Below are 72,089 nucleotides of genomic sequence, written 5' to 3' on the forward strand. Positions count from 1 at the left end.
TAACCATGGACATTAGATGTCGTTGATAACGGGATCACATCATTAGGAGAATGATGTGATGGACAAGACCCAATCCTAAGCCTAGCACAAAGATCGTAGTTCGTATGCTAAAGCTTTTCTAATGTCAAGTATCTTTTCCTTAGACCATGAGATTGTGCAACTCCCGAAAACCGTAGGAATGCTTTGCGTGTACCAAACGTCACAACGTAACTGGGTGGCTATAAAGGTGAACTACAGGTATCTCCGAAAGTGTCTGTTGGGTTGGCACGAATCGAGACTGGGATTTGTCACTCCGTGTAAACGGAGAGGTATCTCTGGGCCCACTCGGTAGGACATCATCATAATGTGCACAATGTGACCAAGGGGTTGATCACGGGATGATGTGTTACGGAACGAGTAAAGAGACTTGCCGGTAACGAGATTGAACAAGGTATCGGTATACCGACGATCGAATCTCGGGCAAGTACAATACCGTTAGACAAAGGGAATTGTATACGGGATCGATTGAGTCCTTGACATCGTGGTTCATCTGATGAGATCATCGTGGAACATGTGGGTGCCAACATGGGTATCCAGATCCCGCTGTTGGTTATTGACCGGAGAACGTCTCGGTCATGTCTGCATGATTTCCGAACTCGTAGGGTCTACACACTTAAGGTTCGATGACGCTAGGGTTATAAAGGAAGTTTGTATGTGGTTACCGAATGTTGTTCGGAGTCCTGGATGAGATCCCGGACGTCACGAGAAGTTCCGGAATGGTCCGGAGGTAAAGATTTATATATGGGAAGTCCTGTTTTGGTCACCGGAAAAGTTTCGGGTTTTATCGGTAACGTACCGGGACCACCGGGAGGGTCCCGGGGGTCCACCAAGTGGGGCCACCAGCCCCGGAGGGCTGCATGGGCCAAGTGTGGGAGGGGACCAGCCCCAGGTGGGCTGGTGCGCCCCCCCACAAGGGCCCAAGGCGCCTAGGGTTTGGGGAGGGGGTGCTTCCACCTAACTTGGGGGGCAAGTTTCCCCCCTCTCCCCCCTTGGCCGCCACCCTTAGATGGGATTGGGGCTGCCGCACCCCTTGAGGTGGAAACCCTAGAGGGGGCGCACCCCCCTCCCTCTCCCCTATATATACTTGAGGGTTTTGGGGCTGCCAACACATGAGTTTCTTCTCCTGTTGGCGCAGCCCTACCTCTCTTTCTCCTCATATCTCGCGGTGCTTGGCGAAGCCCTGCTGGACTACCACGCTCCTCCATCACCACCACGCCGTTGTGCTGCTGCTGGATGGAGTCTTCCTCAACCTCTCCCTCTCTCCTTGCTGGATCAAGGCATGGGAGACGTCACCGGGCTGTACGTGTGTTGAATGCGGAGGTGCCGTCCGTTCGGCACTAGGATCTCCGGTGATTTGGATCACGACGAGTACGACTCCTTCAACCCCGTTCTCTTGAACGCTTCCGCTTAGCGATCTACAAGGGTATGTAGATGCACTCTCCTTCCTCTCGTTTCTGGTTTCTCCATAGATGGACCTTGGTGACACGTAGGAAAATTTTGAATTTCTGCTACGTTCCCCAACATAATGTGCCTCCACGTGGCTCTATGTACCGAGCCCAGTCAGAGGGCCTTTGGTCCCGGTTGGTGGCACCAACCGGGACCCAAAGTCCATATTTTTTTTTGGAAATTGGCTGCTTTAGGGGTTTGGGGGGTTATTTTTAGGTTGTTATATTAGCTAGCTAATAGAGAGAAGTGTCCTCTCTTATATCTTCGTCCTTGGTTTACCAACGCTGCTGCTATATATGTTCATTTTACCCGCTGATATAATAACTTATGCATGCTCGCATACATCAGCATATATAATAACAAGTACTCATCCTACTAATCATGCATCATCATACAACTTCTACTCGTTATTAATAAAAAGTCATACGATCATCATCCTCATAGTCATCGAACCCAACCCTACATAATTATTCTTAACACATGATCATCAGTATCAGGTAGGACCTAAACACCCTTAAGGTAAAATAGCATAAAACAATATAGACCCTGACTCTCCATTATGAAGAATGGCGATCATCCTGTCTCCAATTTTTGCCCTTCGCTGAATGTTGCTTCCAAGAAACTCCTTACATGGGGGAAGAATTGGAGGTGTATCCACAAGGACGAAAATTGTAGGTCTCTCTTGCTCGATTGTAGGATCACCAAGATCCATGGTAACAAGCATACCCTCATCAAAACCATACATCTTGCAAAGTGCTTCCCAATTTTTGCAACCAAAATGGGTTACACTCTGAGCATTGTACAACTTTACTTGAAAATCCACACCATGATGGGTACTTAGGATAATTTTTTTGTTTTGAAACTTTCATGGTCTTCAAAACCCATCCTCTCCAAGACATAGCGTCTTGCAAAGCATGGGATAAGCTAGTCGAATTGGAAAAGATGAAAAATATTGTCATGATTAAAATAGTTGAAGTCATGAGTAATTACGAAAAAAAAACTATTATCGTCGGTTGCGTACCGTATGAACATCGAAGGTCTCCTCGAGCTTAATGCTGAAGCGACGATCTTCGTCCAGCACAATGAACCTGTCGCAGATACCTCGGTCGTCGTGGCACCAGTCGCACTCCCCCGGGCGGGTTTTTTCATCCGATGAGTACGACATTTCCGGCCTACGTTCATAATTCAAATATTAAACTAGATCATTATTATTAATCACGGGTTGACTATCGATGATCGATGTACGTAGCTCCTCCGTTCATTCCGGAATGCATTATTATATCAAATTGTCTAGCACACGGGAATGAAGGAGAACTTATCCAATATGAGCATTCAATAAGCAAAACCAAATCATAAAATAAGCAAAACCAAATCATAAAATAAAGTATAGTATTCAAATTAGCATGAATTCAATAATTATAAGCAAAAGTACATCATCTCTTGGTGTCCGTACATCGTCGAATATTATCACTAATACAACTAGAACCGTAGCGCCCGACGGGTATCGACGCGGGCGGTGGACACCCAAAGATAAGGAACCATCACAGGATCATAGCTCCAGTGAGATCCCTGAAGAACCTGCCAGGTATTGTCGAATCTGCCCTCCAATGCAACCATGTAGCAACAGACGTGATCGTCCTCCTCGCTGACACGGTGACGTACCACCTCCGCGGTGTCCGGATGCCTCACCACCATCACTGGCCCACGCGACCGCCACCAAACAAGGATCGGGTCAACAACGGGTTGCCTCCTCACCAAACTACGTCCCCCGGAAGGTAGCACCTCCCAATACCAGCCCGGCGGAGCCCAGTCCCGAACATGGCCCTGATCAAGCAGGCCTCCACCGCCGAGTCGACGACGACGAGGATGCGGGATCGGCATCGCCGACGTCGATGCGGCAACTACTTATATATATATATATATATAGTTAAATAAAAGTAGTTTTATTAATTAAATCAACTATCTAGTTCAACTACTAAGCACTCACTATAAATAAATAAGTAGTACTTACTAAAAACAAACTACTTCTATATATAGTAAAATAAATTAGTTTATTAAATCAACTAGCTAGTTCAACTATATATAAACTACTTCTTATTTTTTTTCCTTTTTCTAAATACTACACATCTAATCTAACAAAAAAAAAATAATCTAACAAAAAAAATCTATGAACTACATATCAAAATTACTGCACATCTAATCTAACAAAAAAATCTAATTAATCTAACAAAATAATCTAACATAATATAAAGAAACTAATTACTACACATCTAATCTAACAAAAAAATCTAATCTAACAAAAAAAAACTATGAACTACATATCTAAATTACTACACACATCTAATCTAACAAAAAAATCTAATTAATCTAACAAAAAAATCTAACATAATATAAACAAATTAATTACTACACATCTAATCTAACCAAAAAAAATCTAATCTAACAACAAAATCTATGAACTACATATATCTAGATTACTACACATCTAACCTAACAAGGAGTGGAGCAGGGCGGCGACGGCGAGGTGCGGAGCGGGGCGGCGATGGCGACGGCGAAGGCGACATCGAGGTGCAGAGCGGGGCGGCGACGGCGTCGAGGCGGCGCAACTCGATCGGGGCGCGGCGCGGGCGGGCTGGGCGGGGCGCGCGGGCGGCGACGGCGCGGGGCGGGGCTGGGCGGAGCGCGCGGGCGGCGACGGCGCGGGCCGGGCTGGGCGGGGCGGCGCGGGGCGGCGTGGCGGGGCGGGGCGGCGACGGCGAGGTGGCGGCAGGGAGACGCGCGGCGACCGGAGTGGAGCAGGAGAGATCGAAAACTGCTAAGTCCTGTATATATAGCAAGAGCATCGGTCCCGGTTGGTGGCTCCAACCGGTACTAATGCCCCCTTTCGTCCCGGTTGGTGCCACCAACCGGGACCAAAGGCCTCTTTTCAGCAGCCCAAAGGGCGGGAAACGAAGACCTTAGGTCCCGGTTGGTGGCACGAACCGGGACTAAAAGGGGGGCATTGGTGGGACTAAACTTTAGCCGCAACGAGAACCAACCCTTTAGTCCCGGTTGGTGGAATGGACCGAGACTAATGGTCGTCCTTTGGTCCCGGTTCAGGCCACCAACCGGGACCAATGGTGGTGGGCCAGGAGCGAGGCACATTGGTCCCGGTTCGTCCCACCAATCGGGAGCAATAGGTCCAGACGAACCGGGACCAATGGCCCACGTGGCCCGGCCGGCCCCTGGGGCTCACGAACCGGGTCCAATGCCCCCATTGGTCCCGGTTCTGGATTGAACCGGGACTAATGGGCTGGACCGGCCTGGACCATTGGCCCCTTTTCTACTAGTGTCTCCAGGGCAGTTGGTTAACAAGACCGGTGGACCAACCCTATGTACGGGCAGTGCGGCCCCTGGCGGCGGTCATGGAGACTGACCACCCGGGGGTCGCACGTAGCGGAAGCGGCGGGCAACGGCTAGGGTTTTGGATCGGTTAGGCTGATATCATGTTAGAAGAGAGAGAGGATTGGTGAAATAGTTCGTTGTATTGCTTGAACCTCATGGGCATATATATTGAAATACATGGTCATCTTAGCGTACAAGGCAAGCCAGGATATTTTCTACTATATCCTATGTTTCCAATCTAATCAATATAATCAACACATCCGATCCAATCTCGCAACCATCCCATGTTGACCACCTCAGGCACCGCATCGGCTACTAGCCCCAGCCTCACCTCCTCCACCCCGCTTGCACCCATGAACTCCACCTCCGGCACCATCGTCACCGCTGCTATGCCCGCCTCCGCCTCCCCGGCAATGCATGTCGCCAGCATGCACACTCATGTGCCCGTAACGCTCGAACTCCATGCCTCGAACTTCATCAATGGGCGGATGCTCGTCCGCGTCCTCCTCGGCAAGTACGACCTGCTCCCTCACGTGAACGTCGTCACTGACGCGGTGGACCGCACGCTGGACTGGACTCGCGATGACTACGCAGTTCGGTCCTGGCGTGTGTACTTGGATATGTATGTTGTGTATCCTATCTATACAAAGACCGAGTGTGTGTTTATCGTGTTTGTATCCATTTGATGCTTCATTTTGAGTCAACAAAATTCATCCTTTGTGGAAAAATCACATTGATGCGCGTGCATTTACGAGGGCCACCAGTTTATCCTCCAGCCCGAAATAAGGGACGTGGTTTTAGTGTAAAGGAGTAGTAAAAAAATAATACGAACAAGGACGCCAGATCGATCAGGTCAGTCACGCGCTTTCTTCTGCCACCGATCACTCTGCTTTCAGTTGTGCAATGCAATCGGTATGCTTGTCCATTGCCACCCACCATATATACTTACTTCATCCTTTTCTCCGGAGAAGGGATGTTACCCATCGATTGTATTCATCATGGCAGCGCTCCACCTTCTGTTCCTCCTTTTCCTTGCTGTCGCCGCTAGCAGCAACAACGCTGACCAGCCGCTGACGCAGCAGGAGGTCTGCATGGCGTCGTCTTCTTCCTCGTGCCCGGACGACGTGGAACCGAACAAGGAGGAGGCCACCGTGAGTTTCAGACACTATGCTCGCACCATCAATGTCGACCTCGTACTCCCTGCTAGCAACAGGGCAGTCGCCGCTGGGGACGAGGACCTGCAGCTGCGGCAGGAGGCCATGGCGAAGGCCATTACGGTGCTCTCCCGCCACAGCACAGAGACCACCGACGCCGAGACGCTCAAGCGGGCGAGGGGGTGGTGAACCTTTTTTTTTTGAAACGGAGGCAAAAAAAATTGCCTCATCGATTAATTAAGAAGAAGAGAATTGCCTAATTAATTTATGGAAAATCGGGCGAAAACCGAGGGGGCGGTGAACCTCGAGGCCCAGCGGTGGAAGCCCATCTTTAGGGCCGTCAACAGGGTGCTGGAGAGTGGCGCCGATGACCGCACCAAGGAGGAGGCGTTCGCCGCGGCCAAGGTGCAGCTCAACAGCGAGCTCGGCCAAGAAGGTCCGAACGCCCTCAAGATCGACTTCGAGTATATGTGATGTCTGTGATGTCGAGGAGGTTGCCTCGCCCGTTGGCAACCTCTGCCTTAATTTCTCTTTCGGCCTTAGTGTTCCCCAGATTTATGTGGTTCGTCCGTGCGTGGCCGCCTGTCGTAGTTGACGGATCACCACCATTATTTTCCTTCCACTTCGTACTCGACGCCTTCTGCTGTGGAACGCTTGTGATTGTGCTTGCATTTCCTTAGTTAGCGAGGTGGGTTGTTTTCTTACTCTCTTTGTTCTCCCTGTGCTTCTTCCATGTGTGCAACCATGCATGTCTGATTAGTTTACTAGATACTCACAGGGACATCAACTGAAATACAAGCAGAAGTTGCCATTGCCAAATTTCACATAACTACTTTTTTTGACGGTAAGCCTTTTTGCTTCGGTCCCGTACGTACGAGCGCCGACGAGTACTTTCCGTGTATTCCAGCTGGCCGATCCTTTGGCCAACGCACGTACGTGCAGAAATAAACAGGCAAGCAGCAGGAAGCTTCACGTAAGCAAGCTAGACCAAGCAGCTGGATTGATGGCACAACTCGTTGGAACTGCAACACGCGAGAACACGGCGAGATGATGGCAAACAGGGCCGTTTCGGTCCCGTACTTTTTATTACTTTTCGGATCTCACGGTACAACAATTACAAGGGGTGGTTACATATCTATCTATCTTACGGTACAAGTAATTACCACGTTAATTAAAAATTAGGAGCCGTTTACCTGATGTGGGACCAAGTTATTACGGTGTAGATCAACCCATCTAATCCTCGGCCACCTAACCATCAATCAGCCCATACAAAAAAAAACATCAAACAGAGCCCTAGCGCAGCTGGCCATCTCCTGGAATCCAACCAACACAATGAATCAGAATAATACGACATACCAAGTTATCACGGTCAAGATCAACTTATATATATATCCATATTTAATCAAGAAATACAAGTATATCTTCTGTGTTTTTATTTGCACCTTTCCTTCTTTCTTATTCTTTCTCACGATTAAGGAGGCCAATGGTTTGCACCGTTCCTTCGTTTCTATTCTCTCCCTTGATCAAGGAATTCAATTGTCATACGGAGCCTAACAAGAGTCCTGTTTTCACCTAAAAAAACTAGAGTCCAGTTTTTGTACGCAGTACTGTTGTTTAACAGAAAAAATAGATGGAATAAAATCTCAGCCATCAACGTGGTCTCCTACATCTTTTCCTGGGAAAGAGCTAAAGAAAAATGAGAAGGCGTGGAAGGTTGGTTCACCACGCGGAAACCACCTGGAAGTGATTGCAGTTCAATTTAAATGTAATTATTTTGTAGGATTACGAGGGCAGCACGGGACACTCCGAGATGGTGTTCAACAACATGGAAGCTTGGGCCAGTGTCAAGGATCTCCCCCTTAATAAAAGAACTGATGATTCTCTTGGTGATTGGCTGGGAGAGATAGTGAAAGTGGATTTAGTCATGTGAATAAAGATGGGACTGCGAGATGTTGTTGCCAAGCCTGGCTGCTCTCTCTCTCTCAGCTCATTCACGGACAGAGGTAGGAGAAAGGAGACGACGACTGGAGTAGAGACACAAAAAGTTTTGCCGGCCGGCGCACGGAGTGCCGCCGCGGGCGCTCGAACACCCGAATCCTTTTCTCTTTCCTAACTCACAGCCGTACATAAACAGTCCAACTAGTACAACTTAAATAGCCTATCGAGTTGCTACATGCAGCCCATGATCCACAAGACTCGGCCGCCACTCCTGCCTCCTCGCACGTAGGAAACTGCAGCTAACGCAGCCCTCAAGGAATGGTCCTTATCTGCCCATGCATGCAACGGATGCACGACGCGCGCGCCACACGGACGATGCGGCCAGCTCCAACGGGCGCCGCTAACAGCCTGCTGACCATCTAGCTACATGCATCAAGATTAATACTAACACGAGAGGCTAATAATTTTGTGTTAGAGTTAAGATTACAGTGTATGAGCCTCTGGTAAGGGGATTCTTCTTCGCATCAACCCCACAAGACAAAAGAGATAAGTGCAGATTTGGTTCGATTTTACTTATGAGAACATCCGGCACTTCTGTTTCAAGTGTAGGAGGTTGGTTAATGCGGCGGGAGGATGTGAGCCTCCAGTTGATTCGTTGTCCCAGTGGGGAGAATGCTTGGGTGTGGCTCCCCAGGTCGCAGCTCAACCATGAAAGACAACGGTACATGGACGGCACCCATTGGCAGTTTCAGTAGGGATAACTCGAGCAGGTCTGAATCAGAGAAGGGCGATAAAGTTCATGCCATCGTCAGAGACCTACCTACCAAACGAAATTTGGACAAGGAATTTACCTCATCAAGTGCTTCCTGCACTGCTGGAATGCATGCGAGGGAGTAGGTAAACAGAAACCGGTGGAAAAGAATAATACAGACCTAAGGCAGCGCCTGGAGGAAAAGAGGGAGAGAAAGATAAAGGCGCAATCTACAGAAGATTTTTGCTTCAGATCCTACTCAGTTAAATAGGGTGCAGCCAGGTTACTATGAACTAACCTCAGAAGAGCCCGTCGCCCGAGCCGCTCTCGCGGGCGGCAGGGCGAAAACCTAGCCGTCGCCCGCCAGCTCCTCCTCCCCGCCTCTCCCCCTCCCCGCCGCCGCCGGAGGGCGCCACCGGGCGAAGCCCGGCTGGCGTCGGTGGCGGCGGGGTTTCCCTCCCACCTCCCCTGGGGCCCTGTGGCGCGAGACACATGGGTCAGGCGAGGTGCGCGGCGCTGGCGCAGGGCGGCGCGGCGGCGGATGCGCGTCACAGCGCGGCGGCGACTGCGTGGAGCTGGTGGCGGGGCGTGCTGGCTTGGGGGCGGCGGGGCAGCAGTGGCTGCGTCGTCAGATCCGGTGGCCAGCGACGAGGGCTGCGGCAGCGCGGGCTGGGGGCGGCTGCCGCTTGGCTGGGCCGGCCCCTGCTTCCCTGCTCGGCCGGCGGGTCTCGGTGGGTGGGGGGGGGGGGGCTTCTCCCTACTGAGATCTGGCTTGCGGGATCTTCCAGATCCCGGCAAGGATGGCGGCGACCCGTGCACGAGAGATGGAGGTCTTCGATCAGATCTGGGTGAAAGCCTGCTTATGGCTATTGCCAAGGCCGGCGATGGCGACGTTGTCTGCGTCGTCCCCTTCCTGAAGGCATCGTCGTGGAGATGTTCAAGGCCACTCTCTGCTACCTCCGGGGGAAACCCTAGATCAGTAGATCGGATGGCGGCGACTCTCTGGTGTCGTCTTCCCCCCTGGGGGCGTCATTCTTGGAGGTGCACACGGGCTCGAGGGACTAGAGGACGGCGACTTTGGTGGAGCGGTGCTTCATTTTTCACATTGATGATGGCGGATCTCGGCGGCATGGTGCTGTGGAGACTCGGCGTCTGATGCGCGGAGATGGACTCGTGCAGGAGGAGGAAGCTGTCTGGCGTCATGGGGACGTCGATGGCAGAGTGGCCAGACAAGGTAGAAGCCTCAATTTGATCTGAAGACGGACCTGTGGAAGATGGCGGCGACGACACACGAGTGCGTCTGACCGGATTGCGCCCCAGACCCAGTATGTGGCTCGGCTGGGGTTACCGAATGAGTTTCGGCTTCCGGCTTTTGATGTTAGGCTTAGGTGAGTGGTTTGGGTAGTGGCCCAGCTAGCGCCCCCTCATCATATTGGATAGGAGTAGCGGCACATGTTGCCAAGATGGTGGATTCAGACACATTGTTGTAATACTTTGTATGGTTCTCGAGAATAATCAATAAAGTGGCCGTATGCATCTCCTAGATGCAGAGGCCGGGGGTCGTCCTCCTTTTCTAAAAAAAAAAAAAAGCCAGGTTACTACAGTCCGGGGCATGGACACATAATAAAATGTCTACTGAAAGATTCTTTATATTCAAGGTGTTATCCATGTTGCGTATGTGAGCATAGGTAGTTTTGTGTTAGTAATAAAAGGCTTTCTCAAATTTTCATCCTTTTCAACAGCCTGAGATGATTGGTTAGATACCGGTTAGTTTCTTATTGTTCATAACCATGACCAGAAGCGAGGTATGTGCTCTGTGTATTATTTTTAACTGAAAATAAGAACTGCCCTATTATCATAAACTGTTATTGTAGTTGACATCTATGTGCTCTGTGCGAACTTTAGCAGACACACACCATGAGCAGATTAAGTTATTTTTTCTTTAAACAGAAATATCGTCTTGCACACATATATTTCCATTCCATATAATGAAAGATATCTTGAAGCAAGGAACCATGATGTATGATCAAATACATGTTATATAATGGAAGAAGGGTATCGTCTAATTATTTGTGATATCAGATTATACAAGGCATGTCTTTCTCTACATGGATGGGATGATCATGAAGATATCATGTATATACGTTATGAACTCTATTATCTTTTATGTATATCATATTTTCCTCAGATATCATTTTTCAGTCATATACTTAATGAAAACTAAAAAATTTGTGCAACAATTTAGTCTGCGGGTAGCCATTATTTCTTTTCTATTTCAGGAAAGGTCAATTAAGTCAATAGACAGACAAATACAATCTTTTTCTATATACATGCTACTTGAAAACATATTTGGTACCTAAACATAATTCGATGTTGTAAATACACATGATAGACTCTGCGTCACTTCATAAATTAACTGAAACTATTTTGTTAGTACACAAAATGATTTTGTCTTGAAACGCCCGGAGGAGAGCCTCTCCTTTTTTACAACGATACATATTGTTCTACTCTTCCACACTTCTGTAAGAATCCCAGGGTACGTAGTGTATTCATCTTTCTTTAGAAATATTTTTAATGCCAATGGATCGCTTTGTCCTATCTTTATATGAGGTTATAATCAGTGAAAGTACATTTCCAAAAAAATTACCAATGTCCTCTTTGCTAACTTGGGACTCCCTCTGTAAAGAAATATAAGAGTGTTTAGATGCTCTTATATTTCTTAACGGAGGGAGTACATATTTTTCTGGTTGCTGAATGAATAATTTTCTCACACTATTGTTGGCCAAATAAACTGGTGGCCCCTGAGGGAGTCATGGATAAAGGGGTATTCGGACAGTCGGACTATATACTTTGGCCGGACTGTTGAACTATGAAGATACAAGACAGAAGACTTCGTCCCGTGTCCGGATGGGACTCTCCTTGGCGTGGAAGGCAAGCTTGGCGATTCGGATATAGATCTCCTCCTCTGTAAACCGACTCTGTGTAACCCTAGCCTCCTCCGGTGTCTATATAAACCGGAGGGTTTAGTCCATAGGACGGCAACAACAACAATCATACCATAGGCTAGCTTCTAGGGTTTAGCCTCTCTGATCTCGTGGTAGATCAACTCTTGTAATACTCATATCATCAAGATCAATCAAGCAAGAAGTAGGGTTTTACCTCTATCGAGAGGGCCCGAACCTGGGTAAACATCGTGTCCCCAGCCTCCTGTTACCATTAATCTTAGACGCATAGTTCGGGACCCCCTATCCGAGATCCGCCGGTTTTAACACCGACATTGGTGCTTTCACTGAGAGTTCCTCTGTGTCGTCACTACAAGGCTAGATGGCTTCTCCAACCTTCAACCATGATGTCCCGGGTGAGACTTTTTCCCCAGAACAGATCTTCGTGTTCGGCGGCTTCGCACTGCGGGCCAACTCGCTTGACCATCTGGAGCAGATCGATAGTTACGCCCCCGGCCATCAGGTCAGGTTTGGAAACCTAAACTACACTGCCGACATCCGCGGAGACTTGATCTTCGATGGATTCGGACCGGTGTCAGGAGCGCCGAACAATCACGACGAGCATGACCTAGGTCTGCAGTCGGACAGTATTTGGGACATCGCACCTGCCACAGCTCCGGACTTTGTTCCAGAGCAGGTCGTGCCTTCTGAGGACGGGTGGATGGACCCCGCCCCGCAGACCGCACACTCATCAGCTTTAGAGCCGAATGCAGACTCCTCTCCTAAAGGGATCTGTATCTCCAGACCCCCGGACTCACCTCCGGTCGTGTGTTCCGGACCGCGCGCATCCGAGCCCATCGAATCCAGCTGGGCTCCGGTTATGGAATTCACCGCCACAGATATCTTTCAGCACTCACCCTTAGGAGACGTGCTAAATTCATTAAGGTCTCACTCTCTGTCAGAAGACTCCTCGCCGAACTATGTCCGGTCCGTGCGGGATACGGAAGACGAAGAAAATCGCAATCCACCCACCACCCACTTTATAGCCACTGTCGATGACCTAAGAGACATGCTTGACTCCGACCCCAATAACATCAACGGTATGGACGTCGATGTAGGGGACGATCTGGAACCACCGCCCACGTGGCGCTGGACAGCCACTTCATCGTACGACGTCTACATGGTGGACACCCCCAAAGAAGACAATGGTGACAAAAAGGACACAACGGAGGATAAACCCCTCGGGGCAAAGCAAAAATGATGGCGTAAGCGCCGCCTTAGGTCCAGTCACAGTAAAAATAGCGATAACAACTCAAAGTAGGATGACACTCCGGTTGATTCCAAAGGCAACAACGACCATAGGGACCCAGCGATGGAGCAGGACAAACCAGGTCATGCCGAACACAGCCTGGAGCAGACGCCCAATCAGATAAATTCAGAGGGCCGAACTCATCATGCTACCTCCAAAGAGGAGAACAGTCCGGTTGACGATGCGTTCATTGTCTCGGAAGAACATTCGGAACAAGATAACCTCCGCAGAAAACTCCTGGCCACAACAGGGAGCCTGAAGAAGCAGAAGCAAAGGCTTAAGGCCGCACAGGACACGCTCAACCGAAGATGGAATAAGGTGCTGGACACCAAAGGGAAACGTGGCGATAATCGCCACACAAAGAGCTACCCAAAGGGTAAACTGCTACCCAAATTTGAAGATGAAGCCACAACAGCCGTTCGACCCAAAAACAATACGGCTACTCAGCCGGACCAACCACCTCATGGCCGCGATAGAGCAGCCAACGATAGCGCACACGATTTACGAGCGCTCCTGGACAAAAAGGCCAGTGCGGCCAGATCCATTTATGGGTCCAGAGGACATGCTCCGACGCGGGATGAGGGCCACCACAACGATCATATTGATCAAATACTAGTCCGGAATCAACACTGGGAGCAACAGCAGCCGGCAGCATGCTGCAACATGGCCAGATACAGAGGGGCCGCCCACCCCCTGTGTTTGACGGACGAGGTGCTGGATCATGAATTTCCACAGGGATTCAAACCCGTGAATATAGAGTCATACGACGGAACGACGGACTCTAGTGTATGGATTGAGGATTTTATCCTTCACATACACATGGCTCGTGGAGGTGACCTCCACGCCATCAAATACCTCCCCCTCAAGTTGAAAGTACCAGCTCGTCATTGGCTGAAAAGCCTCCCCAAAAACTCAATTGGAAGTTGGGAGGAACTTGAGGATGCTTTCAGGGTCAACTTTCAAAGGACTTATGTCCGGCCTCCAGATGTTGACGACTTAAGTCACATAATACAGTAGTCCGGAGAGTCCGCCCGCAAACTTTGGAACAGATTCCTCACCAAGAAGAATCAAATTGTCGACTGTCCGGATGCCGAAGCCTTAGCGGCCTTCAAACACAGTATCCGAGACGAGTGGCTTGCCAGACACCTCGGCCAAGAAAATCCGAGAATGATGGCAGCCTTAACAAGCCTCATGACCCGGTTTTGTGCGGGCGAGGACAGCTGGTTGGCCTGTAGAGGCACCAGCGACCCGAGTACATCCAAAATCCGAGATGGCAACAGGAAGCCACGACACACTAAGCACAAACGTCGGAATAACGGTAGTCCAGACAACACAACGGTCAACGCCGGATTTAGGGGCTCTCGACCTGGTCAAGGAAAGAAGCCATTCAAAGGCAGTAAAGAGGAACCATCCGGCCTGAACAAAGTCCTAGAAAGATTGTGCCAAATCCATGGCACTTCCGACAAACCTGCAAATCATACCCACAGAGAATGTTGGGTTTTCAAGCAGTCCGGCAAGTTAAACGCCGAACACAAGGGAAGGGAAACACCAAGCGAAGACGAGGATGAGCCTCGCCAGCCAAACACCTGGGGCCAGAAACAATTCCCATCAGAAGTCAAAATGGTAAACAAGGTACACGCAACTCACACAGAGTTCGTAGCCCCCCAATTCAATCCCTGGGCAAATTGCCCGATCACTTTTGATCACAGGGACTACCCGACCAGTATCCGACACGAAGGATCGGATGCCTTGGTGCTCGACCCAATAATTGATGGATACCATCTTACTCGCGTCCTAATGGATGGCGGCAGTAGTCTTAATCTGATATATCAAGACACCATCCGCAAGATGGGGGTAGAGCCATCCAGAATAAGTCAAAATAACGCCACCTTCAATGTAGTGATTCCAGGCGTAGTAGCCCACTACTGGGGCTCCCTCGTCTTAGAAGTAACATTCGATTCTCCCGACAACTTCAGAAGCAAGAACCTACTCTTCAACATCGCCCCCTTCAGCAGCGATTATCATGCATTGCTTGGAAGAACGGCCTTCGCTTGCTTTAACGCAATATCGAACTACGCCTGCCTTAACCTCAAGATGCCCGGTCCACGCGGCGTCATCATGGTTAGCGGAAACACAGAGAAGTATGCGGTAGCTCCCGCTGCCGGACTCTAGGCGGCCTCTCCCACCAGAACACATGATTGGTCATCAAGACCACGGACACAGTTAGACGAGTCCAATACACCATTTTTCAAAATGGCTCGGATATACCTGAGCCATGGGTTGTACATTTGTCCCCATAAATAATACAAGGGGGTGCAAACATGTAACAAAAGCCCACAATTCGGCTTGCCTCATCAACAGGCCGGATCTCGAACATTTCTCGAGCATAATTAACTTTTCACATGTTTTCTTTTTTTTTCTCTACAGACACTACCAGTGCAACACCCTTCTAGGATACGGCACAACGGAGACACAGACGCAGACGTGCTGCAGGGCCCCGCCCACAGGTTTCTCTTTAGATTAAGCCCCTGTGTAAACCTCCTTTATTGTCTCTTGTTGCTCGACGTCCCATGGGTATTTCATAAACCCATAAGGATACTGGCGTTCTAGGCTTTTGGCCACGACAGATCAACGCACGTACCTGGAATTACAGGGTCAAGGGCACATTCAGCCCAATATATATTATAAAATCTGAATACCTTCGGGAGTGTTCGGCGTCACGAGTTTGGCCTTATATGCATCAGCTCCGAATCTTGTCTTTGGTCAAATGTTGGGTTAGCCCGGCTCCTGGGTTTGCTGCCTTACGTTCCGTTCTATCGGCTAAGGCGGCCAAAGGAGAACTACTGCGATTGTGCCCTGGTTATTCCGGACGAGCACCTCAGTACAGAAAGCTGAAAACTGATTGTCATGATACAGCGAAAGACTAGTCAACCACTCGAGGACTAATCGAAATCTATAGGATTCCTCCTCATTAACGAAGGACCGGTCTACCGGTCAAGTACGCGCACCGTATCCGGACGCTCGCGGAAGTACCAGGGGCTACATAGTAGCTCCACCTTTCAAACTCCTATGGCTAAGTGTAAAGTGTTACAGCTATATAGTCCGGTTGCCTGGTTCGACGTGCGATCACCTCCTTAATGGACCAAGACGTTGGATCAAGTGTGTTCACGCATATTTTCTCGAACACCCCCGCATTATATGCATGGGCGCCGAAGCCAACGACTGCTAACTTTCGCGTTATATGCATACATAAAAAGCCACACAGGAGATATTACAATACTTTCAGGCAATAGTCAAACACATAATTGTTTACATTTAACAGAATCGTCACTCAAACATGACATTCTTTGAGCACTGCGCCTCTATTCTAGGGGCACTGAGGGAGTCCTGGATTAGGGGGTGTCCGGATAGCTGGTCTATAACCTTTGGCCGGACTCCTGGACTATGAAGATACAAGATTGAAGACTTCGTCCCGTGTCCGGATGGGACTTTCCTTGGCGTGGAAGGCAAGCTTGGTGATACGGATATGTAGATCTCCTCCCATTGTAACCGACTCTATGTAACCCTAGCCCTCTCCGGTGTCTATATAAAACGGAGGGTTTTAGTCCGTAGGACGAACACAATCATACCATAGGCTAGCTTCTAGGGTTTAGCCTCTCTGATCTCGTGGTAGATCTACTCTTGTACTACCCATATCATCAATATTAACCAAGCAGGAGTAGGGTTTTACCTCCATCGAGAGGGCCCGAACCTGGGTAAAAACATCGTGTCCCTTGTCTCCTGTTACCATCCGCCTAGACGCACAGTTCGGGAACTCCTACCCGAGATCCGCCGGTTTTGACACCGACATTGGTGCTTTCATTGAGAGTTCCTCTGTGTCGTCATCTTTAGGCCCGATGGCTCCTCCGATCATCAACAATGATGCGGTCCAGGGTGAGACTTTTCTCCCCAGACAGATCTTCGTATTCGACGGCTTTGCATTGCGGGCCAATTCGCTTGGCCATCTGGAGCAGATCGAAAGCTACGCCCCTGGCCATCAGGTCAGATTTGGAAGTTTGAACTACACGGCTGACGTCCGCGGAGACTTGATCTTCGACGGGTTCGAGCCTCAGCCGAGCGCGCCGCGCTGTCACGATAGGCATGATCTAGCTCTGCCGCCGAACAGTGCCCAGGAGGCCGCACCAGTGTCCGCTCCGACCCTTAGCTCGGACCAAACTGCGCCAATCGAGGACGGGTAGCTGGACACCGCGTCGGGGGCTGCAATCTCTACGGCGATCGAGCCGAACACCAGCCTTGTCCTTTGCGAAGCTCGTGACTCCAAGGTGCCGGACTCCTCTCCGGACTCCGAACCTTCCGCGCCCCTGCCGATCGAACCCGATTGGGCGCCGATCATGGAGTTTGCCGCCGCGGACATCTTTCAGCACTCGCCCTTCGGCGACATTCTGAATTCACTAAAGTCTCTCTCTTTATTAGGAGAGCCCTGGCCGGACTATGGTCAGCAAGGTTGGGATGTGGACGATGAAGAAATTCAAAGCCCACCCACCACCCACTTTGTAGCCACTGTCGATGATTTAACCGACATGCTCGACTTCGACTCCGAAGACATCGACAGTATGGACGCCGATGCAGGAGACGACCAAGAACCAGCGCCTATAGGGCACTGGAAGGCCACCTCATCATACGACATATACATGGTGGACACCCCAAAAGAAGGGAATGGCGATGGAACAACGATGGATGAGCCCTCCAAGAAGCAGCCTAAGCGCCGGCGTCAGCGACGCCGCTCTAAATTCCGCCAAAGCAAAAACGGCGATTCCGGCACGGGAGATAATAACACCCCGAACAGTGCCGAAGACAACCCCCTCAAGCAGGATTCAGCATAGGAGGATGGAGAAGCCAGCCCTCATGAGAGAGTGGCAGACAGAGAGGTAGAGGACGATAATTACATGCCTCCCTCCGAAGACGAGGCAAGCCTCGACGACGACGAATTTGTCGTGCCTGAGGGCTGGCTTATGGCCACAGCGAGCAGCCTCAAGAAAAAACAGCAACAGCTTAGAGCTGACCAAGACTTGCTAGCCGACAGATGGACTGAAGTCCTTGCGGCCGATGAGTACGAACTCGAACGCCCCTCCAAGAGCTACCCAGAGTGCAGGCTGCTACCCCGATTAGAGGAAGAAGCACCTAAACCTACATCACCAGCGCACGGCGCGGCTGACCGGCCACCTCGTGGGTGCGAGAGAGAGGCCTCTCGGCCATCCACTCAAGCCGCACATTGGCGTCGCTCAAAATATACCAAGGCACGGAGAAATGCACCAGACCTGCGAGATATATTGGAGGACAAGGCAAGGCAAACAAGATCGATCTACGAATCGCGTGGGCGCCCCACGGCACGTGACGATAACCGTCATGCCGGATATGGCAAATCCGGCCAGGCCGAACACAGCAGACAAAGCTCATTTCAGCTACATCGTGATATAGCCCAGTACAGAGGCGCCACACACCCACTATGCTTCACAGATGAAGTAATGGATCATCAAATCCCCGAGGGTTTTAAACCCGTAAACATCGAATCATACGATGGCACAACAAATCCTGCGGTATGGATCGAGGATTATCTCCTTCATATCCACATGGCCCGCGGTGATGATCTACATGCCATCAAATACCTCCCACTCAAGCTTAAAGGACCAGCTCGGCATTGCCTTAACAGCTTGCCAGCAGAGTCAATTGGTTGCTGGGAGGACCTGGAAGCCGCATTCCTCGACAATTTCCAGGGCACCTATGTGCGACTACCAGACGCTGATGACCTAAGCCACATAATTCAGCAGCCAGAGGAATCGGGTAGACAATTCTGGACACGGTTCTTAACCAAGAAAAATCAAATAGTCGACTGTCTAGACGCAGAGGCCCTCGCAGCCCTCAAACATAACATCCGTGATGAGTGGCTTGCCCGGCACCTAGGACAGGAAAAGCCGAAATCCATGGCAGCTCTCACAACACTCATGACCCGCTTTTGCGCGGGAGAAGACAGCTGGCTAGCTTGTAGTAATAACATGACCAAGAGCCCCGGTAATTCGGATACCAAGCACAAGCGCCGCATTAACGGCGACAATGCTGAGGATACGGCAGTTAATGTCGGATTCAGAGGCTCTAATCCCGGTCAGTGGAAAAAGCCATTTAAAAGAAATACTCCAGGCCAGTCCAGTTTGGACCGAATACTCGATTGCTCATGCCAGATACACGGCACCCCCGACAAACCAGCCAATCACACCAACAAGGATTGTTGGGTGTTCAAGCAGGCAGCCAAGTTAAGTGCCGAAAACAGAGACAAGGGGCTGCATAGCGATGACGAGGAGGAGCCCCGGCCGCCGAACAATGGGGGACAGAAGGGCTTTCCCCCACAAGTGCGGACGCAACCCACATCCCAAAAGGGAGCGGAAGCGTGAACTCAGGGACTTATATGAGTTGGAGCCAGTCGCCCCAAAGTTCAACCTGTGGTCCTCCTGCCCGATCACTTTTGATCGAAGGGACCACCCCGCTAGCATCCGCCTCGGCGGATTCACCGCATTGGTTCTAGACCCAATCATTGACAGATTTCACCTCACTAGAGTCCTTATGGACGGCGGCAGCAGTCTGAACCTGCTTTATCAGGATACAGTGCGAAAAATGGGCATAGATCCCTCAAGGATTAAACCCACAAAGACGACCTTTAAAGGCGTCATACCAGGTGTAGAGGCCAACTGTACAGGCTCAGTTACACTCGAAGTGGTCTTCGGATCCCTAGATAATTTCCGAAGCGAGGAGTTAATCTTCAACATAGTCCCGTTCCGCATTGGTTATGACGCGCTGCTCGGACGAACCGCATTTGCAAAGTTCAATGTGGTGCCGCACTACGCTTACCTCAAGCTCAAGATGTCAGGCCCTCGAGGAGTCATTACGGTCAATGGAAACACCGAACGCTCTCTCCAAACGGAGGAGCATACGACGGCCCTCGCGGCGGAAGTACAAAGTAGCCTATCAAGGCAATTCTCCAGTCCGGCTATTAAATGTCCGGACACCGTCAAGTGCGCACGGAGTAACCTACAACAAGACCACCTGGCACGTTCCGAGCAAGCGTAGCAGTGCGGCCCCAACCCCAGCCCTCGCGAACTTGTGAAACCAGTACTACGCGTACATAATTACGCTCTGGAAATACCATGGGCATAAGGGGAGGGGCACAACCACGACACGCCCAAAATGCGTCTCAACCGCACTAGGGGCTCCCGATTTTGACATTCCTTTTTTTTCTTACTTTCAGGACTCCACTCTCTGGAAGGCCTGTCCGCCAGTACAATCGCCGAACACACGATGCAACAGCCAGGGAGGCAGAAAGCTACGTCGAATGTCCAGGTGGTCTCTATAACGAGCAGTATACTTGTTTCACATATCATCCCGCAGCTCGCCCCTAGAGGGGGACATGTCAAATAGTCCCATCTCTTGCTTATCGCACCATTTGTATCGTTCTGCTTTTACCGCGGCCCTTTCAAATAAACAATACATAGCTCTTGTCTATTATTGCCATCATTTTTTATGTAAATATGTTCCGTTATGACATTATGCAACCGTACACTTTGGTACGGCCAATACACCAGGGGCTTAAGTAGCCCAGAATATGGTGTGAGAAGTCCGAACACTCTCACGAGTGCGGCACCCCGAACTTATAGCATTATATGCATCGGCTCCGAATCATGTCTTGGGTCAATAGTTGGGTTTGCCAGGCTCCCATGTTTTGGTACCTTACGTTCCGTTATATCGGCTAAGGTAGCGCTGGGAGAACTACTGTGATTGTGCCCCGGTTGAGCTGGGTTAAGCACCTCAGTAGAGAAAGCTAAAACTGACCGTCATGATAGGGCGAGAGCTGGTCGCTGTTCGAGAGGTTTCGAGTCCATAAATACTTATGCCTCTTAGAGCGAGGAGCTGGTTTTGTCCGGCCTACGCATGGATAGCGCCCCGAACTCGGTCTTCCGAATACTAGGGGCTTCGCCGAAATTTAAAATTATAGAATTCTATGGCTAAGTGAGAGTAATAAAGCATTATAGTCCGATTGCCTTGTTCGTTGTGCTGAGCGCCTCCCTCGAAGGACCCAAGAATGGGAACAAGAGCGCTCAGGTTTATCCCGAACACCCCAGCACTCGTGGCATGGGGGTAGAAGCCGACGACTCGCCATCTCTCAGATTTAATAAACGGTCGCACAGAAGGTAATATTTTAAATTCAAAAAGCGTTGCTTAGCGCATATGAATAAGTTTTCAGCGCACAGGATAACACGAGCGAGTTTACTCAAAAATTACATCCTTGGAACATTCATCCACCACAAGGCGGGCACCCTTCAGGACGCCCTCATAATACATCTCGGGCCTGCGATGCTCCTTGCCCTCCGGTGGCCCATATGTCACCAGCTTCTCAGCATCCATCTTGCCCCAGTGTACTTTAACACGGGCAAGGGCCCTACGGGCGCCTTCGATGCATATGGAGCGCTTGATGACTTCAAGCCATGGATAGGCATCCGCCATCCGCCTCACCAGCCCAAAGTAGCTCCCAGGCATGACTTCCCCAGGCCATAGCCGGACTATAAGGCCCTTCATGGCATGTTCGGCTACCTTATGGAGCTCGACCAGCTGCTTCAGCTGGTCGCTCAAGGGCACCGGGTGTCCGGACTCAACATACTGGTACCAGAACACCTTCTCCGTCGAGCTCCCTTCCTCGGCTTGGTAGAATGCGGCTGCGTCGGACACACTGCGGGGCAGATCTGCGAATGCTCCTGGAGAGCTCCGGACTCGGGTAAGTAACAAGTAATTCACGTTCACGTGCTTGCTTTGCATAAAGAATGCCTTACCCGCCGCTATCTTCTTCATCGCCTCAATTTCCTGGAGGGCTTTTTGGGCTTCGGCCTTGGCAGATTTGGCACTCTCAAGGGTCGAGGCGAGTTCGGACTCTCGAGTCTTTGAGTCAAGCTCCAAACTTTCGTGTTTTTTCACGAGAGCGTGGAGCTCTTGCTGCACCTCCTCCACCTGCGCCTCCTGCTTTTCTCGCTTGGTGCGCTCCACGGCCGCATTGTCTTCGGCGTTGGACATCGCTTCCTTCAAGGTCGCCACCTCGGTTGTGGCCCCTGTAATACTCACGTTGGTCCTGTCATTATTTGCAACCAGATCTTTTTATATACTTACATAAGGTATTACTTACCTTCCTTGTCCTCGAGCTGCTTCTTGGCAAGGCCGAGCTCGTTCTCAGACCGCTCGACGCTCTTCTTCAATGCATCGACCTCCATAGTCAGTGAGGCAGAGGTGAGCAGCGCAGCCTGCATTCCCATATTGACATACTTATGTTAGACTCCTACGTATATCTTTCAGATCCTCAGTTCGGCTTTTCTTTCCGAACACCAAACTGAGCATCGGGGGCTACTGTCTATGCGGTAATATTTTTACATATCTTAAATACATGCCTCAAAGCCTGTTAGAAGGCTGGCACAGGCTCTCATCAGCCCGCTCTTGACGGACTGAACCTTCTGGATCACCGCACTCATAATAGTGCGGTGCTCCTCGTCGATGGAGGTGTCGTTAAGCACCTCCAGCAAATTATCCGGTGCCTCCGTTTGGACAGAGGTCACCGCGTCGTAGGCTTGCCCTTCTTACTAGGGGGATGCCTGCCGGACTCCGGAACCACTGAAGGTTCCGGTGCGGTGTCTGGCCCAGGGCCGGACTTAGAGCCCTTTGGGGTTTTATCCCCTTTGCGCCTGGAGTCCGGGAGGTCGCCTTGCGGCGCCTCCAGGACCACCTCCTCCTAGCTTGGCCCCTTTTGGGACTCCACCTCGGCATCGTCCGTAGGGCGAGGGGAGGTAGCAGTCGGGAGTGAAAGACTATTCACATCCGACGAATCCAGGGAGCCGCTCGACGAAGCGTCGAGCCCGGCCTTGGGCGGACTGAATGATTATATTCGGCGTCAGAAGATACTGTGCAATAAAGGAATGCCATGAGTTATTCTGGTATCCGGATACTTACGATTTTGCAAGGGGCTTGGCCCTGGACAGCCACTCCTCTTCGCCTTCATCGGCGTTGGTGGAGTAGTCCGGAGGAAGGGTCTTTCCCTTCTTGGACCCTCCGGCCCCCCTAGTTGGGGCGGCCTTCCTTTTCTTTCCTCCCCCCGCTGGAGGGGAAGAGGCCTCTTCTTCCTCCTCCTCGTCTTCGTGGGAGGAGTGCGCTTTGGAGTCATCGGACGATGAATCCAACACCACCGGGCTCCGGGAACTCTTTCGAGTTCCCATGGCCTTCTTCTCTGGCACCACGTAAGGTGCCGGGACCAGCAGCTTCACCAAGCGGGCATCTGCTGGGCCTTCGGGCAAAGGAGCCGGACAGTCGATCTGTCCAGTCTTCTTCTGCCAGTCCTGTCAAAGGAACGGGAGCTTAGATCCCGCATAGAGTCAAACTATGAAAAAAGAGTATCCCGTAAAGGGTAAAACAGGCTTACTACGTTGGCTTGGCACTTCGCGCAGAATCCACGATCCTCGGTAATGGGAGGGGGAACCTCGGCGCCCTTGAATAGCACCTTCCAGGCATCCTCGTGCGTTGTGTCAAAGAGCCTGGTCAAAGTTTGGTGCTGGGCTAGGTCGAACTCCCACAAGTTAAAAGCCCGTCATTGACACGGGGGGATGCGGCGGAGGAGCATGACCTGGACTACGTTGACTAGTTTAACCTTCTTGTCCACCAGTTTCTGGACGCAGGTTTGGAGTCCGATCAGCTCTCCCGAATTACCCCACGACAGGCCCTTCTCTTTCCAGGAGGTGAGCCGTGTGGGGATGCCATATTGGAATTCGGGGGGCCGCTGCCCATTTAGGGTCACGCGGCTCGGTGATGTAGAACCATCCCGATTGCCACCCTTTGATGGTTTCCATGAAGGACCCCTCAAGCCGTATAACGTTGGGCATCTTGCCCACAATGGTGCCTCCGCACTCCGCTTGCTGGCCGCCCACTACCTTCGGCTTGACATTGAAGGTCTTCAGCCATAAGCCGAAGTGGGGCTTGATGCGGAGGAAGGCCTCGCACACGACAATAAACGCCGAGATGTTGAGGATGAAGTTCGGGGCTAGATCGTGGAAATCCAGGCCGTAGTAGAACATGAGCCCCCGGACAAATGGGTGGAGTGGGAAGCCTAGTCCGTGGAGGAAATGGGGGAGGAACACCACCCTCTCATGGGGCCTGGGGGTGGGGATGAGCTGCCCCTCGTCTGGAAGCCGGTGCACAATTTCGTTGGACAAGTATCTGGCTTTCCTCAACTTTTTGATGTGCCCCTCCGTGACGGAGGAGGCCATCCACCGGCCTCCCACTCCGGACATGGCTGGAGAAGGCTGAGGTGGGAAGTGCGGACTTGGGCGCTGGAGCTCGAGTGCGTGGAAATGGATAAGCGAAGGAGGAAGAAGGCATAGATGAAAAAGGTGGATCCTTATCCCCTTATATGGGCGGACGAAACTTGTGCCCCCACCAGCCTGGTAAAACTCGCTTATCTCCCAAGCGCCGTAATTAATGGCACGATTGGGTTAACCACGCCCGTATTGATGAGAATCCCGGAATAAGGGGACACGATCTCTGCTTCGACAAGACGTGCCAAGGAAACCACCTCGCTAAGTGCGCTGAGGTGGGACAATAAAAACGATTCGAATAAAGGCTTGGCCGTGGTGTGATGTCATGCTGCGAAATACGTCAGCAGATTAGATTTGTGCAGATATTATTCTCTCTGCGGTGGTATGTGGGACTTATTTTGCAGAGCCGGACACTATCATTGTGTTCAAAATCTTCTATGAAGTATTCGGAGGAGGAACCCCGCCTTGCAATGCCGAAGACAATCTGCGCACCGGACTCGTCGTCATTGAAGCCTGGTTCAGGGGCTACTGAGGGAGTCCTGGATTAGGGGGTGTCCGGATAGCCGGACTATAACCTTTGGCCGGACTCCTGGACTATGAAGATACAAGATTGAAGACTTCGTCCCGTGTCCGGATGGGACTTTCCTTGGCGTGGAAGGCAAGCTTGGCGATACGGATATGTAGATCTCCTCCCATGGTAACTGACTCTGTGTAACCCTAGCCCTCTCTGGTGTCTATATAAACCGGAGGGTTTTAGTCCATAGGACGAACAACAATCATACCATGGGCTAGCTTCTAGGGTTTAGCCTCTCTAATCTCGTGGTAGATCTACTCTTGTACTACCCATATCATCAATTTTAATCAAGCAGGAGTAGGGTTTTACCTCCACCGAGAGGGCCGAACCTGGGTAAAAAAATCGTGTCCCTTGTCTCCTATTACCATCCGCCTAGACACACAGTTCGGGACCCCCTACCCGAGATCCGCCGGTTTTGAGACCGACATGCACCTTCTATGACCTGCTCAAAATAGTGCTCGGCTGGGTCTTGGCTTCCCGCCGGACCTTGGGTTGCAATGCTGATAGCCTCCATATCCGCTCAGTATGTTTTCACACGGGCAAGAGCCATCCGCGCACCCTCTATGCACACCAATCTCTTCACGGCATCGATCTGCGCTCTGGCACCAAATAATTGTTGCACCAAACCAAAGTAAATGTCTGGCTTCGGCCCCTTCGGCCACAGATGGTCTATTGCAGACCTCATTACAAGGCCGGACAGCCTATGAAGCTCGGCTATAGCGGCCATCTTCTCACTCAAGGGCAAGGAGCGTGCTGGCGCATTAAACTGTGACCAGAACAGTCTTTCTATTTTATTATCTTCAAGGTCCATGAACAACTTGGTTGCATCAGCCGCACTCTTCGCCAAGTGCGCATACTTATCTGCGGCACTCTATAGCTTATCCAATGGAGCATACTTTGGATCTAAAAACATCATCCGCAGCAAATAAGGATTTCCAGCCGAGATCTCCCCGGCTTGTCGAAGTTCCTCTCGCGCGTCTCTAATCTGAGAACGCGTCTCTTTAGTCGAGTCCAGCGCCTTCTTCAGGTCAGCCGCCTTCGCTTGATTCTCTTTCTCAAGAAGCTCATACCGGCCGGCGGCGTTCCTCAGCTCCACAGCCATCTCGGCTATCTTTTCTTCGCTTCGGTGATGAGCGGCCTGTTCGGCCTTCAATTCCTCGGTTGCCTTTAAAGTAGCCGCATTGCTAACCCGGGCTTGTTCCTTGGCAAGGGCAAGCTCCGCCCTCAGGGCCTCAACGGCAGCAGCTCCACCTGCAACTACATCACATCACATTAATATTACAACCTTCTTGCAATTTCCCAAAATAGAAGTGGATATAGGAAAGCATACTCTGCGACTCCTTGAATCGCTTGTTAACAAGCGTGATGTCGGCTCCCACCACGTCAATTTTCCGCCTCAATTTGGTCTACAGCCGAACCCTTAGTAGCCTCCACAGAAATACAAGTGCGATTATTATCTAGGAATTTGATCCTCCGTTTGCCGCCATCGGCTGGCATCCACAGTCTCAGGGGCTACTATTTATACAGAGCGCATATATCGCATGCGGTACAACTAAAAGCTGCGTATTTTTGCGGCTTACCTCAAAGCCTTTGAGCAGGCTCTTGAAAACTTCGTTTAAACCGCTTGTGGCGGAGGAGATTTTCTCCAGCACCATACCCATTAGTGTACAATGATCCTCCAAGAGAGCAGCTGACTCTAAGAGGCCTGTCAGCGTGTTCGGCCGGACACCGGACTCTCCCGGAACCTTTTCCTTGTCCGCCACAGGAGCCGAGCACGCCGGGCTCGGGGCGGCCGAAGTATTAGCTTCCGGCCCCATTGGATCTGGACTCCTCAATGATGATACCTCAGGGTCGCCAGCTTCACGAGATGGAGAGGCAGGTGGGGTTTCACTCTCCATCATCTCCGGAGGAAGATCCCCCAAGGATGAGCCCTATTGAGATGAACTGCTGACCGGACTACAAAAACAGGTCCTGATTATTACTCTCAGAGGAAAATGCAACAAGTTCCTTGTTAAATTAAACTTACAGCTCGATGGAGGGCTGGCCTGTTTGCAGGCACTATGCGGTGAGGACCCCCTTCAGGGCAGTGCCCTTTGGTGAAGTTCTCTTCCCTTGTTTAGGCGCGCCCGTCTCCAAGTCTTCGGAGGCGGCCCTCTTCTTTCCGTGGGGGGAGGAAACCTCATATTCGCCTCCCCGACTCTCCTCCTCCGTGGAGAAGCTAATTCCCCCAGTTCGGATGTGCAATGTGTGAGGCCCACCCTTGGCCTCCCCACTCTCCCCTTCGGCTTTCTCTGGTGGCACCTGACTTACTGTCCGTTCAAGAATCCTGGCCATTGCCGGGCCAGGTGAGCCTTCGGGAAGTGGGGCCGGATACCTGATCCTCTCCGCTTTACTAAGCCAATCCTAGTTGCAGACAGTGTTCAGAACAATGATATGACAGATATAAGCAAGGCGTTCGGTTATAGGGTTACTTACCTGGGTATCGAGGCGATTGCAGCTCAGGCCCGCATCCTCGGTGGTGTTCGAACACTCTATTCGTGGTTCGAAGAACGACTTATACATCCCTTCGGGCGTCATGCCGAAGAAATGCTGGATGGTTCGTGGACCTTCTGGATTGAATTCCCACATCCAGAGAGGTCGACGTTTGCACGACAGGATCCGCCGAACTAGCATTACCTGGATTATTTTGACAAGACTAATATCCCTCCCGAGGAGCTCCCGAGTGCGGCTTTGCAGCATTGGTACATCGTTCGCAGGTCCCCAGTTTAGTCCTATGTTAGCCCATGATGCCAGTTGAGGTGAAGGGCCCGAGCGGAAGGCGGGCGCGGCCGCCCACTTTGAGCCTCGAGGAGCTGTGACATAGAACCACCTCCGTTGCCATAAACCAGATACCTCCGGGAAGGAGCCTTCGGGCCACGGGGCATCGACGTTCCTGCTTATTATGGCGCCTCGCACTCTGCGTGTCGCCCCTCAATCATCTTCGGCTTCACATTGAAAGTCTTGAACCATAAGCCGAAGTGGGGGGTGATGTGGAGGAAGGCTTCACACACAACAATAAATTACGAGATGTGGAGGATGGATTTCGGAGCTAGATCGTGGAAATCTAGCCCGTATTAGAACATGAGCCCCCTCACAAAAGGGTAAAGAGTAAGACCTAATCCCCGGAGGAAGTGGGAAACGAATACGACGCCTCGTTGGTCTCGGGAGTGGGGATAACCTGTACGGGAGCAGGAAGCCTGTGCTTGACATCGGCGGTCAAATACCCAGCCCCCCTGAGCTTCACAATATCCTCCTCTGTGACAGAGGAAGCCATCCATCGGCCTTGATGGTCAGATCCGGACATAATCGAAGATCCGGGGTGCTTGGGCTCGAGCTTTGGGTTTTGGAACTCAGGGTGCGAGATGTGCGAGCGTGGAGATAGAGGGGTTGGCCTCAACTCCTTTATAAAGGGGGAAGAATATCAAGCGTCCCCGAACGTAGTCGTTCGGGACTTGCCTAAAAACACGGGGTCATGCCAACAGGCATGGTTGGATTACCCATACCCGAATTGATGAGAATCCCGTAGTAAGGGGGACACGATCTCTGCCCCGATGGGACGTGCCAAGGAAACCGCCTCGTCATGTGTGCGGTAGCAAGTTGTAAAAAATGGTACGGATAAAAACCGGACCATGGCGTGATGTCACTTTTCGAAGAATTGTCAGCAGATCAGATTCATGGATTATTATTCTCTCTACCGTGGTATTTATCTTACAGAGCCGAACACGGTCCTTGTGTTCGAAATTTATCTTGAAGTATTCGGAGATGGAACCCGCCTCGCAATGCTGAAGACAATCTACGCGCGGAACTCATCGTCATTTAAGCCTAGTTCAGGGGCTACTGAGGGAGTCCTGGATAAGGGGGTATTCGGACGGCCGGACTATATACTTTGGCCGGACTGTTGGACTATGAAGATACAAGACAGAAGACTTCGTCCCGTGTCCGGATGGGACTCTCCTTGGCGTGGAAGGCAAGCTTGGCGATTCGGATGTAGATCTCCTCCTCTGTAAACTGACTCTGTGTAACCCTAACCCCCTCCGGTGTCTATATAAACCAAAGGGTTTAGTCCGTAGGACGGCAACAACAACAATCATACCATAGGCTAGCTTCTAGGGTTTAGCCTCTCCGATCTCGTGGTAGATCAACTCTTGTAATACTCATATCATCAAGATCAATCAAGCAGGAAGTAGGGTTTTACCTCCATCGAGAGGGCCCGAACCTGGGTAAACATCGTGTCCCCAGCCTCCTGTTACCATTAGTCTTAGACGCACAGTTCTGGACCCCCTACCCGAGATCCGCCGGTTTTGACACCGACAACCCCCACTACATGTTTAACATTTCTCGAATGGCAAACAAAGTACCAATTTATGGCATGAATATATGTCTCAATGTTGCACATCACTACATTTCTCACAAAAATAGACCGATGACACATTTGTCTTGCTGATAAATTCAAGAACTTCTTCGCATCTCCAAGAACTTCTCTCGGTCCAAAGTCTTGGTTAGCATATCCGCCAGTGGATCATCGGTGCAAATGTAGTTGACCTTCATGTTACCTTATTCCACGCGGTCCTTTATGTACTGATACACCGTATCAATGTGCTTGGACCTATCATGCCACACTGGATCCTCGCGTAGAAAAGTTGTCGACTAGCTATCAAGATTGAGCACCACTTGTTCTAGCCTCCCTAGCCACATACCGTGACACACCGCAGTGGCAGCTGCAATATACTCTATTGCATTAACTACAGGTACTTTACTTTTCTTGCTTAGTATAAGATGAGGCTTCATCAGAACATGACTAGGATTGCAATCTTTCATGCCATAACTTTCAAGTATCTTCTTTGTATATGCCTCCTGGCATATTGTGATCCCCTCCGGCTTTTGTTGTACCTCGATCCCATGGTAGTAACTCAAAAGCCCTAGATCAGTCATCTTGAATAGCTCCTTCATTTATAGCTTGATGTTTGCAATCACCTCTTCGTCTGCTCCAGTTATCAACAGATGATCCATATAGATGCCCACTAACAGACGATCCTTGCCTTTACCTCGTTTATACATCGTATGCTCTAGTGGGGCTTTCTCAAATCCAAGAGAAATCTATATCACTAGTAGAAAAATGACCTATCGTACCGGTTCGTAAGGACCTTTAGTCCCGGTTCTGTAACCGGCACTAAAGGGTTGGGACTAAAGGTCTCCCCCCCCCCTTTAGTACCGATTCTGCATGAACCGGGGCCAAAGGCCCACCACGTGGCACGAGCCCGCTCGGTGGTCTGAGGGACCTTTAGTACTGGTCTGTAACTACAGGTCTTATTTATTTATTTTTTGTTTTTGTTTTTTGAAAAAAAATGATTTTTTTCCGAATTATTTGACGATTTAGCCTCTAATCACCACTCATCATTGCTCTAATCAACCCTCATCATTCCAAATCATCTAACTTCCCGACCGGTCACCCATCCTCTCACCACTCCAGCCTGAGCACGCTTAACTTCCGAGTTCTATTCCCCCTAGTTTCCAAGTCTGCACTTGTTGTTTACCTGACAATAATAAGTTGTCAATCCTATTAACCCTCAGGAGTTTAGCTTCAGCATGAAGGCACATGTTTCACCGTTTGAGTTTGAAACTATTATTCTAAAAAATAATTATTATATAGTAACAGTAATATTTCTTGAATAAGTAGTTTGACCAAAAGTCAAAGAAACTAAAATAATTATTTATTAACAATAATATTTCTTGAATAAGTAGTTTGACTATAATTTGACCAGATTTAACGAAAATTAAAAAACTAAAATTTGAGCATATCTTTTTTTTTCATTCAGAATTTGAGGATTCTAAAAATTTGCAAACAAGCGGATTTCATGTTTTTTTTGATATATTATACGATTTTTCGACATTGTATGCAGAAGATATGGCCGTTTTACTTTTTCATAACACTTTTTGCAAAACATGTCCAAATTTAAGTTTATTTACTTTATAAACTGGTAGATGTCGTAACATAACTACATCTTGAAGGATTTTAATTTTTGAAGTTTTTATCATTTTCTTTTCTTTTTTACAAAACTGAAATGGCGATACACGACCGGGGGGGTGGGGGTAGAGTTTGAAAATTGCCCTTTAGTCTCGGTTTGTGTCTCCAACCGGGACTAAAGGTTAGACCCCCTTTGTCCCGGTTTGTGACACAAACCGACACTATAGGTTAGACCTTTAGTCCCGGTTTCGTGTCACAAACTAGGACTAAAGGGGCTCGTGGGCCCCCGGCCTGACGCCAGCCTGCCACCACCCCTTTAGTACCGGTTTGTGCCACGAACCTGTACTAAATGTTCAACACGAACCGGGACTAATGCGTAGCCGTTTGAACCGGCACTAATGGGGTTAATTTACAAATCGGGACTAAAGGGCTGAACATTAGGCCCTTTTTCTACTAGTGTGTACTGTCAAGCTTGGTGTTCCATGCCCGAGGAGCTCGTCAACAACGCAGAGTTCACATCCATGTGATGTAGCCTCCAAGATTCTTGAGCTGCGAGAGCTATTAGTAGCCTCACCGAGTCCATGCTTTTAACTGGAGCGAAAACTTCTTCGAAGTCCACACTTTGCTCTTGCACGTTTGCTTTAGCCACAAGCCTTGCTTTATGCTTCACCAAGTTTCCTTTGGCATCCTTCTTGACTTTGTACACCCACTTGAGCTCCATGACATTATGTCCGTTGGGAAGATCCATGAGCTCCCATACTTTGTTGTCTCGGATCGACCACAACTCATAATCCATAGCACGATGCCAACACTCCTTCGTCTCTGCATCTTTAAAATTTTCCGGTTCCTCGATGTGCAAACATCGTTGCTCTTACTCTTCATCTTGACCGAGTTTATTTGAAGCGCTTCCTCTGGTTCATGTGGCTGTTCTTCTGTCTCCGATAAAGTTGAAGACGTCACGTCTTTTTAAGTTGTCAAACTTCCCTTTTCGGGCATTTTGGGCATACCCAAACTGCTCGCTGGAGGCAGAAATCACATATTTGACCTGAGGCAGAAATCAAATCACAAACTGACCTACTTTCAAAAAAAAATCACTCTGCTGACCCTTTAGTGTGGTGCCCGACAGCTGGGCGCCGCACACTACTATGCAGCGCCTCTGCCTTAGGCGTTGCACCTCCTGCCAGCGTGGCAGCCCTGGTCCAGTTGCGGCCCCACAGACAGCAGTGCAGCGCCTAAGGCTTAGGCGCCGCACTGTGTATATTGCAGCGCCCGTGTCTTAGGCGCTGCACGTTGACTTAGGCCGCATCCGGCCAGCCCCTCCCAGGCAGTTCTTCCACCTCTGAGAAGTTGCTCTCTTCTGTACAAAGAGCGGTGGCGGCGCCCCCTTCGGATCAACCCACACCCCCTCTCGGATCTGAAGTTTTGAGGCCTGGATTCGATCTCCAATTCTTCCTAGTACGTAAACTCCTCCGTTCCCTTTCTTTTCCTCCGTTAAATCGTTGCAATTTTAGGGATTTGCCCAAGATTAGGTGGAAACTTAGTTTTGCTTGGTTTGGATCTTTGTTTGTCCAAGATTGTTGTGTTGTGATGGAGGATGTGTAGTCATATCCGGTAGTATATGATTCTTGTTAGTGAAACCTAGATTGTTTATTTTTTTAGATATATATGAGATGCCTAGTTTTGTAGATAATTATGAGATGTTGAGTTTTGTAGATATATGTGAGATGTTGAGTTTTTTTAGATATATATTAGATGTTGAGTTTATTTGAAATATGAGATGTTGATTTATTTGAACACATATGTCATACGAGATATATATGAGAATTTACAATCATTTATTCATTGTGTGAGAAGGAGATGTTGAGATTCTTGTAGATGAATACATATGAGATGTTTAGATGAACACATATGAAATGTTGAGTGTTTACCGATATTTGAGATGAACTCATGTATGTTTATTGTTTGAAATTGTAAGGATGTTTTGGCTTCTGGACGATGTCTACGACCTGCAACACCGGTCCTACATGATGCGCGAGAAAGATAAGGTAATAATGAGTAATCTAAATCTTTTGCAAATTTGCTTTGCCTTTAGTTGAAATTTACATGCCCTAAGATTTGTCATTACTTTTTTTTGCAGAAGCTTGAACCTCTGAAGATTCGGTATCACGGGGTCTCTGGTCCTGCCATGCCTTACGACGAGCGGTACACACCATACATCAAGCAGGCAGGACTACTCCCGTGGATACTGTTGGTCAGCCGGTCCACGCCGAATCTGAATGCTCCACTGGTGTCCGCTCTTGTTGATCGATGGAGGCCGGAGACGCACAGTTTCCATCTTCGGACTGGGGAGATGACCATGACGCTCGAGGATGTCTCGTTGATCACCGGTCTTGCTATCGATGGGAGGCCTCTTTGTATGAGCACCGATTCTGATGGGTGGCGCGAGCAGATGATTGCTCTTATCGGTATGGCTCCTACCGAGGCTGAGGCTGATGTAGAGGAGGGAGAAGAGAAGAAGAAGAGGGAAAGGAAAGCCGCCGGAGCTGCTTTCACGTGGATTCAAAATAACTTTGCGACGTGCCCTCCGGATGCCACTGATGATGTGATCCAGACACATGCTCGTGTCTGTACGTGGTACGTTGTGTCGAGGACTTTGTTTCCTGACTCCACTGGCAAGAATGCTCCATGGATGTGGCTGAAGGCATTGACTGTCTTCGATAGCAAATGGAGTTGGGGTTCAGCGACTCTTGCCTACTTGTACCGGCAGGTAGTTGGTCTGTTTTGTGATCAACTCATTTCTTCATTAGCAATGCAAGCTTGCTGTCAAGTTAACATTGTTTTTCTTTCATATGTAGCTGGACGATGCGTGTTGTAGGATCACAGATAGTGCAGGAATTGGTGGTAATCTGCTTCTACTTTCTATATGGAGCTGGGAGCGTCTGCCTGTTGGACGCCCGAAGAGCATCAGGTTTGATCCATGGTATGCAGATGAACATGACGAATTACGGCGCCCCACGTGGGCTTACAAGTGGGATATCGTTTCCGAGATGACGAACGATGTCAATCTCATGTACCAAAAGTACATTGCCGAGTTGGACATGATTGCGGCTGAGCAGGTAAGGAGGTCATTACTTCGGTCCTTTCTCATGCTTGCTTGAAACATAGTCATCAAATTTGCATTGTTGCCCTGTTTCATAGGTGGAATGGCAGCCATATGGCGTGGGTGAGAGCTTGGGGTACACCGACGAGTTCTGCCTCAACCCGATGTGCTTGCGGGATAAGGATCTCTGGCTTATGCGGTGCCCACTGATATGCAACTGGGCGGTTGAGTTTCATTTGCCGCATCGCGTGTATCGTCAGTTTGGTCTGTTCCAACCTCACCCGCCGGACTGGGTGGACACGGACAAAGCACTTCATAGGTAAGAGAGCATGTCTGCGTATTGTCTAAGCATCGGGACTCCTTTGATTGTGCTAATGCTTGGTTTTATACCACGCAGGTTGGACAGGAGAAGGCAGCGGAAGAAAAAGGACTGGGAGACAAGCATCATGCTTCGTATGTTACCCGCTTCCAGCTTTCTGTGGAGCAAGCTCGTAGCACTGCACGCGCCCCGCTTCGTGAGCACAGCCAACAAGCTTTTGATAACTACGTACGATGGTTTATTGGAACTACTCGAGTTGAGATATTGCCGCCGGCATATAATGAGGATATTCTTGAAGAACCCGTAAACTTTGAGGATCTAGCAAAGGGGAAATACTACAGAGACGTCAGGAAAGGGCAACGAGTGCCTGCTGTTCCGGTGATTAACTATGTGGTAAAGTGTTCCCTTCTTTACTTTCCCGTTGACCGTATTACACATGTTTGAATGGCTAACACATTCATTCTTTCTCATCCTTAGCGCACCGAGATGCATGTACACGGGTAATGCACGTACACCCTTGAGCAACTTATTGAAGCATTCTGCCATATTGCTTGTCATTTGACCGTACCTCCGGCCATCTTCATCGAAAGCACGTGCCCGCATATTCCTTTCGGCAATGTTCTTATTGAGAAACTCCTGACCGCCGGGGTCAAGTTTCTTGTGTCTGAGCAATGCATTGAACAATGTGGAAAACCGCTTGTTGGTGAAAGCGAGACAACAATCCTGAAGATCATCGGCCAACTCCTTGATACCACATGCCCTATAGAAGTTTGCACAAAAGTGCCTCATGCACCATCGATGATGCAACTTTCTATGTCCGGGAATGTTAATCACCACCGCGTTTAGAATTCCAGCATGGCGATCCGATATGACACAAATTACCCTTTCAGCCGGTAATACCCTTGTTCTCAGTTGACGCAAGAACCACCCCCAGTTATCATTGTTCTCCACCTCAACCAAAGCGAAAGCCAAAGGCAACACCCGGTTATTCGCATCACTTGCTATTGCAACCAATAAAGTGCCCTTGTATTGTCCGGTCAAGAACGTGCCATCAATGGCGATGACGGGCCGACAATGCTCAAAAGCCCTCACGCATTGCTCAAAGGCCCAAAATGCATGGCCAAATACTCGAACGGTCCTACCGTTATGAATCAAAGTTTGGTGCCCATGAGGCTCAACCACGTGAACCATGCCTGGGTTTGTGGCGGCCATAGCTAACAACAACCTAGGGAGTCGGTTATATGCTTCCTCCCAATTGCCATACAACATCTTGAATGCGTCTTGCTTCGCCTTCCATGCCTTGCCGTACTTCACCTTGTAATGAAAGATGGCTTTCACAAGGTCAATGACACTCTTGATGCTCATTATTGGAAGTGTGGATATTTGGTTGGACAGCCTGTAAGCAATGAACTCGGACGTGAGTTGTCTGTGTTGTTGGTACACAAGCTTGCCATCCGCATTCTTGTGCCGGCACATGTGAGTTGGTAGACAACTCACTATGCGCCAAGTGGGACCTCCTTTCCATGGCCTTGCACGCACAATCCATGGACATGTTGGCACTTCACATTTGACCGTGTAACGCACATTAACATACGAGTTGGCCACTTTATGTGGATGATAATGTGTAACCGAGTTGTCGAGCCACATCTTCAATTCCAAGAAGGATTGAAACTCACAACCGGGATATATCCTGTTCTTGCCGTCTTCCAAATCACGGTGAGAACTTGGCTTAGCTCCAAGAGATATGCATTTGCCACCATCTACAACGGCTTCATCCGCGAGACTAAGATCCTTGAACAATGGTGTCTTGTGATCCCGCCCGAATACCTTCTTGAATGCTTCGGCCTCCTTCGGCGTGAACCCCTCCTCATCAACTTCTTCATCGGGATCATCGTCATCCGAGTCCGATGCATATGCACGGGAAAAAGGGATGGATTGGTCCATTGTCTCTTGCACATGATATTGGTCGAGATCACCCACATTCTTGTCATGGAGGTCAACTTCGTTGTCATCCTCCTCGTACTCATCATTCTCCTCTTCAAAACCTTCATTTTGGTTGTTTGGAGTCGGGCTCAATGTTGGCCAATCTTGTTGCGTGAATTGAGGTTCACTCATTTGATCTTGGTTCATGGGTGGGGGAGTGCTAGCAACCAATGGGGAGGGGTTCCGGTTCAAGTCTAAATTCAAAGTAGACTCAACCTTCTTGGAGACAAATAACTCAAGAGCCTTGTCTAGAGATTCGGCAACCGTCTCCTTGTATGCAACCCAACGTTGCTCGGAGTTCACACGCATTGTCTTCCAACGGATGTGCATTCCAAAACCAACATTATGCCTTCCCTCGAACTCAACAACGTCACTTGGGTCCATCCAATTCAAATCTTTCCTCACTTGTTCCAAAAGCTCCGCATAGCTAGGACTACTCTCAAACACCATGTCAAGCTCATCCGGGTCCGTCTCAACATTGCATTTCAAAAAGGCCTCTCTATCCACATGATGAACATAAACACATGTTCTCCCCATCCCTACAATAATCAAAAACACACATATATCAAGTAAATACTTAAGAAAAATATTTGCACACATATGCCCTAACATATATAACAACCATAAACATAGCATAACCCTAACACCAACATCAAACACACATAACCCTAACCCTAGCATACTATGGAAGCTTAACCAACCCAACTTAGCAAAGAAACATAACATCATTCAACACAAATTTGCAAATCCAAGTCAAAACTAGGGTTTCCCCAAACTAGCAACAATTGAGAAAATGTGACAATTCCTATGGATGAAAACGAGGGGATCGGAGGAGATTACCTTAAGGGAGGGGTTGGCTTCGAAATCCACGGTCAAATACTCCGGATTTGCAAGATTTGAGAAGGATTTGAGAGGGGGGAGAGGGGAAGAGAGGGCCGCAAGCCTAAGGATTTGGGTGGGGTGGGGGTGTGTGGAGAGAGAGGGTGGGGCCAGCCCAAGTGGAACACAGACTGTGCAGCGCCCACGAGCTAGGCGCTGCATATTACATGTGTGGCGCCTAAGACTTAGGCGCTGCAGTGCTGTCTGTGGGGCCGCAACTGGACCAGGGCTGCCACGCTGGCAGGAAGTGTGGCGCCTAAGTGATGGGCGCTGCACGGTAGGGTGCGGCGCCCAGCTGTCGGGCGTCACACCGAAGGGTCAGCAGAGTGAAATTTTTTCGTAACCAGGTCAGTTTGTGATTTGATTTTTACCTCAGGTCAAATATGTGATTTCTGCCCTCACTGGAGAGCTTGCGACACTATACGGGTTGCTCCTTATTTCTGGCACGTCTCTTTTTCCTAGACTTTGCCCAACTTTTGGCCCATCCACTAGCAGGCCACCACGTGGGCTCCATCATGTAGTAGGCAACTTGTAGTGGCCATCTCTTTCTGGTCCATGCGGAGCAGCACCAGTCCATGCAGAAGCTCTGTCGCTGCTGCTGCCTACGTACATGTCTGGCACCGCGTCGGCCGCCTGCTGGTATGACCGTATGAGCTAGTGCACGGGTTGCTTCGTGCGGCGCGCACAACTCCCTTTGCACACGGACTGGCCGAAGCTGGTGGATCATCACTCGTGTCTTGGTATCCTTGCACGCGCCTGCTGCTTGCGACGGTCGCGCTTTTTGTTGCACCAGTTGACACAATGTATGCGTCATGCTCGTTTGTCCCAAGTGCAGCTCGCCGTGTGTCGCGTTCGTCTGCAATGACCACTCCATCACACCTCGTGCCGTGGCCTTCTGGCGGCACGTCTGCACCTGGATTTACTGGCGTGACCACATCATCATGTCTTGTGGTATGGTCTTCTGGCGCCACAACATCGCCTGCTTCTAACATAACCACACTGTCACGCCTTGTGTCATGGTCTTCTGGCACCACAACTTCGTCTAGGGTTACTGGCCCGAATGCACTCACCGAACCCATGTCCAGTTGATCATGATCATCTGGATTCTCCTCGCCCACTAGCTCGCACATCAGCATCATATCTCCGTTGTTTCCTTCCTCAGCCGTGAGTGCCTTCTGCTTCGGTGCTTCCTCACAGTCAGCCTTGAAGTGACCGAGGAGTCCACACTTATGACACCTCACTTTTTTTTATGTCAAACTTTCTCCTCGGTGGTGCAGGCGCATCCTCGTCGTTCGAGTCAGCGAAGTTCTTTCTCGCCGAGCGTTGCTTCCCTTTCCCCTTCTTCTTGCCGCTGCTCGTGGATCCACCTTGCTTTTCTTTCGACAGGGCGATCCATTGGGCCTTCATGAGCATCACAAGCTCGTCGTTCCTCCCGTCCCCAAGACTGTACCGCATCCGCTCATCGTGAGCATTGTACCGTCTGATGACATGATCGATGGAGAGAGTCGCGAGATCGACGCACTGCTCAATCGCTGTGACAATTTGAATGTACCGGGGAGGGGCCCCACGCAAGAACCGCCGGACAGCCGAGGCCTCCATGAGGTTTTCTCCAAGCGCGCGAATTCGATTGACTAGAGGAGCTACCCGTGAAGCGAACACGTCCACGGACTCATCGTCGGACATGACCAAAGTCTCATAGTTCCTTAGGAGAGTTTGGAGATTGGCTTGCCTGACGCGGATGTGTCCCTCGAACACGAGCTTCAAAGTATCCCACACCTCCTTCGTTGTTGCTTTGGCGATTAGGTGCCGTAGGACATCGATCGGCATCACCAAGTAAATCGTCGACGCCGCCTGCCGATCCTTCCGGTGCTCGGCTCCCTCCTTCTTGAACGTGTCGTCCCCTGGATCGACCGCGTCCCATAACTCGTTGGCGCGGATACCACACTCCATGAGAGCCTTTCAGACCCCGAAGTTCTCGCGATCAAACCATGGGTACGACGAACCGGGCACGGCAAGTACTTTAGCCACGCCGGACGCTTTCATGATCTCCTTGCCCGTCATGACCTTTCCTTACTAGAATATCAACCTTGCTCTGATACCAATTATTGGCTTCGGTCACATACATACAAATGCCGACGAGTATTTTCCGTCGTATTCTGACTGACCGATCCTTTGGCCAACGCACGTACGTGCAGAAATAAACACGCAAGCAGCAGGATGCTTCACGTAAGGAAGCTAGACCAAGCAGCTGGATCGGTTCTCCGGCGTCACACCGTACGCAGCTACAAGTGCACGTACGAGCCGCCGGCTGGATTGATCGCACAACTAGGCGAAACTACAACACACGAGAACACAGTGAGATGATGGCAAACAGGGCCGTGTCGGTCCCGTGCTTTTCGTTACATTTTGGATCTCACGGTACAAAGATTACAAGGGGTGGTTACAGATATATACTGGTATAGCTAGCCTATGCCTAAACCTATTAGGTGATTGAGTCCTAATCCGAGCCGGCTAGGAGATGGAGACGTGTTTAACTCCAACAATTCAACCACCGGGATATATCAAAGAAGAGGAACACAAGGTATTGAAGCTATGCAAGGCGTTGTGGGCTACGACAAGCTCCTCGGGCATGGAAAATCAAGCTTGACAAAGCCTTTATGGAGGATTATATTACATCTGAGAACATAGCAACATCATCCACAATTACACAAAAAACTCTGGTGGATCTACGTTCTAGGTATAGTTGGCATCCACCAGTTGACTAGCTAGAAGATGAGCTGCTCTATTAGCCTCTCTAGGACAGTGACTATTCATAACAATGATCATACTTGCAACATAAGAAAGAGGACTCTTTGTAAATCACCGCAGCCGGTCCAATGGAGTTACCACCTTGTTGCATGATCTCGATGACCTCCATGCAGTCTGATTCAATAATGATCCTATCGAAACCAACTCACCCTGCAAGAATTAATCCATTAAGGAGAGCACAGGCCTCAGCTTTCACGACATCATCAACAAACAGAATGCCACTAATTCCCGTTGCAACAAAAACAAGCATGATCATCTCTTATAATTGCGCCCATTCCTCAAGTACAAGAGTCGTCATGGAAGGATACGTCGACGTGATCCTTTTTGGATTTTCACCATGCACGTCGTTCAATCCCAGGAGATAGCTTCTTCCAAGCTTTTGTGTAATTTTTCACCAAAGCCGCAATTTCATGGATGATTATAGCCGGAGATTTGGTCGTTTCACCCTAGGTTACTTGTCGATGTTCCCACTACCAGCGTATGCGGAAGCCCTCGCCAGGTCATTATCTCTCGTCGTCTAATCCGACATCACCGGCGTCCGGCGTAAGCAATCCACGAGGAACTAGAAGTCGACATTTTGGAAGCCTCGAGACACGACAAATGTCCCGCCGGGGATGGGAGCAAGCTTGAACCTAGCGTCGTTGCGTTTGTGGCCACCCAACCATGGACGGAGGCAATCCTCTTCCAAGCACCGCCTCCCTCTTGTGTACTGACATGATTCTTGTCACTCTTGTACAAGGGTGTGGTGTGCTCTCTCCTTTCCTCTGCCGCCCCGCACACAGAGTGTTCGTCCGAATGCAGCCACCCATATGCTCCCCTAGTGCTCTCCCGGGGGTTAGGTTTGGGATTTGCCTCGTTTCGTTTGAAACCTAGACGCGGGATCGGTTTGCATATTGAACTCTGGGGTTAGGAAAGGCGTGGAGGCGTTAGGCGGCTGTGAGACAGAACGAGAATGGAAAGGGTGTGAATTGTGGCTGAAGAAGAGAACATCGCGTCGGCATCCATCTATGTAACGATTTTATTGCAGATTAGTACATCTCCGTCTGCAGGGATGGATGCAAACCTAGCGGCATCGGTTTCCTAACCACCACAATCTCCTCGTGTCCCCACAACCGCCCCGGCACCAGAAGCTCCGAATTTTGAGTCCAACCTAACTGTTCACTTCTTGTTTGACGGGAAGGCAACAGATCAACCCATGTCCACGTTGTGACCTCTATCTCACACTGGTGTTGGACTAGCATCTGCTGATGGAAGACCCGATCGTCTTACATCACACCACTCATCTAGCATGGGTTCTCCACATGCACGACTAGCGCGCGGTCGTCATGTCTGGACTGACTAGCCACCAACAAACACCACCATGTATGTATCCGTTGATGCTTGTCATGTCTGGCAGCACCACAATCTGGCATAGAAACATATGTCTCTTAGAACAACCTTTGTCAACTGACATGTATGCTCGTGTCTGTTAGAAGGACGGCACATGCAAAGCAAACATGCCAAACTCATCGATTGACCTTCCCGGCCCGTGGCGTGTTAGTGTCGTCTATACCTTAAACATCTACGCATGGGATTTCTCATCCAATTTTATTTTATTTTTGCGAGAAAGTTCCAATCTGTTAATCTTCAATCATGGCAGTGCAAAGAACAATAGAGGTAATAAAAATTACAACCATGTTCGTGAACCACCTAGCAACGAGTTCAAAGCTCTGGAGTGAGCCTAAAGCGCGTCGCCATCATATGGCCACTCCCTCACCGGAGCCATGATTAATTTGATGATATGCATGCCTCTCACCCTAATTAATTTAATTTCTTTTCGTGATAATGAAGAAAAGATGCTCGTCCCCGCCCGTAATTGTCGTGCCTTCTTTCTTTGCGTTGTTTGTTTTGCACCCGATCTCTCCTTTTTTTTTTTTTGAGAAATTGTTTTGTGCATGCAACAACATTGACGTTTAAAACGATCGCGTTGGAGGCAATGATCCCTTCCCTTGGGTCAGGTCTTTATTTCCAACGCATGCACGGACGCGTTTAAACACAAGGATCCCTTTTTACACAATCGATCGGGTCGGCCTCCATATTTGCCCAGGCTAGGCTAGGTTAGGAGAAAACATACCATGCCGCCGCACACGCCCGCAGGTGACGGCTGCGGCGTCAAGAGGCGCTCGGCGGCGGCAGGTGGGTGGCCCAACCTCCACCGAGATCTCCTCCGCGAGGTCTACGCCAGGCTCGAATCCCCGCTCGACCGGATCCGCCTCGCCGCCGCGTGCACCTCCTTTGCCTGGACCCACCCGCGGCGACCCGTCTTTCCGTGGCTGCTCCTCGACCCAAGCGGCCATGACAAGGCGAAACGCATGCGCTGCTACTGCCCTGAAAACGACAAGGTCCTGCCGTACGTCCCACTCCCGCTCCCGGGCAATTTCGTCCGCAGGTCGCTCGTCGGCTGTCATGATGGCGGCTGGGTCGCCTGGTACGACGATGAGCTCCGGATCATGAATCTCTTCTCTGGCGTGAAGGTGGATCTCTCCGCCAAGCAAAGGAGGAAGCTCCGCATACAATACTCCACCGAAGACACGCGCAAGATCATCTTCTCCTCACCACCCACTTCAAACGGTTGTATCCTCGCCGCCATCACTAGCATGGATAATGTCGCAGTCTGCAGGCTGAGCCACCCGAAGGCTGGGTGGTCGACAAGGAAATATTTTCAGGACCGGCAGCTCATGGACATCGCATTCTATGGCGGCGAGCTCTATGGCCTCACAAAATATAGTGGGAGGCTCACCAAAATCAACATCAGCGTGAACAAACGTGGCACGCTCGTGCTCAGGACTGTCGTGTGGGCGACTATACCAAATCTCTACCCGGAGAGACGTTTTCATGAGTATAACATGTACATAGTTGCCCTACCTGGCAAGCTTCTAATGGTGATCAGGGATTTTAACCGCAGGTCCTCCTTCACGGTGTTTGAACTAGTTGAAGCCGACGACGGGATGACAAATTCCATGTGCAAGTGGGTGGAGGCCACGAGCTTAGGCGACTATGCCTTGTTTCTGGGGGCGACATGCACCAAGGTGGTGCACGTGGTGGCGGGCCGGTGTGGCGGCGTGAGGAGAAACCACATCTACTATTTCAACCACAGGGCAGAGGTGCACTGGACGAACTCACCCTCATTCAGCAATGTGTTTTACAAGGAAGAAAACAGCGCATGGGGCAATTTCAATGGGATCATGTCCGTGGGATACCACGTGGATGGTGACGAACCTCCTGTGTGGCTCCTCCCACCAGATATGTAGAATGTCAGGATTACTAGCTTCAATGCATTATACATGTACACCGGTCATTGTGCATTTTGATTGTTTCGAGTAGATTTTTACGAACGATCAGTTCAACAACTCACTATTATGTGACAAAAGTTGACGATTGAATGCATGCTCGCTTTGTTTTCCATTTACGATTTTGTAACTCTAAAAATCTGTGTCCTTTTATGTTATTATTTAAAATAGTTTTTTTTTCCTAAAACAGATAAAAGAACATGACATCTTGACACGTTGGGATAAAATGATCATTTTGTCCCTTTGTGTTATTATTCATATACTCTCTCCATTCTTGAGAATGTGTACTTCTAACTTTGTTGGAAAGTCAAAATTGTTTCTGTTTGATCATATTATACAATAATATACCGACATGTATGCCATGAAATTAGTAGCATTAGATTCTGATAAATTATATTTTTATCATATACCTATTAGGTTTCACAAACATTGATATATTTCTGCACATGCTCGATCAAACTTTGAGATAGTTTGACCCTCAACAAAGTTGGAAGTATACTGGTTGCGGCCACTGACGATGCCGCCCAGCCCGAGCTACCTCCTCCGTCGGTCCAGCGCTGGCCCTGATCCACCCTCCGACACTCGTCGCGGCCCTACCCGAGCTGCACTCTCCGTTGGTCCACCGTTACAAGCAGAAGCCGGGTCACTTTATCATGTACGCAGTCCTTTCACATCCATCATTGTGAAGCAACAGCTGCAAGTTGCTTGAATTGGAAATAACCAACTTGTACTCAGCGGTACAATCCTCCATGTCTTATCTCGCCACGCGCCTGCTGCAGCAAGTTTGAGCATGAGCGCCAGATTAGATCAGTCACATGCTTTCTATTCCCATTCAACCATGCTGCTTTCAGTTGTGCAATGCAATTGGTGTGCTACATCTTCCGTTGCCACTATATATACTTCATCCGTTTGCTCAGGAGAAGAGATGCACCCAATCCTCTCGATTCGCCATGGCCGCCTTCCACCTCCTCTTCCTCGTGCTTGCCTTGGCCTTCAGCTGAAACAGCGCTGTCGCCGCCACGGTTGACGACCAGCCGTTGTCGCAGCAGGAGGTCTGCATGGCGCCCTCTTCTTCCTCGTGCCCGGAAGCCGCCGCCGACGCCAAGGCGCTCAAGGAGGAGGCCAGCTTGATGTACAAGGAGAAGGCCGCGTGTTCTTCAGACATGATGGTCGCAACATCCAGGTCGACTTCGTCCTCCCCGCCAGCAACAGCGAAGTGGCCGTTGGGGACGAGGACCTGCAGCTGATGCAGGAGGCCATGGCGCAGGCCGTTACCGTGCTCTCCTGCCACAGCCCAGAGACCACCGACGCCGAGACGCTCAAGCGGGCGATGGGGGTGGTGAACCTCGAGGCCCAGCGGTGGAAGCCCATCTTCAGGGCTATCGACAGGGTGCTTGAGAGCGGCGCCGATGACCGCACCAAGGAGGAGGCGTTCCCCGCGGCCAAGGTGCAGCTCAACCGCGAGCTCGGCCAAGAAGGTCCCAACGCCCTCAAGCTCGACTTCCGCTATCTGTGACATGCATCCCGAGTTCGCCACCTCTGCCTTAATTTCTCTTTCGGCCTTAGCGAGCCCTATATCTATATGTCTGTGGTGCTGTTTGTTAGTCATGGTGCGCTTCCGTCCGTGCGCTGCGGCCTGTCGCAGTTGTTGGAGCTCCACCATTGTTTTCCTTCGACTTCGTTCCTAACTGTGTTTGCATTTCTTAGTCAGCCAGGTTTTTTTTGAAAAGGAGGTTAAACCACCGGCCTCTGCATCAACCAATGCATGCAATCATCTTCATTAATTATTTCACAAAGGTGTGACAAGAACATATATCCATCCATCCGAAGCCACCACTTACACCTACAAAATCGATAATGTGAAGTGCTCTCATTTCCTGTATCTAAAACAAGTGTCATCGCCGATCCATCCATATAACGTATCAGGACCAATAGCCGGTGCAGCCTACCTAAAGTGCACACCACATGCACACGTTTTGGTAGCCTTCATCCTCGTCGGACCACTGACCCATCTCCAGGAGAGATATTCGCATCATCCTTGCCAGTCCGGACATCCGTCGACGCCACCATGGCGCCTAACAGCGCCATCGCCCTGCGCTCATCTACCCAGACGTGAAGACTCTGGAAGATCTATCGTGCGTAGCACCTACCAACCAGGCATGACTCAGCGTAGCACCTGTCGGCCAGGCATGACTTGACAGCTCCAGCGAACTTCCGTGCAAGACGAAGCCGCTCCACCTCTTGCCTCCGTCTTCCAGCGCTGCTCCACAAATGATGCTTCCAAGAGAGAAACGACACCGTAGTACTGTCATCATCTGATATGGAAAACCAGATCGTAGGGTTTCCCCTGAAGCAGCACGAGTGGGTCGACAATAGTTACACGACGATGCCTTCATCACCGTCACCACGCCGTCGTGCTGACGGAACTCATCTACTTCCTCGACACTCTACTGAATCAAGAGTTCGAGGAACGTCATCGAGCTGAATGTGTGGTGTCGTAAGTTCGGTGCTTGATCTGTCAGAATGACAAGAAGTTCGACTACATCAACCGCGTTGTCAAATGCTTCCGCTTTCGCTGCTATGCATCTTCTAGATAGATCTTGTGTGAGCGTAGATTTTTTTTTAAAATTGCATGCTACGTTTCTTAACACCCACTTGTCAGTTCGGCTTTCAAAACCAGTTTAAACGTGTGCAGTGTGATTTGTTGCTGTCTGCCCAAAACTTGGTACTGATCCTGAAAAAAACAAGAACTAATACCAATTCATTACCCAAGCCACAAACGTGGTACTTATATGCTATGAACACGTCCTAATGAGCATCCTGCACCTTGTCGGCACCTGACAAGTGGGCCCCGCTGGCCAGTTTCCCTGTCAACAACGGCTTAAACATGAATCAACACGATTTGTTGTGGCTTGCCCCAGAGTTGGTATTCATATGCAAAGAAAAAACTAAACGATACCAATTTGTTACCCTAGGCCTAGTTGTGGTACTTATATGCAATTAAATCATATCTCTGAGAAAATGGAAGTGTTCCTTCGTTCCCCCACGCTGGGAGAATGATCATTTTCTCTAGCCACCATCGACGGGGATGTCAGGTGTGTATTATAGCGTCCTAAAAATATAGAAACTTGTGTGGCTTGTAAAATTTTGTCACCAATCATCGCGAGCCAGGCGTAGATCTCTATAAATGCATGAAGTGTAGGAATTGATTAGGTTTCCTAAGCACACTCTTTGTTCCTTTATATAAGTTGTATTTGTTTTTTCAAAAGTCAAACGAGTTCATGTTCGACCAACTTTTTGGAAAAATTGCATCAATACCAACAATACTAAATTTGAATCATTTGATCCATCATGAAAAATAGTTTCAAATTTTATTTATTAGTTAGTGCAGATGTTGATATTTTACTCCATAGTCTTGATCAAACATTCAAATGGTTGACTTGCATGGAAATCAATACACCTTATATTCTAAAACAGATATTTAATTACATCCTAGGTATCTTGATGTAATGTGATACATCTGGTATGCTCGTGGTCGTCAGGAGATATATATTTGGGCATGTTCAATTAGCACAAACAGAAACATGCAACTGGACACAACATTATTACTTATAAAGAAGCCCTACATGTAATAATATTTTATATTTTTTCACTAAATGTAACATATGAAATTGTTAACTTGCAGGAAGCATAATCTCCTTTTGAACTTCAGGAGTAGAGCTTTGAAATTACATATAATATTAGTTTGCTAAACAAAACAGTTTATAAATCGGGCCAGCTAAACCGCAGTCGACTGAGATTTAAAAGTCTCACTCGATCATGCAGCATTTTTGCAATCTCTTTGTAACATTTTTTCCTACCGGTTGCAACATTCGTCTTGCCGGTCAAAGCATGTCATCCATCGTTGGTTGTTAGCACGCCATCTCACCGGTTGCAATATCCTTCATTGACGGTTGTAGCATCTTCAGTTAAATGGTTGTAGCATTTCTTGTTGTTGCTTGCAATACCATCGCAACATTTTTCGTCGCCCTTTGTAGCATCTAGTCATACTGCTTGTAGCAAAAAGAAAAAAACGGATTGATGTCACCCGACTGAGACTTCGGCTAAGTTCTAGACACACCCTTTATACACAGAGAAAATACTCCATCTCTATCAAAGCATAAAAGATGCCTTTTAAAAATATCAGTGTCAAAAACCGTCTTATATTCACCCTCAAAAAATAACCGTCTTATGCTCATATTTTAATAGAGGGAGTACACCTAGTGCTCGCATTATTCCTGAATTTATTTCAGGATTTCCGGCGATGCGCTTTCAGTGGGAGGAGACGTTTTCGTCGACGACGAGGCGCCTATGGTGACTTCGTAACTTTCAAGATGATATGCCGGCTCAGTCTCTCGGAGGTGCTCATAGGGGTAGGGTGTGCGTGCGTGCGTTCATAGGGGTGAGTGTGTGCGCGTGTATATGAGCGCTTGTGTCTGTACTGATGTTCAAAAAAAAAAACTAAAGGTCGAGAAGATAAAAAAGGAAAACAAATATGTGTGATGGATCATTTGTCAAGCGAGGCACGTTGGGGGTCCTCGAAGTTTTTTTTTTTTTTTTGAGATTTTGTCGGTCCTCAAAGCTGCACCTGGCCAAAAACAGTTCTGCTCGTTTACGATTGGGGCCCCCTTTTACAACTCGGGTCGGCCTCCTTTTCCGTCGGCTCGGAGCAGCCCAAAAGATTGCTCAGCCCAGGCTAACTCGTGATCAGGAACATGCCGCCGCACACGGCCGCAGGTGACGGCCGCGTCAAGAGGCGCTCGGCGACAACAGATCTATGGTCCAACCTCCACGAAGATCTCCTCGGCCAGGTATATGCCAGGAGCCCAGGATTAACACCCCGCTGGACCGGGTCCGCTTCGCCGCCGCCGTCGCCTCGACCCACCCGCGGCGGGTCGTTTTTCCGTGGTGCTCCTCGATCCAAGCGGCTATGACAAGACGAAATGCATGCGCTGCTACTGCCGTGAAGACGGCACGGTCCTGCCGCACGTTCCACTCCCGGGCCCGAGTGATTTCGTCGGCAGGTCGCTCGTCGGCTGTCACGACGGCGGCTGGGCCGCCTGGTACGACGATGAGGTCAGGATAATGAATCTCTTCTCTGGCATGAAGGTGGCGCTCTCCACGAAGCAAAGGAGGAAGGTCCGCATACAACGCTGCGCGGAAGCCACGAGGAAGGTCATCTTCTCATCTTCGCCCACTTCAAATGGTTGTATCCTTGCCGCCATCACGAGCACGGATGATGTCGCAGTCTGCAGGCTAAGCCACCTTCATGGGTGGTCGACACAACAATTGTTTCGGGACCAGAAGTTCATGGATATCGTTTTCTACGGCGGCGAGCTCTGTGGCCTCACAAGGTATATCGGCAGGCTTATCAAAATCGACATCAGCGTGAGCAAACGTGGCACACTGTTTCTAAAGATTGTCGTGTGGGCCACAATACCAAATCCCTATCCGGAGAGACGTTTTCATGAGTACAGCCAGGCCCGTACCTGAAAATTCAGGGGGCCGGTGCGATATATAAAATTAGGCCTATTAAATAGAAATACTAGTTCCCACTAAAAATATATAGAAATACTAATTATGAACTCTACTAATTATGAACTCTATATATTACTACTTATTTAGAATATTCTCTAATGATGCTAGGGCAATATATGATGAGAAGAAAAAAAATAATGGATGAGAGCGGAGCATATATGAATCCATTGCTACCCTCGAATTTCTTTATTTGTGCAGCAAATTGCTTCAAGGATAATGGAGGCAGCGGTAGTTCTGCATATGCTGCAACAAGAAAAATTATAATCTAAATGAGCATTGATTAATACGATTAACTGTCATTCAAATGAATCCATTCCTTGATTATTTTCTGATTTGTACTATTAAATTATATTTAAGATAATTTTGGGGCCCCCAAACTTTTAGGGGCCCTGTGCAATTGCACACTCTGCACATGCTTGCCATACGGGCCTGAGTACAGCAGGTACATCATTACCCTACCTGGCAAGCTGCTGATGGTGACCACGGAATTTATGGTATGGTGCACCCGCAGGCCATTTTTCACGGTATTTGAACTAGTTGAAGCCGACTGGGGGATGAAAAAGTTCACGAAGCGGGTGGAGGCCAGGAGCATAGGCGACCATGCCTTGTTTCTGGGCGCAACGTGCTCCAAGGCAGTGCATGTGGTGGCAGTGGTATCTCCAACCCATCAGGGTTCAAGTCCCGGTGCTTACGTTTTTCTGAATTTATTTCAGGATTTTCGGCAATGTGCCTTCAATGAGAAAAAATATTCTCGTTGACTATGTGGTGCCTATGATGACTTCGTAAATCTCAAGATGCTATGCCAGCTTAGTCCAAAGGCGGAGCTTGAAAATTTGCCCAATGGGTTCACTCGTTAGCTCATTGTGAGGATAAACAAATAGAAATAGGCCAGTGCTACCCGTAAACCGGCTGATGACGGGGATTTTTAAACAGCCCTGCCAACCGTTGATTTGGGTCGCTTGATCTCTGGACCATCACTTCCATCCCAAATATACCTATCTCTCTCCCGCAGCAGCGACACCAGCCAGCCATCGGATATATGCACAACATCTTTTTTTCCAGGTCACTGCAGCCCCGTCACTGGTCATCTCACATGAAAACAGCGACGAGCTCGCCATGCTCGACCACAGCTGCAGCGCCGGGTTGAAACAAATTTTGATGCAACCATCCCTGAAGCACCCGTGATACCCCGCTGGCCCGGCAATGCTCCAACACAACCCCGGCGATGCTTTGTTGCAGTACAAGCGATTCTCCGGCAGACCGCAGATGCTCCATTTGCAGCAACGAGGATGTTCCGACGGCCCCAACGATGCTCCATCGCATCATCGGTGATGCTCCGACGGCCCAAAGACGCTCCATAAGAACACCGGTGATGCTCCACAAAGCTCATAGAAGCATGCCTCGTTGCATGGCTACAGTCGTGGGCGCCGTCATGGCACGCCTTATTGTCGTGGTCGTCGAAGCATTTCCACACTCATCAACATCATCGCAGTCGTCGAAGCATCGCCACAAACATTTTGCATGGACATGGTCATCAACACCGTCATAGCATGCTTTGTCGCCCTAGTTGTTGAAGCGTTGTCGTGGCCGTCGAAGTATCGTTCTGTTGGAAGCATTGGCACGACCATTGCAGCACAACTATCGTCGTGGCCATGGAAGCATTGCCACGGCATTGAAGCACACCCGTCGTCATGGTCGTCGAAGCACCTTCGCAGTCATCGACGTCTTTGTGGTTGTCAAAATATCGCCATGACCATTGAAGCATGCCTCATTGCAAGGGCTCGGTCGCTAGCGCCGTCATGTTATGGCTCGTCGCCCTAGCTGTTCAAGCATTGTCGTCGCTGTCCAAGTCATCATGGTCATGGAAGCATTGTCACGGCCATTGAAGCACGCCCGTCGTGGTGGTCGTCGCAATTACTCAGTCATCGATGTCGTCGAAGCGTAGTCACGGCCATTTAAGAATTCCTCGTTGCATGGCCGAGGTCGTCAACACCCGTCGTGGCATGCTCCACACGACGGCGACAGTAACATGGTGGCTAGACTACTTTGATGATGTTGCAATGCCGCGATGGCCTATTTCAATATCCACCGCGACGCTTTGGCGGTGGTGCGATTGATTCAATGATGTGGCGACGGCGTACTTCGCGGCCACGACAACGCGATGAGCGGCTAAGACGCTGGCCGGGGCTCGGCAGACATTAGTTCCGGTTCGAATGGGACCTTTAGTCTCGGTTCCAGACACCAATCGGGACTAAAGGGGTCGATAACCTTTAGTCCCGGTTGGTGTCTCCAACCGGGACTAGAGGTCTCTTTTAAGTCCCTCTTTTAGACCCCAACCGGGACTAAAAATTTGCCTTTATATATCTCGCCCCTGCTCGCCCTGTCCTCTGTTTTTCCATCATAGAAGGTGGGAGGTGTGTGTGCTAGTTTGTTTTCCCTTCGTATGCACAAAAGGTGTTCGATGAAATCCCTGTGAGCATGATGCCACTTGAGTTCACAAAACAAACATGAAATGAGGTCCCCGAGCCACACTTATGTTTTCTCCTCTTTCTTGCCCGAGCGACACAATCCATTCTTCTCCTCTGTTCTTCCTCCAAACTTGACCTCCAAGCTCCAATTTTCCCAAGATTTATCTAGATTTGGCGGTGCACCAACTATCCAAGTGTTCTAAAAAGTTAGCAAGTTCATCCTTTCATCTCTCATTGCTAGTTTAGCTCATTTCATGCTGTACTATATATTTTTCTAGTGAAAAATATTTGTTTCACATAAGAAAATGTGAAGCGTTTAAATTTAAACATGTTCTAAATATATCCAAGATTGGCCTAGTTCTAAAGATATTCGTTCCAAAAGTTCCGATATATAAATTATTAAAAAAACTAACATATGGCTTCGAAAATATGAATGATTTAATTTAGCCAAGACAGAATAAAAGGTTCAATTTATTGTGTGAGATGAGAGTGGGGATGTGGTTCTGACTGGAGAGAGAGAGAGAGAGAGAGAGAGAGAGAGAGAGAGAGAGAGAGAGAGAGAGATGGGATAGATATCAAGGAATTGGGTGCCCTGCTAGAATTGTGATATGAAAATTATGATACCAAATTGGATGCCTTGGATGCCCTACCATGTAATCCCTTCGTACCAAATGCAATGCTGATCTGTTTGTCTCACAACTGATCCGTTTGTCTCACAAAGCATGGTGGGTTGTGTCACTGATCAGTAAAATGGGGTTTTACCATGATAAACAAAAGGCGTTGCTATAAATTGAGATATCGTGTGCAAAACTTGAGATATTTTTCTATTGCAGGTTGAGAGTTGGCCGTGCACCTGCTGACAGAAAACCATGCCCCAGGGGGGTTACTCCATTGGAAGAAACAATCAGGAGGTACGGTGATAAATCATCAGACAGTGTGGTCACGCCAGAAATTGGAATGAGTTTTGACTCTCAGGAAAGTGTACGATTTCTGCAACCTTTAATTATTTATGGGAGCTCAAATTTTGTATAAGATATGGCAAGAGCCGTCTGAATGTCGAATGGATAAAGTGTATGTAGGAAATTGTATGTGGATGCTTCGTCAGTACATATGACACAACAATCGCAAGCACTTACATTTTATTTTAATCCGCTTGACCATTGGCTATGCAACTGTCTTAACTGCAGCTTGTAAATTACCTTTTTTTTACAGGGGAAGCCTGAGCAGCAAAACAGCCGGTCCTGTCGGTGCAAATGCCCTGCGATGATTAGGCTTCTGAGAGGGTCTGACAATGGATGGTTCATTGCTGACATGTGGTGAAAAGGTTCACTATTCATCGCACAAGCACATAGATGTCTACACAAAAGATCCAGTGAAGCAACTTAAGAGGAAATAACGCGAATCTCAACAAGGTGTACAACATAGTAGGAAGCTTCTTCAGTTCATCTCAGCATGTGCCTTTCACGAAGTGGCCACTCCGGGTCCTTTCTGTACTACATTGTAGGAAGCTTCTTCGGTTCCATCGCAGAATGTGCCTTTCACGAGGACGTCACTCCCGATGCATGTGTTTGTGCGATAGTACATGAGGCTGCAATTCGACCGCGAGTCGGATGAGAGCTACCAGGAGAAGAGGATACGGATTCTAAGGAATTTCTTTTAGATTTTTTGTGCCCTCTTCCTAATAGTTGTGGAAGTGTACGTCGTCGAAAAATTCTAATGATGATCCTTCTGTGAGAAATACAGAGCGGAGCAGTCATCAGATCAAATATTGCCATTGAACAACATACAAATAAGGTTTACACCAGGAAAGTGTTTGAACAATTTGGTGAGAACCTTTTCGAGGGTCGGGCTTACCAGGTCGAGAAAATTGAGAAGAAGTACATTGCAAGACACGACGATGTCGAGAAACACGAGAATGGAGTGTGGTTGATTACGAGGTGACCATGTCGAACGATGGCGAGTGGTTCAAGTGTGAATGCGGGCAATTCACCAACATGGGGATGCTTTGTTGCCATGCTTTGAAGGTATTTTTGGATGCCCATTCCTCATCTGTCCATGAAAAATCATACCTTGATTCCAATGTTTCAGGTGATTCACTATGTCGGAGTGAAGGAGATGTTGGAGCAGCACATCCTCAAGAGATGGACAAAAGATGCTAGGGACATCCTGCCCCGACATTTTGGTCACTTCAAAAGAGACCATGTCATGAACAAATCTTTCACCTACCGCAACTCGACTCTCTACCTACACACTATGGAGCTGGTTAGGCTTGGGGATGCATCCGTCACGATGTATGAACTCGTGTTGGGTCGCTTTAAGGATATGATTGCAGAGGTATCATCTCTAGCTGAAACAAGAGATGGGCTAGGGTTTGAGGATAGACAAGCAGCATAAGCGAATCACAACAACATGGCATCGGCGGGCGCAATTGTCAACATTGAGGGGGGTGGCTGACAACGAGAACAGTTTGCAGCGCTGCTATACACATGACGGTGTGGAGACGATTTGTGTAGGACAGTGCATATCCGTTCGTCCATCCATATCATCAAAGTGTATCAGAGGGCCAGCACTTCCGTCGTGCAGGTGTCGTGCAGTCATGCATCGTCTGCAAAGCAGTTTCGAACAGTTTGACCCTTTTTGGTAACTTGGATGCACTTGCTGGACTGTCTACTCCGGTGCCGGGCGATCATGCTTCAGCATAGAATGAAAGGATCTAACCTGAAGATACACGAATACAGATGAACAAGGACTAGATCCATGTCAGTAATGTATTTGTTATGAACCATCATGGAAGCAAATGAGAGAGGAACCACTCAACCGGTCGGGCCACTTTATCATCTCCGTAGTCCTCTGACAACATCCTCGTGAAGCAAAAGCAAACTACTAGTACCTAGTACGTACAGATAATACTCAACTCTCGTTCTGCACGTCTTCTCTCTCTTTCGAGTCGCATGCTTTCCTCTGCACGTCTTCAGCTTTCAGTTGTGCAATGCCATGGGCGTGCAGTAATCGTACTAAGCTAATGAGAGTGTGACCAGTCAATCGATGAGATCAGTGACATGATTTCTTCTGCCACTCATCACGCTGCTTTCAGTTGTGCAATGCGATAGGTGTGCTAGCTCTTCTCCGTTGCCACCCACCATATATACTTCATCCCTTGCTTAGGAGAAGAGATGCACCGATCCTTTCAATTCGGCATGGCCGCCTTCCACCTCCTGTTCCTCTTCCTCGTGCTTGCCTTGTCCTTCAGCGGCAACAGCGCTGTCGCCGCCGTGGTTGACGACCAGCCTCGGCCGCAGCAGGAGGTCTGCATGGCGTCCTCTTCTTCATCCTGCCCAGAAGCCGCCGTCGACGCCAAGGTGCTCAAGGGGGAGGCCAGCGTGATGTACAAGGAGAAGGCCAGCTCGTTCTTCAGGCATGATGGTCGCACCATCAAGGTCGACTTCGTCCTCCCCGCCAGCAACAGCGAAGTCGCCGCTGGTGACGAGGACCTGCAGCTGCGGCAGGAGGCCATGGCGCAGGCCATTACGGTCCTCTCCCGCTACAGCCCAGAGACCACCGACGAACAGACGCTGAAGCGGGCGATGGGGGTGGTGAACCTCGAGGCCCAACGGTGGAAGCCCATCTTCAGGGCGGTCGGCAGGGTGCTGGAGAGCGGCGCCGACGACCGCACCAAGGAGGACGCGTTCGCCCAGGCCAGGGTGCAGCTCAACCGCGACCTCGGCCAAGAAGGTCCCAACGCCCTCAAGCTCGACTTCGGGTATATGTGACATGCATCGCCAGTTCGCCACCTCTGCCTTTCTGTTTCAGCTTTAGCGCGCCCTAGATGTCTGTGGTGTTGTTAGTCATGATGCGCTCCCGTCCGTGCGCTGGGGCTTATCGCAGTTGTCAGAGCGCCACCATTATTTTCCTTCGACTTCGTTCGTGATTGTGTTTGCATTTCCTTAGTCAGCGAGGTGGTTATTTTATTACTCTCTTCGTTGTCCCTGTCTTTTCCATGAGTAGCAACCATGCATGCCTGATTTGTTCACTAATTCACAGGGAATTTAACTAAAATACAAGCAGAAGTAGTTGCCGTCCCCAATTTTCAACAGAACTGAGATGCTCTATTGGCCTCTCTAAAACAGTTACTAAAAACAACATGATAAAAAATGCAACATAAAAAAGAGCACTCTTGGTAAATCGCCGCAGCCGACCCAAGGGAGTTACCACCTTTTTGCATGATGTTATGATCCTATTGCAACCAATTTGTCCTGCAAGAATTAATCCATTTAGGAGACCACGAGCCTGAGCTGTCACGGTAACATCAATAAACCGAATGCCACTACTTCCCGCTTCGTCTAAATGACCATGAATATATCTTATGATTATGCCCGTTCCTCGAGTAATAGAGTCATCATTTAGGGATGCATCCACGTTAAGTTTGACGTAGTACTCCTTGGTCTTTCTCCATCCATGTTGATCAATCCCTGGAGATGGCATCTTTCAACCTCTTGTAATGACCACATACTGATCCATCCAAACGCTTTGTAGCTAAGCTGAAAAATGAATCTTTGTCTTGTTAAACACAAAATCATATTGACAGTTCCAAATATCTCAATGTAGTGCACAAATTCCCACCCAAATCGCGTCGTAGCATTGCGCTCCACCCTTCTGAACCAGTTAACAAACACATTCGATATGCTAGTCCGCGAAGGAACATTAAAAGACACATGAACAGCACGCCACAAAAGCTTGGCAAGCGGGCAAGCTAGAAACAGATGATGAATTGTTTCCTCTTGGTTACAAAAACAACATTTTTTACAACCTTGCCATCTACACTTAACCAAATTGTCCTTGTTGAGAATCACACCATGTAAATCACTAAATCTTAATCTTTAAAGGGACTTTGGTTTTCCAGATATGTAGGGACCTTATAACAGATCCAATGTTAATCAAGTCTGTGTACAAGGATTTTACAGAGAACACAACCGAAAGAGAGAACGTGGAACTTCCACAATAGTTTATTTATGGCTGCCCGGCATAACGCTAACTTCACAGCCAAAATGCATGTTTAGATGCATAAAGTTAAGTAATATATTGAATCATGTGGGCTCTAAAAGTGACTGAAACAGGCAACGCACTGCCAACTGCGCTTCCTCTAGTTTTTTTTTCTTTTCGAAAAGGGGATAACCTGTGGCCGGCCTCTGCATAACACTGGATGTAGCTCATTACTAATTCATGCTACGATTTGGAAAGCAAATGAGAGGGAAACCACCAGTCAACCGGTCACTCATTAACACGTAGGTAGTACTAGCTCAATCAAATCCTTGTGAAGCAAAACTTAAAGTTGCACCTGAACCACCCTGTCTTCTCTCTCCACGCGATTGCTGCAGAGGATGGAATCAATGAACCGATACACCATAGTTCCTACAACTTTCGTCCTGCTTTATTGGTCCCTTTTATAGTTTGTGCCAAATTTTGAACAAATAGTTAACTAACAAAATATTAATGCATTTTAACAAAAATTATATCGTTGGATTTGTATTTGAACATACTTTTCAATGATATAATTTTTGATGACATGCACAAAAAAATTGTTAGTTAAATTTATAGTCAAAATTTGGCACAAAATACAATAGGGACCAATAAATCAGGAGGGAGGTAGTAGTACTCACGTGCCATCCCTGTTACCGGACATCCTGCACGTCTTCTCTCTCCACACCGCCTGCATCAGATCAGATAAGTCACACTACTTGCGCCCGCCACGCCCTTTCACTGCCCCAAACTATTAGTTGTACAATGCGATCGGTGTTGCCACTGCCACCACACCATATACACTTACCTTCCTTGTTTGTCGATCCATTGCCACCATTCATTCAATGGGAGAGATGGACGACCGATCGGTTCGATTCGCCATGGATGTGTTCCTCGTCCTCCTCATGGTTGCTCTCGCCAGCGTCCGCACCAGCGACAAGGCCACCTTGGTGATGAGGTTTGGAGCTCACACCATCACGGTCCACTTCGAAGTTCCGTAACATGCATGCATGCATGCATGCTGGTTTCTTAGTCAAGAGTCAAGACTCCTTAGAATAATGACGCCCCATGGATATGTTTATCAGGAATTCAGGATTGTCTGTGTCACCAAGCTTTATTTGCGTCTTCAATGTAGTAGCATTACTTTGTGCTAAAGAATGTTTATGTTACATTTGGAAATGAGGTTAACATGGAAGTTGTGTGCCTCATCGAGGCGAACAACTTTGCTTATTAGTAGCTAATCTGAGTTTGTGTGCGCAATGGGGGGTTTTAGACAAATAAAAAACACAACTCAAGGACTAATTGGTAAGAAAAACACAAATTGTGCCCCGGCCAGTTGCTTAATAAGAAATAATGGCGTGCAGGTCCCATCAGTTATGTGGCTAGGGGAACTTCCCAACCAGGGTCGCCTTTTTGAAAAAAAAGTAAAAAAAAAACTGTTTTTAAAATCAGAACTAGTAATTCAACTAACCTTCGCTGATCAATTTCTGAAATTTTGAGCCTATTTTTCTTACCCATTTTAATGTTTTGACAGTTTTTGTAAAATCCTCTAGTCACTTAACAGTTAACACATGGATCGGCAGGTTGTATTTCTCATTAAGAGATTAATCAGACACAATTCTCTTTTAGTCTCCCAGAGTTGTGTTTCCGCAAATCCCAGCCACAAATTTTTTGTACTCTCGCGCAATTCTTTGTTTATTTAAGGAGAATAGCATTTTCCTCAAAAAGGTTCCATAACTATAGGATTTGGTTACATAGCAAACATGGACGAAGATGAAGAAAAACATGGGCTCCATGACCGAGCCAGAGCACACAATGCATGCAAAGTCTAAGAGACCAGAACACGGAAGAAGTTCAGTATCTTGGAGGACACAACTAGCACTCATGTTTGTTGCATGGAATAATTGGTAGAAAAGACATGAAGGCTAGGCTACAGGCAAGCACAATCACAACAGGCGTCGACAAGGAAATCGAAGGCTCAGTAAAGTGTGACAGGCCACAGGGAGCAGCAGGACTAACAACACCACAGACAGGGACAGGGCACGCTAAGGCCGAAGGAAAAAAAAACAAAAAAAAACAGAGGTGGCGATGTGTCATCTCTGCACGCAGGTCACACGTACTCGAAGTCCATCTTGATGGCATCCGGGCCTTGGCCGAGCTCGCGGTTGAGCTGCGCCTTGGCCGCGGCGAACGCCTCCTCCTTGGTGCAGTCGTCGGCGCCGCTGTGCATCACCTTGTTGACGTTATTGAAGATGGGCTTCCAGTACCGCTGTGCCTCCCGGTTCACCACCGCTACGGCCCGCTTCAGGGTCTCGGCATCCGTGGTCTCCGGGCGGTAGCGGGAAAGGACCTCGATGGCCTGTGACAGGGCTACCTTCCGCAGCTGCACATCGCCGTCGTGGCCCGCCCCTGCGATGGCACCGTTGCTGCCGCTGGCGGCGAGCGGCCACAACGAGCAAGACAAGTAGGTGGTGGGAGGCCGCCATGGAAAGTAAGTATACTAGACTAGTGCAGTGCACAACGAGGAAGCTAAGTATATATGGTGGGGTGGCAGTGGCATCAAGAACGCATTGTCCAACTACGACTGGTGGTCAGTTGGAGCATTGCATGATAGCAGCGTGAAAGGGACTGTGGCTGATCAAGGACAGATGGAGCGGCTCTGGCGCCCATGTTCCAACCTGTTATGCCTGCTGCAGCTTTTGCTTCGCGCGGATGTGATAAGATGACCCGGACGGTTTGACTGGTTCTGTGGATCAATAGTTTTTCTCACGTTTGCTTCACAAAGGGTAGCAAGTCTCAACTATGTGGCAAATTTAAGACAAGTAATTTGGGACGGAGGTTATAGATTGGAAGGGTGGCTTGCGGAGTGTTGCCTGTTTGGGTCACTGCTCCAGCTTTATGCATCTAAACATGCACTTTGGGTGTAAAGTTACTGCTAGGGTACTTTGGATACCCTAAAAATAAGGTTAAAGGGAACTGCTAGTAACTAATATGAAGCAAGGCTCAAGATAGGTGACAAATTATTCAGGTGAAGTAAAAAATTGTCCATGGATTTACATTATTATCATACTTTTAAACCCGTTGACAAGAAGGACTTGAAAATTTATCATGTGTGGGTTGAGTCATTTGTGAGCAAGCACTTTCTTGATGGTCTCAACTCTCAACCAGGAATCCGGTCACCGTTGTTAGTGGATGCCCTACTGCTCAAGCTTGTGGGAGGTTGGGCGAGTGGGAGGTTGGAGCTCAAGCACGTGGGTCAGCCTTGGCTCAAGATTCCCCGTCTGGACGGTGAGGAAGGAAGGGAAGATAGATGGTCGGGGATGCCGGCTTGAATCTGGCTGCACGAGCAGCCGGGGCGACGCAGGGACGTGGTGGCTGCGCATGGGCAGCTAGGGCGGCGCGGGTAATTTTGATGGCGGTGCAAGGAATGCAAGAGGTGGTGCTAGGAGCTAGAGCGGCACGGGAAAGCCTTCGACTCGCTGGCTAGGGTCGGAGATAGGTGACCGGGATTGCCGGCTGCTTGAAGAAGGCTACAGCGACGGCACGCTTAGGGCACCGGACGTCAGGACGAGTGGATGAGAAGTGAGGATGAAAGAGAAAATGATGAAAAAAGATAATGCTTCGTCCGATGTGGCAAGTGGGTAGCAAAAAAACAGCGACATGTTAGTAGTCTTTTTCCTCGTTTTTAGTTCTGGAATATGAAGGACCAATTGTAGCCGCAAAAAAGATAAAGGACGAAATGTCTATTTCTTGTAAGCTTGAGAGGCCAAAACATACTTGTCTCTTATACTAATTCAAACTAGCATTCTGAAAACAAATAAGAGGGAACGACCACTCAACCGAATCACTCTTTATCACGTAGGTAGTACTCGGTCACATCCTTGTGAAGCAACACAGGAAGTTGAACATGAACTGCCCGGCCGCTTGTCTCTGCACTGTTGGGACAAACCCCAGATCAGCTCACCGCTCATCTCCTCTCTCATTCACTCAAACGAAGGTGGAAAAAGAAGCACACCGGACACAAGTTTTTTCGCCACACAAACGGCCCGTCGCAGGAACACAATTTCTGCTGTAGTATTGCTTAATCTAGGTCGTCGGGTCAAAAAAATGATTGGTCCAAAATAAATTAATGTACCGTAAAAGGACTCCATAACAAAACAAATCCTATGACTATGAAATTTGTGTGTAGAAACTGCTGTTCTATTATAATTTTCCAAAACACCAATCAAACCAACCCCTGATTCTAGGGTGGGCCCGTGCGTCCAACGGAAGACTTAAAAGCTACCAGATCAGCAATTACGTAAAGAATGTAATCATCCTTTCATACGTGTAGCAAAGCCCTAGTAAAAATACTTCTATATCCCCGCAAAAAAAAGAAGCTGCCTATAGGATTGTGTGGTTCGGCTCCGTGAACCGCCCTGAACCACAACAATCATGGAAATGGCGTCCCACTGTGTTGAATGCAAACACTCCAGCAATCATCATCGCTTGCAAATAGGCAATAAAATGTTCTTAACATCACCTGTAGTCTTTACACATCTTCAAGGAAAGCCGGACAAGCTATTGACTGGCTCAAAAAACACATTTAATTAATTACATTAACCTTTTCTATCTCAAAACTACTAGGTGGACACACATGGTTCGTGCTGCAGTGGCAGCGAACCCAGAGTCGTGTGGGGAGGTAGAAAAGAAGGAACACATGGCACTTTGCCTTCTGGCAGTCATGGCGATAGAAAATGAGAGAAAGTAGAACAACCGCCGCATTGTAAGACCTCTATGTAGTGAAGTCCAACAATATATGCTCTATGACACTAAGCTCCCTCATTCTCGCACATCTCCCACCATCTAGAAAAAAGAAACGCCACCAGTTGAGACTATAGCATCAATATAGTACGTGCAGTTACCAACCCAGAAATTTTCCCACATAAATATGAATTTATTAGCGGATAACACAAAATCACACCAGGGGCTGGTCGGAGCTGCTGGTCGACGTCCCGGATTTGCACCAGAAAGAGTGCGATCGTGGTCAGCACCAGCCGGCGAGGTCATTCCGCACGATCCCTCACCTCATCGTCGAAGGCTTACGAAACCCCGAAATTTTCCTGATATAATCAAGGATATTGAGATCCGGACATAGCAAGTACTTAGCCGCCCTAGATCCCTTTACCCGTCTTCCCCTTGCTGATGTCGTCGTCCACCACCGCCGCCAATCACTGGCCATCTCCCGTCGAGCCTCTGATTCCACTTGTTGGCTTACGGATTGTATCGAGAGGTGGTAGGCACGAGTTCTGGGCTGCTTCAACACACAACTTTTCTGAAATTAATTTCGCATCATATAGGGTTCAAAGAGCTGATCCCCCGACCAACACGGCCTACTAATCTTCCTCAACACGGTAGTATTATGTCACGTTGGAAGAAGCTAGGGCGCAACAGGACGCGGAAGCAGCCGCTTGCCAAGCAGCGGCAGATAGAGGAATGCCAACTCGAGCTAACATACTATCCAGACAAGCAGTGCTAGTGACCAAGTTAGGCCAAAAGCCTAAGCTTGGGAGACTTTTCATTCGTGCTACCACATTCCTTAGACTTGTCGGTATTTGCCTTTTCTTTGTATATCCATGTTTGCTTTTATTTTGTTTCCTTTTGTGTGTTTGATATTTTTTTTGAAAAATCAAAAACATTCTCGCTTCTTTCTTGGTTGCTATAGTGTTTCTATTAAAAATAAAACCCAAAAAAATTTCTCATCTCTTGTTTTGTTATTTGATTGGGAGTTCTTCCGTGTAAATATTTTCTCGCTTTTCGCTTTTCCTCTTTGTTTTTCTTTTTCAGAGAAAGTAAAAACTGCAAAAATATTTCAGTGTGCTTCTTTGAACTCATCTTTTTTGTTAAAAATTTCAAAAAATAAATTAAAAGATTTCTCTAATTTCTCTTTCGTTTCTTCTCCGTTGTTTCCTTTTACTCTTTTCTTCTTTGTTGTTTCTTTGAATTTTCTTGCGTCTCATTGAGTCTTGTTTCAAAGAAGAGGACATCAACAATAATTTCCAATTGGCTCTTATGTGTTTTATTTTTGATCTAATGGAAGACCAAAAATTTCCTTATCTTCTCATGTGAATATAGTCATTGCAGATTCCAGTTTAGTCCACAACACACTTGTAGTATGTTATATTTTTCACATCATTCGGGCATACAAGTGAAAAGAAATAATGACGATGATTTTATAAAAAGATTGTGGTAAAGGAAAGCTGGTACGAACACTACTTGTTTTTGTTTTTTAAGTATGTTTACCATAGTGATCTTGATTTAGTTATTCATGGGTAAGCATGTGTATGATGATTACAATTCATAGTTGTTCATGTCATGCTTAAGTAGATAGGAGTGCATAATAAGTTATCTTGTGTGTCAACATGCATTAAAATGATCATGATGTGGTTTGTTAGGATGGTATCCTCCTTTGAAGTATTTGAGTGGTTTGATTGGGCAGATGTTTCCGCATGTAATTGAATTCAACCCAATATTGCCTCCATGATATTTATATTCAAAGCGTTTATATTCTCATCATGCTCTTTCTCAATGTTAGTTATTCAAAATGCATGATTATGATCGTTGTCACCCTTTAGTTGGTCGCTTCTCAATCTGTGCTAGCCTTCACCTGTACTAAGTGGAAATTCTGCCTATATACAGTATTTACCCTGCCTTTTCAAGTAAAGTTTCATGTGCCATCTTCAAAACTTCAAATGAACATCTGTTTTGTGTGCACGTACCGCTCATGGAGCGATGGGGTTGTCAATATCTTCCATGCTAATTGTGTTTTACTTGCGACGGGAGATTATTCACTCATCAATTTTGAAGGAGGCTTGTAACAGGGATGCCCAATCCTAAATTATTTATAAAAACACTCACCAAAAAATTTGGAAGTTGGCAGGCACCCTTGGATTCGAACAACCATGGTTTGCGTTAGTATGGTGGAAAGGCAGAAAAACCTTTTGCACGGGAACCATGATTAACATGTTTAGCATGGAAGATACTAAAAACTTGGTCGTAAACCGTTGACATGAAAAGCACACCTCTCAAAATGTAAGTATCTCTATTTTAAACAATGAGCCCTCACACCGCTCAAATCTCTGCTTCCCTATCCGAAGGACCTATCTATTTAGTTTTATTGTTGAGTCATCATCTTCTTACTCAGGCACCAACCTTGCGAGTGCTATTGTCATTCTTAGTATAACATGCATTTGGTTTAATCAATGATGAGTGTGAGCATGATTGGATGTTTTCTACCCTGAATTACAATGTTCAGTCGTCTCTTGAACTTCAGAGGTGTTATGCATTTATGTTTTGCGGTCTTAAAAAGGCTAGCGATATACCAATTTGTTACATTGTATCGTGGATAATTTGACAAAGTGTTGATATTTGAGATGTAGTATTATTGATCCCTAGCTGATACGTTATTGACATGAGTAAATATGAGTTCTGAGTGTTATCATGCATGTGGTTAGTTCATGATCTTAGCTGAAAACTTGATTGCCTAATATACTTATATACATCAACAAGAACAAATGAGTTTATCACAATTTCTTGAGGATAATCAATGAGTTAAACTTGGGGAGGTTCACACATCTCCAACGTATCTATTTTCTAAATACTCTTGATCTTGTTTTGAACTCTAGTTTGCATGATTTGAATGAAACTAACCCGGACTGACGCTGTTTTCAGCAGAACTACCATTGTAATATTATTTTTTTAAATAAAATTTCTGAAAATTGGACAACAATTTCGGAGATTATTTATGGAATAAATAAAAAATAACGGTGCAAAGAACTGCCGGAGCAGGGGGGGGGGGGGCACCCGTGATCAACAAAAATGTGCATATCAGATTAGTAATCAACAAAACTATGCATATCCGACTAGTGATCAACAAAACTATGCACATCCGGCTAGTGATAAACAAAATAAAACTATGGATATCTGGCAACAAAACTATGCACATCAGGGCAATGATGAACAAAACTATGCACATCCAGCAAAATTTCTTGGTGAGAGTCCGATGTGTCTCGTGTCAGGACTCCTGCAAAAGCCCCAACATTTGGGTTTAGTTTGTGAGGAAAACTTGATTCAGACGTCTCGGCGGATCGATACAGGACCACGTCGGATGACACACCACATCCAGACCACGCGGTCATGACATATGAGTGGGGTTTGAGGTACTGCTTTGGAGATACCCTTAATTAGGTTCGATTGACCCTGATAGCCATACGCCCAAAAAAATATGTTACATGTCCGTACGATGCATTCCTTGCCTAGTGACGGGGCAAGTGATTTTGTAAAAGCCTAGTCACAACATTAGCTCAAATTGTCAATGATGAGACACATATGCCTAAGATAAATAACTTTTTGGGCGGCTCATGTTTTAAATCCGTCTAGCAATAAAAACATATTGTGATTATGGGTTGACTATACTTAAGTAGATATTCCGTCGCTGGTGGGTCCAGTGGCGGAGCTACACACAAGAACTTGGGCGGGACGAATTGAAGGAAAGTCCAAGTATTTTACTCCGATGCCCTATTTCCTCTCATATGCTAGTGTATTTTCACTAAACCTGGGCGGGCCATAGCATAGTTTTGCTTGGCTGTAGCTCTGCCAGTGGGTGGGTCCACAACATCCTCCATCTTCTAAATTATTAAATACTTGCATCTCTCACTAACTATTTTTTCTAAGAGCATAACCCTTCCACATCAACAAGTCATGCATATATGCCACACCAACAACCTGTCAAGTCACTACATATTTTCCCATGCATGCGCCCCTTCCACATCAACAAATCATGTGTGGCTACCATATAGGAATAATTAATCTCACACTTATTCATTTCATTAGACTAATCAACCATATCTTCAACCTAACTATTCTTAGCAGTGTTCCTGCAACAATGTGAGGTATCATCTTGTTTATAGAATGTCTATTAGAGGCTAAAAAATATTTTTTAATAAAAAATAATATGAATTTCACTATAATTTTGTAAACCATTGTATTCCTGGCTGAAGGCATGTCTAATAGTGTAAAAATATGAAAACCATTAATAGGAAAGACACAAATTTGAAAGGACATGTAGGATGAAGTAAGGAGTTTTTTTTTTGATAGAGAGATGAAGTAAGGAGTTTATTTAGAGATTTTTTTTCAAAGTCAGTGCTACTTAAACCAGGTGACCTCCTGTTTGGTCGCTGCTATGGAGTAATATTTTGTGAAAACATAACCAACCTTAAAAACATAACCTCCCTAGTAGTATTGCTATTCAATAATGTGTGGATATACCAAGCAAAAAAGGTAGTTCTGACCTATTGACGCCGATACACCTGGAGGGACACATTTTCAGCACTTGAAGCAGCGGATTCACGGTCATCTAATTGTTCAAACCAGCATGACAATGTCCTAGGTGAGATGGAGCACACAATAATCTATGCAGTTTCAACTTGTCTTAGATATGCACGGACGAACACAGGGAGCACTAACAGAGTAACAAAAGAAGCCACCTCCGTGACTAATGATATACTGGTTACAAGCAAGCAAGGAAAATCACAAACGTTCCGCATCCCAAGGCGTGAAGAAGGAACAGGAAGAAAACTAAAGGTGGAGCTCCAACAACTGCGACATGCCGCAGCGCACGGACGGGAGCGCCATAACTAGCAACAGCACAGACATGGCACGCTAAGGCCGAAAAAGAAAGGCGGAGCTGGCAAACGGTGGCATGCATTTTACAGATCTTCGACTCCGAGGTCCCTTTTGAGGCATCTCGGACACGGGCCGAACTCCCGCTCCAGCAGCTCCTTGGCCATTAAGGACGCCTCCGCCCTGCTGCGGTCGTCGGCGCCGCTATGCATGGCCTTGTCAACGGCGTTGAAAATGGTCTTCCACCGCTGGGGGTGGGCCTGGACCTCACGGTCCAGCACCGCGAGCGCCTGCTTCACCTGCCTCACTGCTTCGGGGTCGGTGTTGGCCAGGTCGAAGCGGGTGACTACCCCGAGGGCCTGCACCATGGCCTCCTTCCGCTGCTGCACGGCGTCATCGTTGGCAGTGGCCACTGCGCTGGTGCTGCTGCTGGTGGCGAGCGCAAGCACGAGGAAGAAGAAGAGGTGGAAGTGGAACCTGCCCATGGCAACTAAGTATAGTGTACAGCGATCGATCCATCTCTTGAACAAGGACGCTAAGTATATATGGTGTGGTGGTGGTGGAAACATGTGATCGCATTGCTCAATTGAAAAGCTGCTAGCTAAGCGTGAGGGGCAGAAGAAAGCATGTGACTGATCTGATCGATTAGGCTGTGTTTTTTTTTCAATCTGGCGGGTGGAGAGAGAAGGCGTGCAGGATCTGATGTGACTTTGTGGCTACTACTCCCTCCGTTTCTTTTTACTCCGCATATAAGATTTAGTCAAAGTCAAACTACACAAAGTTTGACCAAATTTATATAAATAAATATGAACATCTACAATACTAAAACTATACAGTATGAAAATATGTTTCATGGTGCATTTGATAATATTGATTTCATATTGTGAATGTTTATATTTTTTAATATAAAGTTAGTCAAACTCTACAAAGTTTGACTTTGACTAAATCTTATATGCGGACTAAAAAGAAACGGAGGGAGTACTATATATGTACGTGATAGCTAGTGACCATCTCTTTTGCTTAAAAAAATAACGGTAGTATGAATTATAGTGCACGAAACAATAACTGCTGTCCTAAGTCTAACTATCTTGGGCAGGACAGTGCGAGGGTGTTTATCCTTTTTTAAATGCGCTCTGCTTGTTGATGTATTTGACAATCGGTGCTCTATGTCTTGTACTCTGCTTGTTGATGCATTTGATCTCGCTGCCTTGCATATAAAGATGACAGACACAGCTCGCCTCTCATTGCTTATTTCTCACTAACTACATTTTCAACCATTTGAAAATTTCTCACGGCCCATACCGTGCCGTGTCATCCTGTTCACTTTGGTTCCTTATCTGTGGCTGCACCCATAAACACCGCCATGGAAGCCCAAGTAATTAAGTCCACTTTCATTGCATTGGTGCTTAGGTGACGTGTTAAATCTCTACTACCTGAAAAAAGAGTAAGGTTCCCTCTCCCGTCTTACGTAGTCCCATTCCTTCGTCCTCCCTCCCTCTATGATATCCCCACCCCTTCGTGGATTTTCCTGGTTTTCTATCCAAATCGGTTTTCATCTGGCTTAAAAACCAGGATTAATCTTGGATAATAGTATGGTAATCAATATTTAATCCGGTAATGCATTATGCAATCAATTCACGTCAAATCACGGATTGTATTCTTCTCTTCCTTATCTTTGTTTCCTTTTTTGTGTATTGATTTTGCTGTCCATAAATTCTCCTCCTTCCTTTTTCTGATTTCCTCTTATTATTCCATGACATTGTACGCAAGATTCTACATGCGCTGCTGCTGGAATTCCGCTCAGACCGCGCTGCGAGGCCACCATCCTCTTCCACTAGAAGGGGCCGGCGCACCATGACCATGGAAGATCGCGTCGCTGCGAGTACTCGCCTCATGTCCGCGCCAGCAATGAAAGATCTATTTTGTGTGCCCATACCGCTCATGGAGTGATGGGGTGGTCAATATCTTCCATCCTCGGAGTATTTTACTCGCGACAAGAGTTTATTCACTCGTCAATTTTGAGGGAGGCATGTAACAGGTATGTCCAATTCTCAATTATTTCTAAAAACACTCCCCTAGAAATTTGAAAGTTGGCAGGCACCCGCGGATTCAGCCAACAATGGTTTGTGTTAGTATGGTGGAAGGGCTGGAAAATGTTTTGCATGGGAATCGCCGTTAACATGTTTAGTAAGTATGAAATCTTAATGTTATCATGCATGTGGGAAGTTACGAATACTCCCTATATTTCGTCATTAAATTGACCCATATAACCTCAGATGATCGATTGACAAGTTGAGAGGATAATTTTGAGTGGTTGCTAGTGCTAATAAGTGCCTATGAAAGAAATAATTGTGATATTGGCCTATCTACCAGCCACACATTTATCAATTATTCTTCAATAAATTTAGGCAAGTCTTCCAAGAGCAAGTAGCCTCTCCTGCACTTAACGTATAAGATGGATTAGAAATCACTAGCAAAAGAGCCCGTGCGTTGCAACGGGAGAAAAAAATAACACACACTCTTAACCCAATAACCATAATATCTTCATGCACTTTATTTTAGCGAGGCATTATTTTTATGTTGCCGCTTATCCTCCTTCTCACCCTCAGTGGCCTCAGTGTTCACACAAACCAAAGTGTGTTTGAATGTTGTTTTTCCCCTGCCAGTTTTTTCAGAGGTGCTCATGTGTGGTTATCGATGTTTTCTTTCGTCTCTTTATGATTTTAGTGGTTGTTTATTTGCAATCCTGATCGTCGTGGTACGAAAGAATAACGGACGTGCCCTATAGGTTACAAGTTTGCTTTTAAAATAATATTTTAAAATATTTAATAGGTAAAAATAACATCATATTCAAATTCTACATATTTTTCTATTCAAATTTCATATATAACATGTTAAAATTGGAGTTACGGCTTAATAGATATGGATAATTAAGAAAAATATTTGTTTGACTTAAATATCTTCCAAAATAATATTTAAAAAATATTTAACAAACAAAATAACATCATATTCAGATTCTACACATTTTTCTAATCAATTTTCATATATAACATGTTAAAATCGGAGTTACGGTTTAAAAGATATGAATAATTTAGAAAAACATTTGTTTGACTTATATATGATCGGCGGGTGAATTATCTAATACGTCGGGGGGGGGGGGGGGGGGTTCCGTAAAAATGTAAAATAACGGTTCGGTTCTGACTTAAGTGTGTACTGCGGGTTAATTCATGAAAAATGCAGGGGGTTTTCTGCAAAAGTGCATGACGGACGACGGAAACCCAATTTGCTTTATTATTAGGTAGAGATATACTACCAAATAGGCAAGTACAGATACATGCAAATATACTGTAATGGATCCAATTAATTGAACCTTGAATTGGCAATGGGACATGCTAAGCATTACTGACCTAGAGTCGAGGAGTGGTTGCGTATGATCGAACAATACCGTGTCGCATTCTCCCATGGGGGATCCTTGACCAAGTAGTGGCGACGAGACAAAGCGTGTGTACTGCCCTCAAGACAGCATGGCCTTGCCACATTTCCTTCTAACTAGCGAGGGTGTTGACAGGTGCTTCGCAGGTAGATGAAGTGTAGCCGAAACATAATAGCGGTTATACAAGATTCTCTCAAAAAATGTTTCATATGGTACATTGTACTACAAAATTTATGGTGTACTATTTAAGTTAATTTGGTCCGGTCTAGTGTTGGCCTTATGGACAGCTTGGTATGTTCCTATTAGATTGAGTTCAACATCTCGTTTGGGTAGATTTTTCCTTTCACACATTATTGATCCTAGTGATCCATAGTTAATTCTAATAATTGCAGTTGCACTCAAGGACGTCACCACACGTCCTCGCCTCTAGTTGCATCGTAGCAATCACTTGCTTGAGAAAACATACACCCTCTTGACCGACACCTTTTGTGTCGCCAGGCGCGATGAGCCTACCGCACACACGAACCGCCTGTTGTATCGTTGGCCACCGATCTAAAAGCCAAACTATAACTTAATCGTGAAAGTTTTCGAATCAATTCATTCCGGTCATTGTACAATCATAAATTTATTTAAAATAAAACAATTTAGTTTTTTCCATCCAAAGGCCAAAATATAACCTAATTCAGTCCAGAAAGCCCGGAAGCTTCGGGTTGGCCCATAACCTCCAGGCTGGATCGTCGTGGAGTTCTTTGTTTTGGTTTTGCAGGTCACGTATGAACTTGGATCGAGCTAATATAAAAAATCGAAGTTATTTGCCTCGACAAGACACACAACTTCCACATTGACCACATTTCCGTTCAAGGCCATCTTAAAGGGGGTTTTGTGCAAGTGAAAGTCTAGTGTCAACAAGTATGTAGTAAAGATTGTTTACTTCCAGATGTACCAAAACATTGCCTAGTAGAAAGCAATACTATACTGAGGACGCAGGTAAAGTGTGATCACACAGACATACTTGATCAACATACAATAGTAATATGGAAAACCGATCCATCCAAACCCTTCGAAGATAAGCTGAAAAATGAATATTTGTTTTGTTAAACACAAAATCATTTCGATAGATCCAAAAATCACTTGTGCACATTCACCTACATATTAGGTGGTTGAGCTTGTCCGCGGTAGTTTTGTTAAACCCTCTAGTCGATATAACACACTTTCAGCTACATATAGGTTTTTTTTGGTTCAGCGGCTATCCTCAGTGGGATAGAGATAGCCACTTTTTAGGTGGATGGCGAGTGTTTGGTTTTCAGGATGAGATGGATGTGGATGGCCTATATTCCAGGAATATTCACATTTTAGGTGGTTATGGGCAGCCACTTTCGTCCGTTATTGTGCGGCGGCGGCGGACGAGGACCTAGGGGTCGGGGCGGCGGCCTGAACTAGGCCGGTGGCAACGGCAACTAGATATGGCAGGCTAGCATGACATACTAGTATCGGAAAGTGCCGCAAGGAGACGGAGACCGGCATGTCATCTTGGCCATGGAGAATGAGGAAGAAAATGGTCATCGTGAAGCTGCGGTGGACGGGAGGATGTGACACTGTGCCGGGGATGAGCTCGCCTCGTCGGCGCGCACCTTCTGGCAAAGGAATCATCTCGAGGCAGCCTGAAGGAGTGGGACAATGGCTGTGACACCAAGGCCGGGGTGGAGACATGGACGGAACCACACCCACGCCATGGGGGACCCGCGCTGAGCTGCTGCCAGGGTCGAGACCGTTGTCCGGGGCGTCGATGAGGAGGTGGACTTGTGTGTAGGAATTTTAACCTATTGTCCGGTGTGCGAATACTAGAATTTTTGTGTAGGCATTTTATCCTATTTTGGTCCGTTATGGCTTGTGGTCTTGTAATTTTCCTTTTGCTTTTGTTAGAGATTGTTACTCGGTACTTGTTAATAAGTGGTTGTGTGCATCAAATGATGCAGAGGCAGGGGCAATCCTCCTTTTCCTCAAAAAGAAACATGGCATTGTGTCGAAATCATGAGATCGTGAGTGTTGTAGCTATATTTCTGAATGTAATGTAATCTGCCAAGGTTGTGTGCTTCAAATGATGCAGAGGCGGGGGCATTCCTCCTGTTACCACAAAAAAAATATGGCATTGTGTCAAAATCATGAGATCGTGAATGTTGTAGCTATATTTCTGAAAGAGTTAAATACGCTAGGGGTGCCTCAACTTGTTCTGCACGGTCAGTTTAGTGCCTAAAGTTGTAAAATACACGAAATTGATGCTCGAACTTGTACGGCTGTGCAAATACGGTGCCTCTTTCCGCATCTGGGCGTATGCTCTACCCACGTGACGTGACAACCCCACATGTCAGTGTCAGAGAGCAGGGAAGGTGCTGGGTGGCCTGCGCTTGAGATTTGTTTTGCAGGAAGCCCGTCATATTTAATTTAATCACGGAGAAAAAACCTATGTCAGTATAAGCGTACGACAGACAAAAACTAAAGAAAATGTGTGAGTCCACCACGCCAAACTCTGCTGAATAGACAATCATGAATCGAACTGTACATATTGCGTTGTTATGCAAAAGGTAA

At 47.9% G+C, this 72,089-nt stretch overlaps 3 protein-coding genes and 3 pseudogenes across 3 annotated transcripts; 4 read left to right on the forward strand and 2 right to left on the reverse strand.

Moving 5' to 3' along the window:
- Positions 1 to 5,856: 5,856 nt before the first annotated feature.
- LOC123066939 (uncharacterized) lies at positions 5,857 to 6,794 on the forward strand. Its single transcript, XM_044489917.1, has one exon. The coding sequence runs from the start codon at positions 5,868 to 5,870 to the stop codon at positions 6,210 to 6,212; it is 345 nt and encodes a 114-aa protein (XP_044345852.1). The 5' UTR covers positions 5,857 to 5,867; the 3' UTR covers positions 6,213 to 6,794.
- A 37,493-nt stretch (positions 6,795 to 44,287) lies between these two features.
- Positions 44,288 to 45,059, forward strand: LOC123066940 (uncharacterized; annotated as a pseudogene).
- Positions 45,060 to 48,335: 3,276 nt separating this feature from the next.
- On the forward strand, positions 48,336 to 53,788 carry LOC123068073 (uncharacterized; annotated as a pseudogene).
- Positions 53,789 to 54,506: 718 nt separating this feature from the next.
- LOC123066941 (uncharacterized) lies at positions 54,507 to 55,365 on the forward strand. The gene has a single exon (XM_044489918.1). The coding sequence runs from the start codon at positions 54,568 to 54,570 to the stop codon at positions 55,162 to 55,164; it is 597 nt and encodes a 198-aa protein (XP_044345853.1). The 5' UTR covers positions 54,507 to 54,567; the 3' UTR covers positions 55,165 to 55,365.
- Positions 55,366 to 58,367: 3,002 nt separating this feature from the next.
- LOC123066942 (uncharacterized) lies at positions 58,368 to 58,896 on the reverse strand (annotated as a pseudogene).
- A 7,084-nt stretch (positions 58,897 to 65,980) lies between these two features.
- On the reverse strand, positions 65,981 to 66,569 carry LOC123066943 (uncharacterized). The gene has a single exon (XM_044489919.1). The coding sequence runs from the start codon at positions 66,553 to 66,555 to the stop codon at positions 66,157 to 66,159; it is 399 nt and encodes a 132-aa protein (XP_044345854.1). The 5' UTR covers positions 66,556 to 66,569; the 3' UTR covers positions 65,981 to 66,156.
- Positions 66,570 to 72,089: the final 5,520 nt, after the last annotated feature.

The sequence above is a fragment of the Triticum aestivum genome, chromosome 3B (genome assembly GCF_018294505.1).
Source record: "Triticum aestivum cultivar Chinese Spring chromosome 3B, IWGSC CS RefSeq v2.1, whole genome shotgun sequence".
In the NCBI taxonomy this organism is placed as follows: Eukaryota; Viridiplantae; Streptophyta; class Magnoliopsida; order Poales; family Poaceae; genus Triticum; species Triticum aestivum.

What these genes read in the sequence shown, in the direction of transcription:
- LOC123066939 (XM_044489917.1), top strand. Translation starts at nt 5,868, where the DNA reads ATGGCAGCGCTCCACCTTCTGTTCCTCCTTTTCCTTGCTGTCGCCGCT.
- LOC123066943 (XM_044489919.1), bottom strand. Translation starts at nt 66,555, where the DNA reads ATGGGCAGGTTCCACTTCCACCTCTTCTTCTTCCTCGTGCTTGCGCTC.
- LOC123066941 (XM_044489918.1), top strand. Translation starts at nt 54,568, where the DNA reads ATGCACCGATCCTTTCAATTCGGCATGGCCGCCTTCCACCTCCTGTTC.